General features: G+C 39.4%; 1 protein-coding gene across 5 annotated transcripts; it reads left to right on the top strand.

Moving 5' to 3' along the window:
• Window positions 1–17798: 17798 nt before the first annotated feature.
• LOC128604405 (prolyl-tRNA synthetase associated domain-containing protein 1-like) lies at window positions 17799–24747 on the top strand. Of its 5 annotated transcripts, XM_053619519.1 has the most exons (4): window positions 17799–17944; window positions 19202–19386; window positions 23348–23555; window positions 23860–24747. In XM_053619519.1, exon 4 carries the CDS (start codon window positions 23878–23880, stop codon window positions 24286–24288), a length of 411 nt encoding a protein of 136 aa, XP_053475494.1. In that variant the 5' UTR covers window positions 17799–17944; window positions 19202–19386; window positions 23348–23555; window positions 23860–23877; the 3' UTR covers window positions 24289–24747. The 5 variants fall into 5 exon arrangements, with proteins under 5 accessions (XP_053475494.1, XP_053475496.1, XP_053475495.1 ...); XM_053619521.1 differs by lacking the exon at window positions 23348–23555; XM_053619522.1 differs by lacking the exons at window positions 17799–17944; window positions 19202–19386 and adding an exon at window positions 22014–23247.
• Window positions 24748–70309: the final 45562 nt, after the last annotated feature.

The following is a 70309-nucleotide window of genomic DNA, read 5'->3' as shown; positions in this document are numbered from 1 at the left end:
TTAATTCTAATCTATCAACTATAAAGTTGTCTAAAGTTGTGATGTGTTGCTTCTCAGTCGAACTCAGTTGTGTGTACCGTGATACTGTGATATGTATCAGGGGTTCTCACACTGCAACAGATATCTCTGATATATGCAAATTCTAATTTGCATAATATTTATATATTTATTAGATTAGATACTGAAAAACCCTGTCTTGCTTCTACTCAAGATAACTCTGGCAGCCTCCGAGGCATGAACTACAGACAGGAGATTTTAATAATATGAATGTAGAGCTCAGAAAGTACACAGACACGAGCGTAACCCGACTCTGAACACCAGGAACTTTCCCCACTTAAATATTGGCGTAACTTTTGACCAATCCTGTTTTGATATATTTGCATTACATGAATATTTTAGCTTTCGTGTGTGCGTGTGTGTGTGTGTGTATGTAGCTCCTGGCTGTTTTGGGCAACAGCATACATGCAGCAGTCGTTCTTTATAGCAGTGATGAGAGTTTATTTCACGCTCTCTGATCTGAGCGCTCATGCCGCAGGAATAAACAGCACTATTCCACCTTCCCTTCTGACCTTCGGTGTAATCACAGCTGTTCTTTTTTAAATTACTTATCTCTCTCTCTCTCTCTCTCTCTCTCTCTCTCTCTCTCTCTCTCTCTGAATAACACAACACTAACACCTGTTCCTGTCTGTGATGAAAAATAGCAACAGGTTTGTTTTTAAGAAACAAAATCAACACTGCTGTGATGTGTGTTCTAGTTGTTATGTAATTATCATCAATTAATTCTTAATTTAGTTGAAAATACAGATTGTGACATTTCACTTGATCGCTCATTTGGGTTATCACACAGACGACAAATTCCAACAATTAGCAAATCATGTAGATTAAAGGAGGTATGGCCTTTGTGTTTATTAGTTTCAGTGAAGGAGGCGTGGCCTTTGTGTTTATTAGTTTCAGTGAAGGAGGCGTGGCCTTTGTGTTTATTAGTTTCAATGAAGGAGGCGTGGCCTTTCTGTTTATCAGTTTCTTTGAAGGAGGCGTGTCCTTTGTATTTATTAGTTTCATTGAAGGAGGCGTGTCCTTTGTATTTATTAGTTTCAGTGAGGGAGGCGTGGCCTTTCTGTTTTTCAGTTTCAGTGAGGGAGGCGTGGCCTTTGTGTGCTTTAGTTAAACTGCAGAGGGCGCAGCCTCTGTGATTAAAGGAGACACACATTGTGTGTGTGTCAGTCACAGTGTAGGAGGCGTGGCCTCTATGCCTAGAAGGAGTGATCTACGTGGCTGTCAGTCTCAGTGAAGGAGGCGTGGCCTGTGTGTATATGAATATTAGGGTATAAAAGTGCAAAAGCATGCATCTGAAATAGATTTAAATCTGATGACTGTCTGATTAGGTGATATTAAAGTTTTTAAAATTCATGATTATTTATAAAGCAACTGAAAAGTAGGACCTGGTGGTTAGTGCTGGAGTATAATGAGCTAATATGCATATTATTATGAAACATAGAAGTCTGATTTCAGGCAGTCTGACTTCCGGCAGTCTGATCAGAGACGCTTTCGACTACAGATGTACGTGGTTAAAATCTTAAAGACGTCTAAAGAACAAGTAATAAAAACTGAATTTGTATAGCTAATGTTCTTTTTTACTGAGTAATACGTCCTGCTGCTGTAGAAGCGAGGGAGAGACAGACTGCTGGAGGGAAACAGGTTTTTAGCGGCGAGGATATAAACCCCTGTGATACTGAAGGTGACAAAACGAGAATAAAAGTGATACGCTGGCGCTCGTGCAGGTGAGATAAAACACCGTGGAGAAGATTCTCCAGAATTTCCCCGACGCTTCAGCGCTCTGCATTGTCGCTTCTACACCTGACTGCTCCGACTTATTAACTTCACCTCTAACTCTGACCCGAACGCTACGCTTATTACAAATTTATTTTAAAGCCATCAGTTGCTCCAAAAAGCAAACAGATTTGTCTTAGCAGGACTCCAAATTGGAGACGACAACGCCAAGTGTGTGTGTGGCCGAGTGCCAGGAGAGAGAGAGAGAGAGAGAGAGAGAGAGAGAGATGTTGAGTGGTTTAGAGGAAGAGAGAGTGAGAGGAAGACACATATAGGGGGAGAGAGAGAGAGAGAGAGAGATAAAGTGGAAGAGCCATGAATAGAACAGAAGGAGAAAAGAGAGAGGTAGAGAAAGTGACAGATATAAAGAGGAAAGAAATAGAGTGAAAAAGAAGGACGAGTGAAAGAGAGAGAGAGATAATGAGACATATATGAGAACAGAGGGTGAGAGGAAGAGATATGGAAATAGAGATATAGGAAATAAAACAGATAGAGGGAGACACAAGGAAGAGAGAGAGTGAGGGAATGAGAAAAAAAAGCAGGCAAAACAGGGAGGAAGGGAGAGGAATAGACAGGAACGAGAGAAAATGAGAAAGAGACATGTAAGGAGGGAAATAGATGAATAGATGGAGGATAGAGAGAGAGAGAGAGAGAGAGAGAGAGAGAGAGCGAGCACAGGAAAGACAGACAAGGACAAACAGGTGAAAAAGGGAAGGAGCATGAGTGAGGAAGTGAAAGAAGGATATATAAGGAGAGAGATTAATGATGGAGAGACATGTAGGAAGACATGGGGAGAGTGAGAAGAAATAGAGGCAGATGAGAAAGAGAGGTAAAGAGACATAGTGGAGAGAGTGAGAGGGATATAGGTAGGAAGATGGAGTGAGTGGGAGTCAGGAAAGATGAGGAGAGACCGAGAGATAGGACGGGAATGGGGGAGTATGGAGAGAGAGAGAGACAGAGAGCGGCAGGAGCGGCAGATGAGGAAAAAAGAGATGGAGAAAGACTGAGGGAGAGAGAGATAAGAGGATGAGAGCAATAAAGAGGAGAAAACAAGAGAGGGTGAGAATAAAAGAGGGAGGAATAATGGAGAAAGAGAGAATGAGGGGACAAGATCGATAATGAGTGCAAAGGAATGAAAAAGGGAAAGTGACAGGAAGAGAGGGGGCATGAGGAATAGATAAGGAAGGAGGGGAAGACAGAGAGGAAAGAGTGAGACGGCAAAAAAGGAGATAGTCGAGCAGGAAGAGTGAAAGAGGAAAGAGTCAGGAGTAAGAGAGGTGAGAAAAAGAGAGAAGGATGGAGAGACAAGATTTCAGAATGCTTTACCTCCGACTGTTAAAAAGCACTGACACTGGAGACTCCTTCCTTAAATGTTACATAAACGTCCATTTATGGTTGTTTCTATACCTTCTGACCAACTGACCAATCAGAACACAGCAGGCCAGCTTTGTTATCAGAGTACTGAAGTATAAATACTGTCCTGAAATAAGTCTCTGCTACGCTGTTAGCTTTAGCTTTGATAAAAGATGTGTGTAAGCTAGGTGTTAGCGTGTGTTCATTTTAGCATTATTAGCTAACTGGTTAATAAGTTAGTGTATGTATTCTTGTGTTATTTAATTTTTATTTTATAAGACTGTGAATCCAGGCTCGATATTACACATCCTACTTCAGCAGTTCATTTTTCTCTTCTCATTTCTGCGTGAAGGAATATTTTCATGTCACGCTCTCGTTCTCTATAAAGCCTACATGTCTCGAATCGTTTTCATATTCCAAACATTCCTGAAACATAGGTGAGAATAACCAAGTCAACGGGTCTGAAACGGAGCCCGATCTCGACCCGCCGTTCTTCTCTTCCCTCTTCATTTCTCTCCGCACCCGTCTTCTCTACTCTTATTAATAACGCGCCCGACCGAACGGCAGATTTTGAGAAATGACGCCGGAGCGCAATCACTCGTGTGTGGCGTTCGCTCCTGAGTAATTGCGCCTGAGGCTCCATTAATCAGGAGACAGACAATGAAGTAAACCGTAATGAAGCGAGATGAAGCTCGTGTGGAGGGAAGAACACAACAAGCCGGTCCTCTTCGTTTCCTGTTTGAAATACAGCCTCTCGTTCTGGATTCCGATTGGTCAGAAAGTGCTGATCCATTTTCTTTAACAGGAGCTCGGACGAACGCGCTCCCGTTCCACCTGAAAGGAAGAAATGTGTTTATTGAACCTTGTAAACAGTCAGAAGTAAAGCTGGAACGAAAAAGACGACAAGCTGCGATTTCTTTTCTGATATCGATCTGGACGGAGTAAAAGATTAAAGCTCTGCTGCATCACTCTCTTGAGGTAGAGATGAAGCTAGAGGTAATTATACAGCATTGTGGGTAATGTAACCCTAACCCTTAACCTTAATCAACATGTTGGTGAAATACATTTAAACTAAAAACTGTTCATTCTAAAAGAAATACTGCACATTTTGTGAAACTCGTTGTTTTATTCATAAAAAAAAAAAGCTCCAGGCGTTAGTTTCCTGGTGTGAGATGAGGAGAATTCCCTCGCGTTCCCAGAGCGAAGCGTAGAACCTGGTGTGACATCATGTAAGCTCCGTCTGACACAACCGTTGCCCGGAACAAAGAAAAAACGGAAAGCTTTAATCTCGGCCGCCGTGCGCTGAACCACAGGGCAGAAGCAGCTTCGCCAATTCCATGTCTCCTGTTTTATTTGTTTATTTATTTTCAGATGGGTTCTTGTTCTCACCTCCACATCGATCTGTCCATCGATCGGAGTCGGTCAGGGTAACATCATTTCAGTCATAAATACCATGTGACTTATCACGCTAAACCACTTATTATAGCCACCATGGGTGTGTCTCAGGGGACTGATAGGGGGACTGATCGGGGGACTGATCGGGGGACTGATCGCGGGACTGATCGGGGGACTGATCGGGGGACTGATCGCGGGACTGATCGGGGGACTGATCGCGGGACTGATCGCGGGACTGATCGGGGGACTGATCGGGGGACTGATCGGGGGACTGATCGCGGGACTGATCGGGGGACTGATCGGGGGACTGATCGGGGAGTCGACCATTTCAAGGTCTGTCTCAATCGCAAAATCCTTCCGGTGCACTGGAATGTTCTCTCCCTAAAAATAAAAAAAAAATATCCCACCATGCACCACAAAAACCAGGGAGTATCGAAGCTCACTGTGTTCCCTTGCTGGAAATGACATCATACAGTATGAGACATACCTCATGTGTTAGCCTATGTGACGGCCAGGGGCGGGGCTTCAGTCGTGTATGTTGTTGATGTAAATAGAGATGAAATTTATGAATCTGAGCAGCACTACTGTATATGGTATTAAAAATCATAAACACATTTTTTTGACAGATGGTGGAAAATGTTTAAACGCAGATTAACTACTGATTCACTGATTCACCACTTTGAAAAAGGGAATGCTTTTTACTAGCATGGACTTTAAATTTCACCTGACTAGCACAACTCCACCCCCTCGATTTAACCCAAATGCAATAATGACAACAACAACAACAACAATATATATATATATATATATATATATATATATATATATATATATATATATATATATATATTTGAGTTATAAGCTGGATAAACATCTGGAATTCTGCAAGCATGTGTTCTGTTTCAGATAGATAGATAGATAGATAGAGTCACAAAATTCACAATCAGTTCACAAAATTTTTTAATCTAGTTATTTATTTCTAAATCCTTATGTATTTACTGGAAGCACCACATCTGTGTTTGTACTTGGTTTATTTCCTTGAGTTCATGTTTTTTAAATTATTACTTGTATTATTATTATTATTATTATTATTATTGTTGTTGTTGTTGTTGTTGTTTAAATATTCATTCAGATTCAGACTACAGATCATACTATTATTTATTATTTATTAATATTAATTTATTCACATTTATTTGATCACATCTTCTCTAATTCTGTCCTATTTTACACCTTTTTTAGCTCCCGCTTTGCTTATATGGACTACGGTTCCTGTTCTCATTATCTGGTTGCTATGGCAGCTGATTATTTCCACCTGGTTGTCATTTCCCCTCGTTAGTCAGTGTAGTTATACCCGCTTGTGTTCCCTGTGTGAGACATAAGATATATTAGCTTTGCTTTTTATCTCCCATGGGTTCCAATTAAATCCAATTAAATCCAATTAAATCCAATTATTCCTCATTCAATCAATTTACTATTTTATTTATTTGACTTCATTTCACTGGTTTGTTTATTGGTCATCCTGACATTTTCCTCCATTATGCTGTATCTTGTATATATTATTGCAGAAATAGCAGGAAGTCTTAAAATCGCTAAAGCCTGTAAAGTCGGAGCACGGGTACGTCCGAGCCCGCAGTCGGCCCACGCTGCGGTTTGTTCCACGTCCCACTGTTCGCTTGCTGCCTCACCATCCAACAAGGCAGAAAGGATATAGAGATCTCAGCTGGAGACGTTTCTCACACCTCTGCAGGTTTCAGTGTCACGGTCAGGAGCTGGAGCTCGACCCAGAGACGATCTATACTGCAATTGTGCAGCCTGTCAAAGCAGGCCCTGTCTGAGCGGGGAAAAAAGACATCACTTCTCTCCAAACAGTAGATTTTTCAACAGGAACAGCAACTATGCTACTAAAAGTAAAGTCAGGTTATAAAGTTAGACATTTTGATTTAACACTTGGACAGTGGATCGGTGACTAAAGCAGCGACGCAACTATATATATATATATATATATATATATATATATATATATATATATATATATATATATATATATATATATATATCAATAACACATCACTAATTCAATAAACAAATTAATAAAACATGTAAAATTGTTATATTTTATTTGTTATTTTGTAATTATATAAATAAAGTGATAAATTGACCATTTTTAATTGAATGCTTCTATAAGGAAGCACATGATCTGTGACTACAGGGGAGCAGCAATAAAGGCTTAAAAGAAAGAAAAATTATATATAAATTGACCTTGTTTTTATTGAATTTGTCACCGAAGATGTTCCAGTTCTGACCAAAAGGGGGCAGCACTAAATATTAGGAAGGAAGGAAGGAAAATGATAAATTGGCAATTAAGAAATAAATAATTCTCTGAAAAAGGTGTACCACCTGTGACCAAGGGGGGGCAGCACTAAATGTCAATAATAATAAAAAAGTTATATATAAATTAACATAAATAAATTATATATATATATATATATATATATATATATATATATATATATATATATATATATATATATATATATATCTTAAAAGATATAAATAAAGCACAAATATAAACTGTTTATTTTGTTTATTTATTTATTTATTTATTTATTTATTTATTATTATTTTATCATTTAATGCTTGTAAGAGCACAGCTTATTAGATACAACATTATTCCCAAAGCTCAGGCTTTAAATCCAAAATAAATATGAGGAAACTATTTTTTTTTTTTTTTTTTTTTTTTAAAGAAAAAGAACAAAAGATTACACGGTTAAAGGACAAAAGCATAACCTCAGACTGGTCATTAAAAAATAATTGGTGATTGCATCAAAGTAAAACAAAAATAGAAAATAATAATAATGATTTAAAAAAAATAGACTAAAGAAATAAACACAAGTGGCCTTGACCTTTCTCAACCCAGAACTTAATCATGAATAAAATCTCAGTGAAAGCTTTTTAATCTTACACAAAAACAAACCAAGGTTAAATAAATTAGAAACGAGTAAAAAGCAACACTGAAAGTCAAACACGGGTGGGTATTTTTATCCATTAATATCTACTTTAGCAAGGTCAGTCATTATGTGAATCTCATTTCTGATCAATCAGAGATGTTCGCTACTGCAAGCTCCGACCCAATAGTTCCTGATCTGGAGCAGGAACTAAACCGGGATTCCTGAGATATGGTTCCTGGTTCCTGCAGTAGAGTTCATCAAAAAGCTCCTAATAAGGGAGTGTAGAACTGTCTGAAAGAGACATATACAATAGTAATAATTGTGAAAATGTGCTTAATAACCTAATCATGTCAATACTTATGAAAACTCTTTTATCATTTTATAATTTGTTTAATTTCTCTCGTCTTCACACTTTCACACTCCTCATCAGTCGTATAGCGGTTCCTCAAGTGTCAAATACAATATTTATTAATTAAAGAACATCACATCGTATTTTTTATCCCTTTACGGTTACATTTAATGCTGTGTAACATCCGTGAAACAAGTTATTTCCTGTTCTCACTTACGCTATAGCAGCTATAAACAGTCTTTCCCTCACTAGCCCGCTCTTTATCCTCTCTCTTGAAGTTAAAAAGACAAAACACGCAGCTTGTTGTCGTGGTTATGCTGAAATCGGCGCTGGACTACTTCACCATCAGCCCTAGCACGTCACATGACCTGTCTCACCGAGCACTCACACCTGTATCTCGTCTCAGCCTCATTAGCACCTCTACAATAAGTTTCTGCACCTCAGGGTCAAGCGTTTGTTGTTGTCGCGAGCCTCGCTCTTAGTCTGCATGTTTTTGCCCTGTATATATTGTTTACGTTTATGTTTTTTTTTTTTTTTCACTGCTTGGGTTGTTTCTCTTGCACATTTCGCATTTCAAAAACCGCAAAGCGTCCATCCTCTGTCCCGAAGATGTCGGAAAACTTAAAGCTTTACCTCAGACTCTTACAAAGCGCTGACACTGGAGACTCCTTCCATGAATGTTAAACAAATGACTCCTTACAGGAAGGAAACGTCATCACGTCAACATCAAGCAGCTGTTCTCGACAATGAAACTATACGAGAATGGAGACTTCAGAAAGGACAGCGCTGTGGTGTAAAGCCTCGAGCACGGGTTTTTAGGTATTATTCATTCTCGAAGAATAAAAGCTCAGAGAGAAGTGAGCGTTTCTTCCGAAATGGGGAACGGAGATGAGTGACATCGCTCACTTTGGCTAAATAAACGTTAATCAAAGACCAGCGAGGGAAGTGTGAGCCAAAGATCGAGCTCTGTAACTAAAATAAAGAGGAACGTAAAGACTTCCCAGTAGCCGTTATGTCCCAGTGCGCTCATTAAAGCCTAAAGTCTGAACCGTGCACTCACATATACGAAAGCACAAGCGTTTGATTTCTCCCGCTGAGAGAAAATCCTTTTTACTTTTCAGCCGGCTGGAAAATCTGCTGTTTTTTTTTTCTTTACCCTGTTCGGTGATGACGGACCGACTCCGAGCTCGGTGCACACAGCGTCCCATCTTCATCTGTATTGTAAGAAACGGAGGCCATTATATCCTGCTTTATTCCTCGTCTCTTTAATAGGTTTATGGTCCAGATGGGATTTTTCTTGATTTTTATTGATGGAGTGATCAGGTTCATGTCGAGCGCTAAATTATTGTTTTCATGGCTTATTTTCTGGTGTGCTTGCATTCTGATCGATTTTGTGGAAGAATTATGACGCGTTATTAGTTTGCTACAGAAACATTGAACCGTCTGAGAAGGAAAAGTAGTGCACAGGATAAAAAAAAAACCTGCTATAAGAAGTACTCTTTTATTTATAAATGTGTAAAAGATACAGAAACAGCTCTCTTCTGTTCATCAAATACACAGGCACTCGACATATCCATGTATTAATAATAGCTTATTATTAACACAACCGTAGGTGTATAAGAAATCCCAACGATCAGAATTTATTACCTGAGGACGTCAGGAACACGTCCATTACCCACTCTTTAATTTTAGGTGTTTTCTGTAATTAATCAAGCTCGTTAAACTCCGTTTCATCCAGCCCAGGCGTACATTCCTCTCCTAACTCTAATTCAGTTCAGCATAAGTCAATATTTTCCCCATTCACACTCGGTCATACTGGAGACTTGGATATTTTCATCAGTAGATATTTAAGTGGCGTCTGACATTTAAAACACATCAGGATGGTGAAATTTCTTCAGATGCTTTTTCACCTAAACTGGCGCGAGCGTTACATCCAGACACGTCAAAGTGAATGATCACGTGATTCAAATCATGTGAAATTTACACAGCTGGTGTTTAGACACTTCACGTGTTTTACATTTTTTTGTAGTATGTGCTTTTGTTTAAATGTGTCATTTTGTTCAGCACATTCTTCATTTATGGCAAGTGTAAATGTTTATATATTCTATATTTATACGGAGGATATACAGAGTTAAAACGGCAGGTTTTCGTGTTGCGAAAAATGAAACCAAGATGAAGCACGTCAGAACTGCTTCCACCCTCGATGTGAAATTACAACGTGTTAAAATGAACTGAAAAACAATCAGAAATATTTTAGCGGAAAATACAAAAACTTACAATAACCTGGTTGCATAAGTATACACACCCCTAAACTAATACTCAGTTGAAGCAGCTTTTGATTTTGTTATTACACCACTCAGTCTTCTTGGGTAAGAGTCTGTCAGCGTCGCACATCTTCACTTGGTGATATTTTCCCACTCTTTCATGCAAAAACATTCTAGATCCATCAGATTGTAATTCAAAAACTTTGACCTTCTTGTGGTGAAGCCGTTCCTTAGTTGATTTGGGCGCGTGCTTTGGGATCGTTGTTGTGCTGAAAGGTGAAATTCCTTTTCATCTTCACCTTACTAGCAGACACCTGAAGGTTTTTCACTAAAATCAAATAGTATTTGTAGCTATTCATGATTCTCTTCACCTTGATCAAAGCCTTAGTTCTGGCTGAAGAAAAGCAGTCCTAAAGCATAATGCTGCCACCATCACGCTTCACCATGGGGATGGTGTACTTCTGGTCGTGTTTTTTTTTCTTCTTTTTTTTTTTTTTGTGTGCCAAACATACCTTCACACAAAGGCGATACCTTTTTGGAATTGCTCTGATTAGACCATGACACATTTTGCCACATGGCTTGGGATGATTTATTTGGGTTTGGATGTTTTTTGTGAGAAAGGGCTTCCATCTAGCTGCCCTACCCCATTGCCCAGACGTGTAGAATTAGAGAGATTGTTGTTAAATGCAACGAGTAATCAGTACTTATCAGATATTCCTGCAGATCCTTTTAATGTTGCTCTAGGTCTCTTGGCAGCCTCCCTGGTACTTTTTTGTCTTGTTCTTTTCTAAATTGTGGAGGGACATCCTGTTCTTGGTGATGTCACTGTGGTGCTCCATTTTCTCCACTTGTTGATGCTAACCACTAAGCCTCTGTGCCCCACTTATAGAATATATATTATAATATAATTCATTATATAATATACATTTTCAGATCTTGTATGAATATATATATATATTTTTAATGCACCTTCACATGTGAAGGGTTTTGGATTTTCCCATAAGAGGAGCTTGATTGGATATTTCGATAGTAGCTGTACTGTACTGTAACATGTATTCATTGTAACCCTTTTTTTTTTCAATTACAGCGGCATTTATCTTCAGCACCAAGTGTCCTTTAAAATCCCATTAGCCTTGCCAACGCTAACTTTTTCCCCCAGGACAACCAACAAGAACCAGGACTTTGTGTTACATAATTTCCCCCCTTCCCCTCAAAACCTCCCTGAAAATAACCCTACAATCCTTCATTAACCTTTTGGCAATTTTCTTTGCATCAGCAGCCATGACATGACACTGCATACGAACTCTGTCTAATCTAACTCCTCTAATCACTTCCCATCTTTTCCTTCTCTTCATGTCCCCTTTCATAATAACACAATAGCGTCCGAAGCTAAAAGCCGCATCTGCTAACGAGCATCCCACCTTCGCCGTTAATCAAGAGAGCTCCGGGCTTGTGGATAGACACCGACGGCAATTAGTTTAAAAGGCGTTACTTGACATTTAACTCCTCCCCGCCTTTATGAGCTGCTGAATAGCTGACATTTGTATGCGGCTGAAGCGTTGCCGGGATGTAATTTGGCAGTGAGAGGAGTCTGAGTCTGTCCCTGCTGGCTGCTCTACAGGTGATGGAGATAGGGTGCGGGGTCAGAGAGACCAGACCGACAGCCTGGCACCCGGTAATTGGCCCAGATCTGAGGAAAAATGAAAACAAAAAACAAAACATTTCTGCTCTCATACAGCGTCTGGTTAAAGGTTTTGGAGAAACCAGCAACATGGAAACACAATGTGCAGGAATTCCACTTGGATTTCAGTTCAATAAAATGGTAAGGAAAGGTAAGACAACTAACTCGACCGTTAATTGGTTCAAGCCCCAGACAGGATTCAAGGATATGAGGATAGGTGGTTCAAGTCCAGCCCTTTGCTGAGTTTCTGGGCCCACAGCCTTACATCAGACAATCAGCGGTTCATTTATTTCACAGAACTGTTGAAATCTGGATTCTGATTGGACAGAAGGCCATTCATTCATTCATTCACTGTAATCTAGGTGAGAATTTGCACTGAACACTTACCTAGTTAATAGACACACTCACAAGAAAATAATTAAAAAAAAACTTCTCGAAGGTTCTTTAAGCACTCGTTAGATTATTAAGGGACTTCTTGGAAAAACTTAGGGAACTCTTTCAGAAACTTTGGGGTCCCACCACATAAAACCTTAATGGTTCTAAATAACTGTCTGACCTTCAAGAAATCAATAACAATTCTATCTTGCACCATGAAGTGTTCTAGTGTAATTTGTCCCTGTTAGGGAACTCTTAATGTTTCCCTATCAGACAGAAAGCTAACAAATCTTACCTACTCAAGGAACCCTTGAGGAACCCATTTTTCCAAGGTTGCATAGAGGAAAACACTTAAAGGTTCTCCAGATGGAAAAGCAAAGACACCTAAATGGTTCTAAAGAGTCTCATTCGAAAAATCTAGACAAAATTGTTCCATCTAGCACTGTTTTAGTGTTCTACAGTTTGTCGGTCTGAGGGAACCTTTAAAGGTTTCCTATCAAAGAAAAAGCTAAGAAGTCGTAACTATTCAAAGAACCCCCAATGAACCTTCCAAAACATTTTGTTGTAGGGCTGTACATAGAAACTTCAACCTTAAAGGTTCTCCAGAGGGACAACCAAGGAAAGCTTAGTAGTTCTAAAATTTTGAAGATTGTAAACTAGGAGAAAAATGGAAAGAAAGAAATCTAAATAAAAATATTCAATCAAGCGCCATTTAGTATTCTACAACTTTTCCCTCTGAAGGTTCTTCAATGGTTCTTTGGTTCCTATCAGAGAGAAAGCTAAGAAATTTAATTTATCCTTTTTTTCTAATGGTTCATAGAAGACTTTGCTGTAGAGTTGTACCTGTACATGGAAGATTGTCCTGATCACAATGAGTCCAAACCCAACACTGTGTTGATTAGGACACATGTTAATGGTAAAGCCATGCAGTGTACTAATCACACATTCAGATCCTTCATACTGGTTCTTTTGAGAACTTTAAGTATCAAATATTAAATTTTCCCTCCATCTGTCTTCTGAGAAAGATCTAGTGCTGGATAATGGCCTCCATTTTCCACAGAGTGCAGATGGATGTTAGAGGTCACCTGACACTGGTTCCTCCAAGTGTTCTTTACCCATTTTCTGTGGAGATGGTTGGAAACACCTCTCTGACCTTCTCAAATTGGTTAAGATCAGGTTTTCACCTCCATCCTCTCCAGATATATCTCGGGAACGTTTTAAGGTGTGTTTCAGGTCATGAAAACCAAAACGCAAGTTTAAAAGAAAACGAAAAGCTAAGAGGTCGGAAAACGTTTCTGAGATGTGTATAATAGTGCCCAAGGATGTGTCAGAAATATAATAATAAAAGTAATACAGAGACAACACACACACACACACACACACACACACACACACACACACACACATGCAGTTTCAAGCTGAGCTGAAAAGGTAAGAAACACATTTCTCCTTTTTAAAGTTAGCATGTTTAATAAATCTGTATCTATAGATGTATCTAGAACCAGAATCTAGAAGAAAAAAAAAAAACCTGTTCTCCAGTTTAATGCAAAGTTTGTAATTAGGTTTAGCTTTAATTAACAACAAATAACTGTGTGGTGTAACACTGCCATAACCATGTCACAGAAATATAGTTTTACAATTACTGCTGATTGTCATGACAGCTGCAGCCAATAACATGCTCATATTTGCTACTTGTGCACTAATTAGCATATCATTAGCATGTTTCATGACTGACTGGCTGACAGGTGTGTGTTATGTTCTTGTATTTACACAAGGATTGGGAATTTCAAATTTTAATCACGGTTCTAAATCAGTGCTCCTGATACTACAGTGGGGGTCGACACGCTGACTGCAGGTTCGTTTGACCTCGCGTGTCTCCCGTGATCTCTGGCTCACATCACCAACACAAATCCAATTCCTCGACGTGTGCTCGTCACACAGCACACAGGACTCGGCATAATCGTTGCCTAGGCTTATCGTTCAGGACACTAGCGATGCTAAGCTGAGCGAGTTAGTAACGAGGCTCTGAATGCGAGCGCTGTTTAACAACGAGTTAAACCAGGAGTGATGATGTGAACAAAAGCAGCTTCCTGTTTACACTGCGTTGCTTAAAAGTGAGCTGAACTGCAATAATTAATATGCATCAGTTTTTCTGCTTTCTGGTACCAAATGAAAATAACAATATAAAACACTAAAACAGATGATGCTACCTTAGAAGCAACCGTTTTTTGCAAACTGTATGGTGTACAGAGTTGTGGAATCGATCCACGGCTTGGATGGAACTCTACATGAATGCAAACCTGCACTTTTAAGCCCCGCCCCCACAAAAAAAAAAACAAGCCCAGTCATGTGTTACACTAAAAGTTTTGGTATGCTTGAGTGTTGAACAGAACAAATTAAAGTATTACATCATAAAGTCTAAGAGCAAATCATGTTCCAATATGCAAATGAAGATTTAGAGATCATCAGCAGAAACTAGGCAAAACCAGAGGCATAACAGGAAGTGAAACCTAAACGACGTACAGGTTCCTGATGTTCTTCTGCTCTTCGTTCTCATTCTTGCTTCAGACCTGGATGGAGAGCGCATTATCTGTCAAGTGTTCCATGGGGATGGAATCGATAAACTCAGAGCTCTGTCTGTGTCCACTCACACACTCACACACACTCTTGCTGCTCACACACTTTTTTGTGAAGATGCAGAGGACTGGTGCAGTCCTGCAGGAATCGATGTTCTGCGATTGATCTCTCTGATGAGTCTCTCACTGCATCTCCAAGTCTATCTGTTAGCTGTGGGTGATCACAAAGCTTGACAAGATGGCTGCTCAGCAACACACACACACACACACACACACACACACACACAGAGTGTTTATGATCGTCACTGGAGTCCTTGACAACCACGCCGACCCATAATGAGGTTCCTCAGAGCTCCTTAATCAATGCGCATCTCTCCATCTTTCATTTCGGGGCAAAATATAAACGATGTGCACGGAACCCGAGCGTAATTCAAAGATCTATCAATAACCCGATGACACGAGTGGTTTTGTTCATCTGAGTCCTGTGGCATTTAAAACAAGCTACAGAAAAAAGAGCGTTCTCACACATGTCCTTTAGAGAGCAGAATGAGTTTTTTAAAGGTTAGCTGCTGCTTTTCCTGCACGTTGCTCTTCATCACACTTAAGGCTGGCATCCCACCCGGTTTCCTGACATTTATGTAAGCAAAAATCTCCTCGGTGTGATTTATACAGACCGAGAGAAAAACAGTTGGGAAGAGTTTGAGGGAACAGAAAATGTGGAGAGTTAGGAGGTTGGGAAAAGTTTTGTGAAAAAAATGTTAATAATAATAATAGTAATAGCTGCGAACAGCAATGATGGGGCCAAGCACAAGAGAGGCAAAGAAAGGAGCTAAGCAAGCATCAGAGCATGACTGACAGTTCAGGTTTGGTCTATCAACATGAAATCCAAACTTATTTCTGACACGGACTGAAGATGTTCTGAGTCAATTTTGGTGAAAATCTGAGGAAAAGCAATAAATATGCTTTTTTCATGTCTCGTGCTCACTAGTTAGCACTGTTCCAGAACTGTGCAAACTGTGAAAAAAACAATACTAGGTTTGGTCTGAATATGCTAAAGCATTATGGAGATATAGCCTTACATCCATTTCGTCATGCTCGATATTCTGGTTCAGGTCACAGCATGTATCCTGAGAATTTCCATGAGGTTCAGTTTCCTGCAGACTACTCAGCACTGGCATCTGCAGAACATTCAGGCATCTGCATGGTCTTTGTTGGACATGGCGGCTTTGTGGTAAAAGCTTCCCCATTGAATGGGAGTTTGTTGGTTCAAACCCAATTACAGAGATTTTTTGAGGAAACCAAGATGTTGCGTGACTTTCCTGTTTCACGGCCGTGCAGTTTCCTTTAGCGTAGGGTTACATATATGGAGGTGAAAAGGTCTATAAAAGCCTTGGCTTGTACAAGCTCCTGTAGCTCATGTGGATGACCATCGCCGCTGACTTGAGAGGTTGTTGGTTCAAACACCAGCCAGGACCTCAGGATAAGAGTGTGGATGGTCCAGGGCAGCACTGGAGAATAAATGGGTTATGAAGAGAGGGGTTCGACATAGTTTTGCATAATTAAAAAAAAAAAAAAAATCTGTAAAACTTATGTCGAACCACCTTCTTCATTGTTCCCAACATCTTTCTGCTCCTGCTCTGTGGGGAGATGCCCTACTACTTACCCACCACCATGTCACATCATCCTGCCATTACCACATCACCCAGGCTGCCACTGGATCCCAAACCATCTACCCTCATTTCCTTGAATCCTGGCTGGGGTTTGAACCAGCAATTCTCCGGTCTCATTGGAGAGCTCTGGCCCACTGCAGGTGTTGCTTGTTGCCCTTTTGTCTTACATGGTGAGAGTGAAATAGAACCTACAATGAACCATTTAGTGGAAGAGGAGATGGTTGTTTCCTTTCAGCTCCCAGCAGTTTCATCATTTCCTCACAGTTCCTCTTAGTAACAGGAAGCCACTTCAAGGAGCTCCTCTGTTCAGGGTGAATAGAGGAACCCATTATGAACCGTTCCCAGAAAGTGCACAGGTACACAGCATTAACACGCTCAGTCAATGTGTGGGTGTGTGTTGCTCAGTGGCGCTCTTACAATTACTCTTCCTGGCTGAACTTCTACCATTAAGTTTGAATCTTTGCTTTTAACTCAGAATTAACAGGCGCTTGAATCCCCAACCTCCTGATCAGTAACCCAGAGCCTTAACTGTCAAGCCACCACTTCCCTGTCACCAGACCAGAAGGTTTGATTCTTTCAGGCTTTTACCACAAAGCCACCAAGTCACAACCTCACAAATAAAAGAAATACATATGCTCAGTAGGACGATGTTAATGAAGTGAGAGTCAAACTCTATGTTGCAGAAGCAAAATAAAGAAGTTTACTTTGAAAATTAGTGTGGAAAAAATTTACCCATATATTTGTTTATAGCTAGAAGCTATGTTGTAGAGCACACCAAATATTTCAGTTATGCACGACTCTGATATTAAACTTCAGTCCATTTCTCTTGGGTGATTTCAGTCTTCTGGCCTGGAAAGACTCCCACAGAGGCCTTGTGTGAACTCCGATGGAAAACGCTACATGAGAAAGAGAGACCGAGATCAGAAAAATAATAACCTGATAAATAATAAAGTGTGAACTTGACCCAAAGCAGTCTTAAGAGTCACTTCCTAAAAGAGTTTAATAATCACATAAGACATAAAGGTAACACATAAAGGTAAGTAATTTATGTGAAAAACAACAACAATACATCATGTGTGTGCATATGGAAGAAGGTAGCCTGGTCTGATGAATCATGTAAATTATCATAATCTTGTAGAAAAAAAAAAAAAAAAAAAAAAAAAAATACATGTAAATTAGTGCTTGCAAATGTTTAAAATAATGTCCTGATATCAGAGAAGTTCATTTCCCAGACTGAAAACAGAAAACTCCACAATGCTCCACGCGCGTCAAAGCGTTGCCTCGTGGTCTCACTGCAGTTTCTTCTCGCGCATGCGCATTCACGCGCCCGACTTCCGGAAGTAGTAATGTGGCTGGTTGTGTGCAAATAGAAACTACTGCACAGGCTATTGTTTTATTCGGTGCAAATCTGAAGCCGCAATGGGATCTGCCGAACTACGGACGGAATTATAAAATCTCCTGAAAAGTCTGAATATTGACTTTGTTTCTGTGGAACATCCGGAGGTAATACATCTTAAACTTTAAGGGGTTAAACCCCTCTGCATGCTGCCACACACGTTTAATTAATCCCGTATTAATGTAAGTCTGTGCGATAAATATAGTGAACAGTGTCGGTTGCAAATGAGCTTAATTTTCTTAAATCTATTTTAAGAAACTCTTAGTTGTTGTAGTAGTCACGCTTCTCTACGTACTGTATCTGTTACAATGCTGTAGTTCCGCTGCTGACCGCCAGAGGGACAAATAACAAAAACCTGAAGGACATCCCTGCTGAAAACAAACAAACAAATCAATAAACAACAGAAACAATCATAGACCTTATAATGGGAATTGTTTTGGTTTTAATGGAAACTTTAATGTTTCCTGTGGGTCTCTACTGGTAATTTGTTGCCTTCTATTGGTGGCATGTTATGTCTAGTGGATACCGTGAAGGACGGATAATGTTAATGGTAATGGTTTTAATGCTTAGCTCATGATTTGTAATGGTATCTTGGGGGTTTTCCAGCAGAGATATGACTGTATTTGACTATCCAAAATATTCTAAGGGAAAAATAGATTTTCATAAGTTCATATTAACTATAAATGTCTTTACTGTGAATCCATTTGTACACTTCTAAATAAAATGTGCAGTAATTTTTAGGGGCGTGAACCTCCACACACTACGATATGATTTCAGTTCTCAAGGAAACCATTCAAAACTTTGTTTCCATATGATATGGATTTGTTTATTAGCAAGCTCAAACTTTGATGCAACCATGTCTCTCTCTAATTTAGGGGTTTCACAGCAACGTGGGGGTGAATACTTATGCAGTCACAATTTTTATTTGCAAATAATTTCGCAAATTAGATTTTATGGGTCATTTTGTGTGGCTTCATGGCATATAATACCAATTAAGTCCATTTCTATTCCATGTTGGAGCGATACCAAATGTGGAAAAAGTTCAAGGGGGTGAATAATTGTGCTATATGCTTAACAGCCACTTTATTAGGAACACCTGTACGCCTGATCGTTCATGCGATTATCCAGTCAGCCAGTCGTGTAGCAGCAGCAGCACAATGTATAAAACAATGCAGATACAGGTCAGTAGGTGGACACGTGGTCTTCTGCTGTTGAAGTCCGTCTGTCTCAGGTGCATTCTGAGATGCTTTTCTTCTCACCATGATTGTAGAGTGGTTATTTGAGGTACCTTAGACTTCCTGTCAACTCAACTCGAACAAGTCTAACCATTCTCCGCTCTTCTTCATCACGTTTTCTGCCTGCAGACCAGCACCACTCTGGATCAACACCAGAGACTGCTGTGTGTGAAAACACTAGGAGTTCAGCAGTTTCTGAAAGACTCAAACGTCCTTGTCTGGAACCAACAACCAAGCATTGCGCCGATGCTACACGATTGGCTGATGGATTGGATCACCGCATTAATGTGCTGGTGTTCCTAATAAAGCGGCTGGTGAGTGTTTTTCTTTCTTTCTTTCTTTTTTTTTTTTTTATTTTTTGTGGTTGTCATTTTAAAAGACAAAGGCGCTACGACACCTGGCTGTTGGTGTGGGACGTGGTGGCATTGTGGTAAAAGCCTTGCCTCTGACTTCAGAGGTTGCCGGTTTGAGTCTGGCTTGTCCTCAGGATTGATGACTTGGGTGGTGGAGAATGGAGAAAAGTGTGAGTGCGAAAAGTGCGAGAGAAAAGTGCGAGTGGGTGGTGGAGAATGGAGAAAAGTGTGAGTGGTTGGTGGTGAATGGAGAAAAGTGCGAGTGGGTGGTGGAGAATGGAGAAAAGTGTGAGTGGTTGGTGGTGAATGGAGAAAAGTGAAATGGAGAAAAGTGAGAGTGGGTGGTGGTGGAGAAAAGTGAGGGTGGGTGGTGGAGACAAGGGAGAGTAGAGGAGAGGGAGACTGGGTGGAAGACCTCAAAAACTGTGTGGGTGTAAGAGGAACTGTTAATTGGAAAATAGAGTGCCCAGATATTGCCCCCTTGGTTAGGTTACACTCCTCTCTGGAACTCTCTCCAATCACACCCTCTGGAACCATGTGCCTCACTGCTCTTGTCCACACTCCTCAGGTCATGCCCTCTGGAACCATCTCTGCTCTTCACTTGTCACACCCTCCAGAACCATCTCTGCTCTGGTCACACCCTCCTCACCTTCCACAGGTCACGCCCTCCGGAACCATCTCTGCTCTGGTCATGCCCTCCTCACCTTCCACAGGTCACGCCCTCCGGAACCATCTCTGCTCTGGTCACGCCCTCCTCACCTTCCACAGGTCACGCCCTCCGGAACCATCTCTGCTCTGGTCACGCCCTCCTCACCTTCCACAGGTCACACCCTCCAGAACCATCTCTCCTCTGGTCACGCCCTCCTCACCTTCCACAGGTCATGCCCTCCGGGACCATCTCTGCTCACAGTGGTTGTTCCTGAACCTTCAGCACTCATATATGGAGACCTGGCTGGGGTTTGAACCAGCAACCTCTCAATCCAGAGGCCTTGCTCAACCACTTGAGCCACAGGATCTCATACTCATACACTCTTTTGTAGAACTTTTCACTTTTGTATGCTTAATTTTGAGTTAAACGCTAAAACAAAAGTAACGATTCGAACCAGGGATGTGCTGCATCAGCAGTCATGACACTAACCACTAAACCATTACTTACGGCTACCATTTGTTTATTGGACTTCTATATACTTAATTTTGAGTTAAAATCTAAAGCAAAAGCAAAGATTCAAACCAGGGATGTCCTGCATCAAAGGCCATGACATTAACCACTACACCATTGCTTTTTGCCACTAGTTGTTTATTGGACATTTGTATGCTTAATTTTGAGTTAAAAGCTAAAGCAAAAGCTAACGCAAAAGCAAAGACTTGAACCAGGGATGTCCTGCATCAAAGGCCATGACACTAACAACTACACTATCACAGGGTATTGGTGGTGTTTGCTTATTGGACTTTTGTCCATGCACTGAAATGTTAATGGACGAGGAGATGATTGTTTTCTTTCAGCTCCTAATGGTAGAAGTTCAGCCAGGAAGAGTAATTGTAAGGGCACCACTGAGCAACACACACCCACACATTGACTGAGCGTGTTAATGCTCTGTACCTGTGCACTTTCTGGGAACAGTTCATAATGGGTTCCACTATTCACCCAGAACAGAGGTGCTCCTTGAAGTGGCTTCCTGTTACTAAGAGGAACTGTGAGGAAATGATGAAACTGCTGGGAGCTGAAAGGAAACAACGATCTCCTCTTTCGCTAATTGTTTCTTTGTAGGTTCTATTTCACTCGCACAATGCAAGACCATGTAAGGGCAACAAGCAACACCTACAGTGGGCCAGAGGTTGCACCATGGTCTCCAATGCGGCAGCGAGTGGAGAAAAGTGAGAGTGGTGATTGGAGAAAAGTGAGAGTGGTGATTGTAGAGTAGAGTAAAGGGAGCAGGAGGTGAGATGTGTTTGAAGATGCCAAGGAAAGTGTTGGTGAGAGAAGAAATGCTAGCAGAATTTTCCTACATATGCAAATCTAAGACACTTTTTTCAAGCTCCATGACACCTGAGTTTCATGCCAGGATATTGCCCCACAGCTGAGGTTACGCTCCTCAGGTCATGCCTTTCAGATCCTTTAGCACCACTCAGCTCACACCCCCCCCAGAACCATCAGCATCACTCAGGTCACTGCCTCTACAACCTTCAGCATTGCTCAGGTCACACCCTTCAGAACCATCAACTCTGCTTACACTGGTTGTTCCTGAACCTTCAACACTCATATCCTGGAGACCTGGCTGGGGTTTGAACCAGCAACCTCTCAACACAGAGGCCATCCTAAACCACTTGAGCCACAGGACCGCTTGCTCATAAGCTGGTTTGTAGAACTTTTGTAGAACTTTTCACTTTCGTATACTTAATTTTGAGTTAAAAGCCAAAGCGAAAACAAAGATTTGAACCAGGGATGTGCTGCATCAGACACCATAACATTAACTACTATACCATCACTGGATAGTATTAGTGTTTGTTTATTGGATTTAATTCTGAGTTAAAAGCAAAAGGACAGAATCAAACCAGGAATGTTCTGTATCAGCAGCCATGACACTAACTACTACACTATCACTGAGCATTGATGGTATTTGCTTATTGGACTTTTGTCCATAGAATGAAATGTTTAATGGAAGAGGAGATGGTTGTTTTCTTTCAGCTCCTAATGGTAGAAGTTCAGCCAGGAAGAGTAATTGTAAGGGGACCACTGAGCAACACACACCCACACATTGACTGAGCATGTTAATGCTGTATACCTGTGCACTTTCTGGGAACGGTTCATAATGGGTTCCTCTATTCACCCAGAACAGAGGAGCTCCTTGAAGTGGCTTCCTGTTACTAAGAAGAACTGGAAGGAAATTATGAAACCGCTGGGAGCTGAAAGGAAACAACCGTCTCCTATTCCACTAAACGTTTCCACTCGCACCATGTAAGACAAAAGGGCAACAGGCAACACCTGCAGTGGGCCAGAGGTTAGCACCATGGTCTCCAATGCAGCAGATGACAGGGATTGCTTCTGTGCTTTTGCTTTAATTAAGGAGTATGTGTACAAAAGTGGAAAGTTCTATAACACAGGCAGCTAGAATGAGATCCTGTGGCTCAATTGGGCGAACATCACCTCTGGGTTGAGAAGTTGCTGGTTTGAACTCCAACCAGATCTCCAGAATATGAGTGTGGAACAAGGGTCACCAACCCTGTTCCTGGAGATCTACCTTTCTGAAGACTTTAGCTCCAGCCTTAATCATGCCCACCTGACCATCTAATCATTTCCCTAAGAAGTTCTTGATCAGCTAAACCAGGTGTGTTAGATTTTGGTTGGAGATGAAACCTGCAGTAAGGTAGATCTCAAGGAAGAGGGTTGGTGACCACTGGTGTAGAAGGTTCAGGAATCAGTGACACAAGCAGTGTGGAAGGTGCAGGATGGTTCCCCTGTAAGGGATATACAGCTTTTTTACAGGCATGCTGTAAAAAAAAAAAAAAGATCAGTCAGACTTTCTTGGTATCTTCAAGCACCTATTCTTAGTCAGCCTTTTAAGAAACCATACCAGATTTGAACCAACAACCTCCAAGCTCAGAGGCAAGGCTTTTACCACAAAGCCACCAAGTTCCAGACAAACACACTGGTGTTTTATGGGCCTTTGACTTTTAAAATGACAACCAAAGAAAAAAAAAAAAAAAAGAAAGACACACCTACCAGCCACTTTATTAGGAACACTTACATAGCTGCCCCTTTGCAGTGATCCAATCAGCCAGTCATGTGGCAGCAGCTTGATGCATAAAATTATACAGATACAGGTCTGTTAATGTTCACATGAAACGAAGTTAATAATAATGAGTCTTTATTGGTCACCTATACATTACAGCACAGTGAAATTCTTTTCTTCACATACCCCAGCATGTTAGGAAGTTGGGGTCAGAGCACAGGGTCAGCCATAATACAGCACCCCTGGAGCAGAGAGGATTAAGGGTCTTGCTCAATGGCCCAACAGTGGCTAAACCAAGGCTTGGACCCCCAACCTTCTGATCAGTAACCCAGAGCCTTATCCGTCAAGCCACCACTGCCCTGTAGGACTGCGGGATGGTTCTTGGTACCAGACAAGAAGGTTTGATCCTTTCAGGCTTTTACCACAAAGCGACCATGTCACAACCTCACAAATAAAAGATAAATACATGTGCTCAGTAGGACGATGTTAATGAAGTGAGAGTCAAACTGTATGCTTGAAGAAGCAAAATAAAGAAGTTTACTGTGAAAATTAGTGTGGAAAAACTGTACCCATATATTTGTTTATAGCTAGAAACTATGTTGTGGAGCACACCAAATATTTCTTAATGAAAAAAAATAAAATGAAGAAAAAATAATTCCTGATTTAAAAAAAAAAATCCCACTGTGTGTTTTGTTCCCACCAGGTTTTCACTGTGGAGGAAATGATGCCTCACGTACAGCACCTGAACGGAGCCGTCACCAAAAACCTCTTCCTAAAGGACAAGAAGAAGAAAAGCCTGTGGCTCGTCTCGGTGCGTCATGACCGGCAGGTGAACCTGAACGACCTGGCTAAGAAGCTGGGCGTGGGCAGCGGGAACCTGCGCTTTGCGGACGAGGCGGCCATGTTGGAGAAGTTCAGGGTGGGTCAGGGCTGCTCCACGGCTCTCGCGCTCTTCTGCGACAAGGACCAGAGCGTGAGGTTCGTCCTGGACAGTGATTTAGCCGACGGGGGCCACGAGAGAGTTTACTTCCACCCCATGACCAACGCTGCGACTTTAGGACTGAAACCGGACGATCTGATGAGGTTCCTGAAGGAGACGGGACACGAGCCCATCCTGCACAGCTTTGATTAGATCTGTTGTAGGTCAATGACAGGAAATGTGTCATCAGTGAGACATCAATAAAAAACACAAACATGTCACCTTTATTTCTTGATCAAAAATTCAATCATTACACTGGCTTCATCCTGAAACACTGATTTAATTTTTTTTTTTTGGAAAAAGGTCTTTATTTTCTTTATCCAGTGAGTGGAATAAACAAAAAGTGATGCTGTGGTGCAGAAATGTGAGAAAGTTGATGTCTCTGTGCTGAACACCAATGATAAGACTGGATAAAAATACAGAGATACTTTCACTGAGCAGAAGGATGAGATTAACCTTGTATTTTAATAATAAACGCAAATAGCTTCTTGGACACGGAAACCAACTATGGCCGCGATTTGACGTAACTTTAAGCTGCATCTTTATGTTTTCCGACATTTTCAGGACGGAGGCGTTTAAATAAATAAAAAAACAAATAAATAAAAAAATGAATTTGTCTCTTGCTTCAGTAACATCCTTCATTTTATTTTTTCCTTCAGCCTCATGTACAGGTGCATCTAAAAAAAAAAAGAATATCGTGGAAAAGTTCATTTTTTTCCATAATTTAATTTTAAAAAGTGGAACTTTCATGTATTCTAGCTTCATTACACATAAAGTGAAATATTTTGAGCGTTTTTTTGTCTTAATCTCGATGATTACGTCTTACAGCTCACGGAAATCAAAAATCCAGTATCTCAAAATATTACAATATTTTTAAATAGCACTTTTTAAAATTATGGCAAATTAAAATAATTACAAAGAATAACTTAAAATGGCCCTTCATGACCTACATGAAAGATTTTCAGTAGATTTAAACAAATCAACTTGAAAAAAAGTGAATAAACGAGTAAACAAAAAATATTTAAAAGCAAATTTGAATTGATTCGCGCTATCTTTGAAATTCGCTAATGAACCGTAACATGCTTCATGACCTCGAGGTGTTCTGCTTTCATGTAAAGCAGAAAATTATTGACCGACTAATTCTCCTAAAGATCAAGGGCTGATTTCAGCGGCCGTGTTTTCAAAAAGTCTTTGATCTGATTAGGAGCTTTACGTTTGGTAGCCTTGATCTTCTAAAAAAGCCACGTCGAGGCATTGTACTGCCATTTTGTTCGCAGGACCATTAACGTTATACAAGCAAACATGTCTTTAACCCTTTATTACACACACACACACACACACACACACACACACACACACACACACACACACGGCCATTCTTTCTCTCGGAAACATTTCTTCTCTACTGTTTGTCTTTGTGCTACTGAGACGTGAGCGATGGTGGAGATATCCGTGACCTCGCTACTGTTCAGCTTCGTCTTTCATTGAGATTAAATGTCTCGTCTGTGTAGCGAGGTAACGAGTGTTAACGAGGGACGTGCATGTATAAACTATAATATTTCGAAACTTTTTTAAAATCAATGCGCTGATCCGATCCGTTGTTTATGTAGACACTGATTCTGATTGGTCAGAAGTTGATTGAATGCAAATTCCAGGTTTATGTATAATACGCTCGTTCTAATACGTGATAGTTTCTATAGTAACAGTTCGTTCACAGGGACTTGTGTTTCAAATCGGTGATACGGTGAAGTTTTCTCAGTGTCGTGAACATTCATGGAAGGAGTCTCCAGTGTCAGAGCTTTGTAACAGTCAGAGGTAAAGCTGTAACAGCAACAAGGTGCGTATTATTTATTTTTATTTTTGTCTTATTAACTGTAAGAGAGAGGAGAAAGAGAGGCTGGTGAGGGAACGACTGTAACGTGGCTATAATGCAAGCGAGAACAGGAACTTCCCCTACATTAAATGTAACTGAAAATATGATGAAAATATGAAAATATGCTGTGGTGTAAGAGGAATAATAAAACACTTGGGGAAGTGCAGCTATAGGAAAATAATCAGCTTCAGGGTGGGAGCAGTGAGAGACAGTGATTATTTTACTACAACAGCATGACATGGGGTGGTTTATTCCTTACTTTGGATAGTTGAGGGTTCTTCGCTTCTTTTTACATGGTACTACTTGAAATCCTGTCTGGAGTAGAAACTTGGCTTCTACATAGAACCTTTAAAGGATAACCCGAAGGGTACAGTGTTCATTTAGCGATTCCTGATGTGCATTTCCTGATCATTGTCATGGTTACGATGTAGCACGAGAACTGATTTAGAACTGTGATTAAATATTATACACCAGGTCTTTATGATATTATAAGAAAATAACAGGCAGCCAATCAGAAACGAGCATTTTTTCTGCAAATGCTTACGTCAATTAGCGTAAAATCAGCATTGTGAGATGAGGTGAGCGGTCACTGCTGAGAACATGAAGTCAGCTGTAATAATAAGGACGCTTCCTTATCTATGAACTAATGATGTGCTATAACATGGCGCTATAACTCAGCTATTAACTCGTTTCATTTGATTCTCTTCAAAGAAAACTGAATAATAAAAACAAAATGCTTCTTCTTATGGATCACTGATTTTATTATTTTTTTCATGTCCAAGTCGTTTACTTTATTCCTCCGTTACTTAGCGTGAACGCTTGCTCACGTCGTTCGCTAAGCAAAACAAATGAGTGCTTTTAAAAAAGGTCCACAGTGTATGAATTGCAAATAGTTTCAGCCATTGATCTTTCCGTTCAGTCAACAGTCGCTTTGGAATCAGTGAGAGACGGAGATTAATTTCCGATGCTGAGTGTGTAACTCGGGGCGACCTCGCCTGGGAGTCTCTCAGGGGGGAAAAAATGGAAAGAGAAAGGGATCGTACACTTAACTTTGGATTCGTGCATATTTCCGTGTTAAATGGGAAGCGCTACGCCTTCCTGACCCACGCCACACGAAATTAGACATCAAACGCCTTTGTCACAAAATGAACTGCTGTTTTGCATGGTAATTGAAACGAATCCCAACCGACCAGCAGGAAGCCAATTAACTTTTCTTTCCACTCTGAATGGTTGGCACTGGGGGAGTCATTTACTGCCTCTGTCCTGATAAATGAATGCTCTTGTGCGTATGATGTCTCTGTCTCTCTCTCTCTCTCTCTCTCTCTCTCTTAGCTCACAGGCCTTTTTCTTGATTTATGTTATGCAGTTAGCGTTGGCATGTCGTGTCATTTGCATCCTTGTCCTTCCAGAGCTAGCTCTTTAAACGAAACAACGCTAATTCGAGTTTTTTTTTGCTCCCATTTGGTAAACAGTGATCGGGTCGTGTCCTTTGTATTATGCCAACATGCATCACATAAACTTGTGAAAGGTTTTTGTGTTGTTTATCTCGTTTAATCGATTATTTCCAGCAACAAAGTGTATTATATAAACAAATGAGTATTAAAAGAAAATTCTAGCTAGAATTTACCACATGATTTCAGGTCAAGGGTATCAAAATTGTTCACTGTACGTGGAAAATGTAGGTATCTAGCACTGATTCAGCATAAAAGTGTTTTCTAACTTTTTCCTCCAAAGTTTTTCAGCTACAAAGACCACGTTTGAGAACCCTGACCTACGCTCACAGGCTAAATTCTGCATTTTTGCTCAGAATTTTCCTTAAATATTCAATGTAGCACTTATTTATCATAAAAGTCTATAAATAAGTATAAAGCTTCACAGTAGAGTTCCTAGCTAACTAATTTTCCAGCTACAATGACTCAATGTTGAGAACCTATATGCTAAATTATACGTTTTTGCTCAGAATTTTACTTTAATGCTCGATGCACAACATTGCTGCTGGAAATAATAGCTAGCTAGCATTAAACTTAAAAAATAAAATCTATGGACGTGCATGGTAGAGCTCCTAAGCTAACTACAAAGACTAATTTTGCAAACGCTGACCTGGAATCACATGCTAAAATGCAAAAAATGTTCCCGGTATTTTTCTTTAACACAAAATGCAGCTAGCTAGCACTGAATTAGCGTAAAACCATCTTCAAGTCCTATCTAGCTGCTTTTTCTATCAACAAGGTTGTGCATTCATAATTAAAGGAAAAATGTAGGCAACCCCCCACAAAAAAAAACATTTTCCACTGGATAGATGCTAAAAATCTAGCATGAGAGCAGGTGTAGCTTAGCAACTAACCAAACATTAAAGTCTTAAAGCTAATTTAAAAAAAAAAAAAAAAAACATTATTCGAATTGGTTTGGAAAAATGATGGGACAGTGAGTACCTGTGTTGATATTCAGATGGTCGCAAATACTTTAGAGCCACGAATGAGATGTTTCCTTACAAAACTGTTCATTCACTTCTTGCATATTTACGAGTAAATAATATGACTTGTATGGTTGAATCTTGTCCAGTTTCTTGATGCATCTGAACCCTTGACCAAATCCAAAAAAGAAAAAAAATCCACAGCTTCTCCTATCCCACTTGACACTGAATGTTTGAGGTGTTTTGTCTACCGGTGAAGGGTCATGATTCCAGGATACCCCTCCTGTTTCCATTGGATGAGTAATTAATCATGAACCAGTTAACCAAATGACCAAGCAATTGGTCTGTCAACAAGCCAGCCATGTATGATGATGACGATGCTGAAAGGGGGGGTTTTAATACTCCATGGAAAACCTTGGGTAAATTTATTCCCATCTAGCTAGTTAATGCCAGGGTAGGTGTAGCTTAGCTACTCACAAAACAACCAAATGCATTCAAGCTGACCTTTTAGAAATCGAATTATTCGGATTGGTTTGTAAAAACAGCAGTACTAGTGGTATATGCATCGATATCCACAAAAAAAGATGGATTAGAGTCACATGTTTGTGTCTTATGAGACATTTCTTTATCTAAGTGTTACCAATGTCCCTAAATGTGTTCTGGTGACGTTGGTTGCACCTTGTTGAGTTTTTTTTTTTTTTTTAGATGCATCCAAAGCCTTGACTACATCCAAAAAAAAAAAAAAAATCCACATCTGATGCAACTTTACGTTAAAAATGAACAACTTCTCGTTGTTCGTCACTCGTTTGGTGGAATCAGTAAAAACGAGGCTATGACTTTTGCTCAAGAGAAGGGTCTTGATTCCAGGACGCCACACTGCAAGCCAGAAATACTCCCATTTCCATCGGATGAGCGATTAAGAATGAACCAGTGAATTAAATGACCGAGCAATTGACCTGTCAACACCGTAGCCATGCTTGTTAACTATGTGGCTGAAATGAAGGGGATGGGTGGGTGGGTGGAGGAGTGGGTGCGGGTTGTAGCGGTTGGGGGTACAGATTGCTGCAATTAGCTTAATGAGTAGACGAACCTCCAGCCAATCCCCTCCTGGACCATTTCCACTTATGGTCTGGTTCTGGTGTGTGCCGGCAGATGCCAGACCTGATTACCTTGTTAGTGACTCGGGCTTCGACCTCAATTCTAGTTTCTTAATCGTTTTAATGGACAAATAGCAACGCAATGTGATGTGCTTCTTATTTTTCAGCATATTTGTAGTTGAAGTATCTGGTCTTTCTTGCAAATAATGCTACCTCAAAAATTTTAAAAGGACTATTCAGAATTTTTGGTTCTTATTCATTTGTGTAAATGGTAGCAGATCATTCAGATCTTTTTGTGTGCTCTGAACGAAGTAATTCCTGTCCAATTTGGTCTGCCATTTGCCAGATGGGAGACACAAATTGAGATATTCTGTTAGTCTTCATCTACTCCATCACGAAAGCAAAGGAGCAAACACATCATGCAGAGATGAGCTCAGAGTAAGTCATATTTGTTTGTTTTCTTTTTGTTTGCCCTGATGCAGTAGATGAAAAATAAACACTGGCATGACTGATGTGCGCGCCTGTTACATTCCCCAGCTTGTTTTCTCGCCATTAGTACCTTGCGAGATTGCGTAGTGCTTCATTGTTATTCCACATAACGACTTGTCAACAGACCGTGGACGCAACAATGAGCTCTAGCTCTTACATTTAACAATGAACAATTAACTTTTTTTTATATTGCTACCCATCGGCCAACAGAAGGTCATTAACCATAATACTAACATCATATATTGTTAGTATATCACCAAATATTACCATCAACAAATCAGGAGAATTTTTTTCATGCTAGGTTATCATTAGCATAGGTATTAGTATGGGTAGCAGGGTTTATATCATTAAAAATAATAATTGCCTGCTTATATTGGTAGCTCAAAGCCGATAATATGATTCTACGTATCATGTTTTTCATGTTTTAATAGCTCTATGAACTTTGACTAAAAAATATAATAAAATCAATATCCATTTAGTCGACCGCTAGAGCATGATGGGAAAAAATTGGGCATTCAAAGCAAGGAAATTGTTCTTTTCATGCATGTTATGCCTCCATTTCATGGCTAAACCACTCATAAAAGTTGATTCCATGAATGATTTATTTCTGATTCTTTTGTTTATTTAGTTAGCTAACCAATTATAGGCACCAAAGAGTAAACTATGGTTCTTCCATCCATCTTCTATACCGCTTATCCTTTTCAGGGTCACGGGGAACCTGGAGCCTATCCCAGGGAGCATCGGGCACAAGGCGGGGTACACCCTGGACAGGGTGAGAATCCAACTATGGTTCTTTTACGTATGAATCTATATATAACTGTTGTTTTTGTCTGTACCACTGAGTCAAACCTCCCAAACTATTTGGTGGAAAACACATCCTACCATCATCGCCAGTCCATCAATCCTCAGAGTAGTTCACCTTAACACCAAGAACACCTTTATCTTTCTTTCAGGGTGGAGAGTTTGATGGGAACGGAGGTAGCAGTAATATCAGGGTTTTCGACGGTTATATGCAGGCAGAGGAACAAAACATAAATACACATTCAGCTTTTCCTACAATTCTGCTCCCAGATTCGTTTTTGAGCAAATTCTTTTCAGCAGAAAATTGCATCTCGGTGCGTATCCTGTTCTCTCAGAGAGATCTGCCCGCTCAGATGACGCGGTTGCGGTGCTGTTGACGAAGACAGCTTGCGAAACAGAAGGCGTTTTAGGAAAATGTGTCCAGGTTCAATGGCTTATGAAATTTGTTGATGCTCCAGCAAGTAAATAAATAAATTAATAAACCAGATCAATAAATAAATGCAAATGAGATTTTTCTGTTTTCATTATATTCTCCCAGAAAGTCACATTTGCTCTCTGTGCATTTTCCTGCGTGAATATTTTACCTTACAGGAAAAGCATTTTTGTTTCGTGACGAGGGTTAAAAAGTAAACGCTTGAACGTGCACACGACTGAAAGGACAACGTGACTGAACCTGTAGGACGGAGTCCTCCAAACATTAAGCTCTGCTTAATGGACGTTTTAGGACTTTCTGATGCTGGAATAAAACATCCTGGGAATTTAAATGCGTGTCATGTTTGAGCAAACGGTTTACTCTTCCATACTTTTTCCCCTCTAAGTGTTCAACGTGAGCTGCATATTTAACACAGGAGCCCAAACAGGACGGATTATGAAGGAAATATATGAAGGGGATGTGGGAAAAGGGCACAATAAAATCTGAGAAATAAACATATACTCTATGTTTTTTTTTTTCTTTAAATTTTCATATCTGATTTTTTTTTTCCACATGATTCATTTATTTTCACGTCCGCACCTAGAACGTTCTGGAAATTCAGGTTTCACATCCCTGTAGAACTAACCTAAATTGTATTCTTTACACCACAGCGCTGCTGAGTTCTGGATTGTGATTGGTCAGAAGGTGTTATTGATTTTCTATAACAGCAGCCCTGACATCACACGTTTATGTGAATGCGCTCGTTCTAAGAACTTTTCTTAAAGTAAGGAAACATTTATTTAACATTAAGGGAAGGAGTCTCCAGTGTCAGCGCTTTGTTGTTCTTGAAGAAAGACTCAGACTAAGTGAACACTACAGATCGACTCACAGAGGGAAAATGTTCTTTTTTTATTATTACTTTATACATTTTTTTTAAAACCTGAATGTAAAGTGGTAAGTGTGTGTCAGCAGGAGAGGAACAGAGCATGGAGGATGTGTGACAGGTATTAGCTCATTTAGATACTACACGGCACTGGTGTGTTGAGATGAACTCAAGCAGCTCTGACAGCATGGGTGTGAAATGGAAGCGTTGTGCCTTTTTCTCTTTTTGGTATGCGTTAAAAAATGTGTGAATAGATGTAATGATCAGAACCAGCTTCATCTTCCTGGATCTCTCTATTTCTCTATGTATATGTATATACGGTATGTTTACGGAGGAGCTTGAAAGTAGAGGTTCACATACTTTTACCGCTCACAGATATGTAAATATTGGATCATTTTCATCAATAAACAAACATCCAAGTCTTATATTTGTGTCTCATTTATTTAATTGGGTTCTCTTTATCTACTTTTAGGACTTGTGTGAAAATCTGATGTTTTATTTATGCAGAGAAATAGAAAATTCTAATGGGTTCGCAAACTTTCAAGCACCACTGCAAAGCTAGAAATATTTTGTACAGATTATCCGAATCAAAAACTTAAAATTTGCTTTTATTTATTTATTTATTTATTTTTAGAAACATAAGGCTAGTTTAACATTAGTAAATAACATTATATATATATATATATATATATATATATATATATATATATATATATATATATATATATATATATATATGAATTAAATTTTATTTAAATTTATTGTATTTTTTAATGAAAAAGGCTAACGGTTTTTGCTGTGGAACCATATATCAAAAATATTTTTTAAAATCGTATTCAATTTTGTGCAGCTGCTTAACATTGAATCCTCAAAAGTTGATGTTCGAGGCTAGTATTTGTTGTTGTGGAACCATCATTTTATCCGTTTTTAAAATTTTTTTGATCAAATCTCATCAAGTTCAATAATTCGTACATTCACTGAGAATTTCAGGAGCTCGATCCTCAATCCTCTGTCTCAATGTTGCTCTTCTTCATAAAACATCACCGTTAATCTGTCTGTCGGAGTTAGCGCCATGGATCATAATTAATTTGGTACATTATATTTCCGCACTTAATTACACGTGCTACAAAGGAAAATTGCCCGGAAAATGTGTGTCGTGATCCATCACAGCTGCCAAAACCAGAGGTTACACAATCTTTAGTAATTACTGAAGATACATGGAGACGTCTCGCGGAAATTGAAGATCGATATCTTAAACGAAGAGCGATATATATATGTAAAGAAAATGAGGTGGCGAGCCGATGTGCAGCACTTTGGGCTGGATCAGCATGCTCTCCTGGGGATCGCTTCATTTTTCTGAGAGCATGCTGATTTTTTTTTCTTCCTGGAATAATGCCCGGTTTATTATTTCAGCTTTATTATTAAAGATAATAGCAGAGCTAATGAAAAAAGTGTAAAAGTCTGCAGGTTTATTTGCGGAAGTTCTGTATGTGCCAGAGAGAGTAATGTTGTGAGTTCAGAGCCTTTTTGCTAGGATTGGCTAATCGTTCGTATCCACAAGCAGTCAGGCTAGAGCCTCTTCAGAGATTTGAGTCATTTGAGTCTGTTCAGTTAAACAGTTCGTTCGGATTTGTTCGCTGAATCGTTTGCCTGATCATGTCACTGTCTAAAGCACGAAAACACACAGAATTTGGGTCGAATCGTGTAAAACAGCTAATATTCTTTGTTATTTTATAATGATCGTGTGTCAGCATTTAGAAGAATCAGCACTCACACCGAGACCAAACACACTACTGCATGACAACTGATTCACTCTAATACAAACGATTCACAGAACACGAAGATTTGACTCTAATCATGATCGACTGGATTCACTGACTCAAACAGTGATTTGCTGAATGAGAGAGAAGCGAATCTATGTCATGCTCGAAGTGATTCACAGACGCACCGATCCAGTCCAGCACACACACCACTGCAAACATGACTCACACAATCAACCGACGTAGAAGAAACACCTGCGGATAAACACCTAACTTTTAAAAAGTCCTGACTGTAAGATTTCGATGATTCAGTGACACATGACACATTGACCGAAATCATGAACAGTGAATCTCTTCTTGTTAAATGATTCAGTGACTCAAGCGGAATGAATCATGTTCGAACCATGCAGAAAAACAACTTACACAATTCACAGATTTAAACAAAAGAAAAGTAAACATGCCTTAATCATGAATTCAGCTACGGACACGTCAATATCTAATTAACTATATATATATATATATATATATATATATATAAAGATCATACGGTATACAGTATGTACATTATAATATATAAATACAAATTTGTAACTAATTACACAACTAGTCATGAAGGTTCGGATTAGCACCTGGGTCTGCGTTAGAATTCCGATTTTTATTTATGTAATAAAATTTGACCTCATTGTAATGTGTACACATTTTGCATGACCTCAGGTTCAGTGTAATTTAATCATGTGCTACGTTTCGGTCTGTAAATTGATTTAAAGTGATTAAATTTTTATTCTTTCTCTCCATCCTCCAGCACACTGATTTAAAATGCGACAATGACCGCAACAGAGCGTCAGCTTCGATTTCAGTGTGTGTGTGTGTGTGTGTGTGTGTATGTGTGTGTATAGTCATCCATATTGGATGAATTTTCTAAGAAGCGGAGAAAAGTTAACTTTCAGACATTTGGCATGTTGCTGAGGCGCTTTTACATTTTGCCAGTGACAAATGGCTTTTCTATTGAGGTCCCAGAATTTATTGCTTCATCGCTTACTGGGCTCTCTGTAGCTTCTTGAAATATTATTTATCTTCATTGGCATTAATTTTCTGGTGATAAAAGAACGGGGGGTGGGGGATGGGGGATGGGGGGGGGGGCATGTCAGAGATTCGGCCACTGTGTGTTTTCACCGAGGAGCCCGTTATAACTTTGCTTTCTGTTGAGTTTAAAAGCTTATGATGTAAACCGAATGGAGCATTTTATAGATTTATAAATTGTATTTACGCAATCTAATTTGTCTAAGGAATCTCATCAATCTGCGAAGCACTCTAAATAATAAATATTAGAATCGCATGTTGTAGCTTTGTCACTTACTGTATAGGAAATCTCATAAAATCACTCTTCGTAAGTGAAATTTGGCCAAACACTAAAACCTCTCTGCAGACCCGGGGTTAGCATCAGCCTCAATAGCACTAAAAGATGCCGTAAATTATAAAATGATATAATATAATATAATACAAATAATAATAATTGTCAGTACACTGCAAAATATCGCATCTTATCAAATGAAAATATCACGAATGCATCAGATTAATCTAGTGTTTCCGATGATAAGATTCCAGTACACCAAATATGATGATTATTAAAGCTATTTTGAGTCATTTTATCTCATTTTTAGCACTTAGTTATAGAAAGAAGCTGAATTATCTGCCAACAGATTAAGAAAATTTAAAAGCATATTTAAAGAGATTTTCACTTTTTGCAGTGTGGATTTTACCAGACGTGGTAAATAAACAAAAAATAAACTAACAAATTTGTTCAAAGCAAAATAAACAAAAATTACCCATTGTGTCCTATCTACATTTCCTTTCTCTTCTCTATAAAAAAGGATAAAAGTAAATAATCCACCTCGTTCATGTTCATATTTCACACACACTTTCTCAGTCACTGCTGATGTAGTGTTACAGATGTGTGTGTGTGAAAAATATCAGCATACATGTGAAGTGTCACTCTTTTTCTTTGAAATTTTTTTAAAAAAAAAAAAAGACTATTACTATAGGCTGCAAGAATCTACAGTCTGGGCTACAAAGAAATCAGCCGCAGAAACACTTCTTGCCTCTTCATACCATGCTGTGTGTTTGTCTTCCACCAGTAGGTGGTGCTGCCGCACTCTCTTCCATTAAAATCCAAACTAATCCACAATACGACTTTTTTTTTTTTTTTTTGAAAGCAAATCATGTCTTTGTCCCCCCCCCCCAACATCTCACCATCTCGGCTGTGCTTGTTTAACACCAGACGGATTTCAAATGCAGGTCTGAACAGTGACATTTATGAATAAATATCAAAAGAATATGAAGCAAAGGGTCAAAAAGAAGAACAACAGCACTTTTCCCTGTCTGAGCGTTTTAGGTTTCAAGCTCCAGCTCCATCAATCAGCCTTGTCATTAATTAGCTGTCAATTTCTCCGCCTCTCGTTTCTGAGTGAAAAGGACAATGTCAGGATCCACACACAACTCTCTGCTGCGGTGACATTAAATCAAATAATTAATTGGCTATAATTAACCCCCCCTGTCATTTGATTAATATTCTCCTAAAAAGTAATAAAATGCGTCCTTGCTCCAGCACCCTGATCCACTTCTGAGTGATGATACCCAGAAAAAGCGACGACTCATGAATTAACCATTAAAGCCGAAAGGGTAGCAGATTTACTGTAACTCTCAGGAGGGGCGGGGTCACACGGAAGTTTGAAGTTTAAATATGTTTTTTAGCCGCAAAACTACATACATTCAAATGTTCTGTAATAATCACCAGGTTTCCGCATCGCGGAAGCAATATGCCTGACAATTTGTCAGGAAGGACAACAGCCCGATGCCCAAATTGCAGTTCTGTCACTCACCGGTACAGAGAAATATATATATTTTTTTCCACTGAGAAAGGATGTCTGAATCATGACAGCGTATTTCAAACGAGGCAAATTTGCCTCAGGATGCAGGAACTCACTGACAGCTCGGCTTCCTGGGAAAAGGATAATGACTAAAGAAGAAAAAAAAAAACCAGAACATAGAACTTATTTTAAAAGTTCCTGCCCCTGTCAGGAGATGATTTGGGTTGCCATGTGGAGAGAAGTCGCAAGGAAAGATCAAATCTTCAGTAAAACTGTTCGGAAAAGTCGGAATTTGTTGTGGATTTATTAGGTAGTCTCAAAGACAGCAAAGGAAATCTACAAGACTTCGTTACAGGATTTCCTGGAGCTCCGCCCCCTTTAATAATGCCAATATAACCTGGGTGTGGTCTTACACTGTGTTGGCTCGCTACAAACGAGCACAATCAAACTCTCCTGTTCATAAATTCCTGTAAATTCCTCCTGTTCTGTCCCTTCCTTAAAATCTCAGTTTAAAATATCTCCATATTCAACACAACCGATCACTCGTACACTATTAAAGGACACATTATTCAATAAACTCTGATTAAACGTAGAGACGTTTCTACGACAACTCGGCTCGGATTTGGTCGGTTACAAGGATAGCACTTGTACCTTTTCTTACGCCCCATGCTTGCTCGTTTAAATTTGCACCCGTGTCTCATGAGCTTAGTTTCGTCCTGACCACCCGAAAGGTTTTCCATCAGAAAAAGTTTAGCAATATCATCCCTTCAACTTTTAAGTCGTCTGCATTATTGTTCAGCTAAGCTTAATGTTTTTTTTTTCCTGCATGTCGCCGGAACGAACACCAGCGAAGCAGAACGTACGGTTCCCCGTGAAGCGATAGCGCAGCATTAAAATCCTTCCAACGACGGCATTAGCGTGATGTGTGCTCCGGTTCGTCCACCTCTTCCCTCGGCCGAACGCGTTATTTTCACATCGTCAGAACATCAGACGTAGCGGGACGATGTTCTGTCTTCTAAACGTTCGTCTGAACGACCCGCTCTCTGAAAGCCCGGTGTTGACATGTGCCCCTTCAAAGGCGTCCGTTCAGGTAATAAATATTTACTCCTGAGCAGCACAAAGCCAAAGAAATCATCTGACGCTCAGAGAGAAGAGCTTTTTGTTTCACGCCCACGCCTTCTGATTAACCTTAATCAAGGCAGCAGTGTAACGCTGAGCCACGCCGTTTCAGCACCGAGCAAAACTGTCCGTCATTAATCAGCCAAGGTCAGGGAGAAAATATTCAGAGGATCTGAGGCCAGGGTCAAACCTCTGTGTTAGGGGTTAAGTGTTTTGGGGGATTTTATGGCATATCAGTGTCTCCAAACCGGCTGCTGAGTTTGGATATTTTTGTGCTTTCGGAGACAAGCTGGAAATCAGTGTGTCATAATTTCCGTAGTGCTAACGTTCAAGGTTTAATCGTAGCTTTTAAGAGTTTTGACCCATTGCTATAGCGATTTGGGAGCCACCTGAAAACTATGCTCTTCTGCGTTTTCAGCTAAGTACTTCATTTGAAAATGACCCAGCACCTGTCAGATCTGAAGTATCCTCTGCATTCTGGGATTATTTGCATGCCTCTTTTACACATATACAGTATATATATATATATATATATATATTTTAAACATTTTTAACCTGACAGTCGATAAGAGTTGAATGAACTCAAACTACACCGGTTTGTTTTTGGTGTGAGGACACTGACACCTCAATGTTTTGCTTCATTTGTGAAGAAATTTTTCACTTGTCGTTCTTTCAGACGCACAAGTTCTTCAATCGCAGCTTTGGTGAAATCAGATGTTATAATTCTATAAGCAATCAGTGCAATTACGATGCTTTCTGCTTGCTGATCATTACACAAAGACTCGTTAACAACCGTAGCTAGATACACGGCTAGCTTGATAACGCATGGAGATTAAACGGCTAATCGCAGCATTTCTAATCAGGGAAGTGACTGAAAAATACGGCCATAAACGATGTCCATGCTCATGTTGATTGCGAACTTACGCTCGAATGGATTTTTTTTTGTGTGTGTGTCTAAAGAACCACGCCAACATCATTTGCTCAAACTTGTATTAAAAAAAAAACAAAAAAAGACCTTCTCATTTTATTGTCCCATGTACCAGTCAGAGGAGTCCGAACCTACGATTATTTCAAACCTGTCACTTGTATTGTGATGAAATGACAGATCCTACAAAAACATCCGTGCAGTAAATCTGATCTTTAGAGTCGACTAACAGGATATCGTACATCTTAAAGTACACGCTTGACAAAATAAGTTCTAATACGAGATGTTGAGTCTATTGGAGGAAGGTCTAATTATTGTTTTTATCGTCAGACCTCTGTTCTTTCAGCTTGACATATTGCCGAGTTGTTTTCCACTGCAGCTCATTTTAAAGGACAGGAAGAATTCGCGGAGTGCGATGACGGCAGTAATAAACGTCTGTTTTGAAAACCCTTTCAGTCGTAATTGTGCAGCAGAAACGAGACGGACGTCTGAAAGGAGTCCGGGGTAATAGAATTCCATCTGCCAGGCTGCTAATCGGTTTTCCATAGAAATAGGTAAATTTGGGGTTTAAAATAGGCAGATAAACTGGCTGGCTTAAGTGGCTAAGTGGCTAGGTGCTCTTTGGCAAATTAGAAAAGGTTCTCAGTAGGACTTTGAGAGTTGTTTTCCTCAGAATGCTATTCATAACGCTTTTCGGAAAATTTTCAGTGAAGATCGAAGGGTTTAACTCAGAACGAGCTCCACGTTACGTGTATTCTTCTTCTATTCCTGTTACAAATCCTGTGGACAATTCGACAACGTGTGGTTTATTTAACGACGTCACTGAAGCAGATAGATCATTTGCCTGGGGAAAAACAAACAAACAAACAAACAACAAAAAGTTTTTTAAAAAATCGCAGATTTTTGTTGGTTGTTTTAACAGTCGTCCTGTCAATCATATTAGAGACACTCCTCCCTAACACACACACACACACACACACACACACACACACACACACACACACACAAAAAAAAAAACCCTTGTTCTGCTGTAGAAATCACAACAACTGGGGTGAAGTTGGATGCTGAGCTAGCATTACTACCATCATTAATGTTATAAACTGCTTGGTTCCTGCAGCATGTCAATGTTAAACTCACCAAGTTGGTGAAAAACTAAGGTGAGGAAAAACGGATAACAATTCACTACACTTACACCACAGCGTTTCTGAATTCTGCTGTACCTCAGCACTAGCTGCAGGAGCCGAGTCCCCACATGACAGCACGGCCAAACCCCGCCCGGTCACACCTACGCCACGTCTTCACATCTCTTGCGGGGATCAACTGCCTGCGGTCTTCATCATGTTTTGTGTTCTTGCTACAGCCTCAGGCTCTTACAGCTTCACTACAGGTATCCACAAACGAATGCAAAAGTGTTCACCCCCCGACTGATTCTGGATGAAAACCGAATGTAACTCTATTTTCCAATGCAACGAGATAATATTCCAAAAATACAGAGCAAAATCTAAACACTTTGAAAAGATTTCTTTCTCCCCCCATGAACCTTTAGGTCACCAGACCCGACGTAAACAGGAACAGAGATGTCAAAAATAATGGGCAAGCATTAGCACGATTTGATCCGTTACACCACACACTGTTCAACCATTTACGCAGTAATGAAGGGACGGCTGCGTAAACCTAAATAGAACACCACGTGACGCAGTATAGCATAAATATTACATTGTGTATGCTAAATCGAATAATGTGCATCCTACACATGATTAGACATCATGTCATCTAAATGAAACAGCATGCCACACTGTGTCTGCTCAATGTAACACACGGTGTCTGGATTGTTTCCAGAGAAATGTCTAGGACGTTTGTGTGTGTTAGCAAAATGAAGGAATTTGGGACTTTTGTATGAAATTTGAGTATTATGTATTAGTATTATCCTGCATTTCCTTTTTAAATCACAAAATTCAAAGTACAATATTAGAATATTCTATATGCTGAATTGGTTCCAAATGTCAGAGTCCACCATGAAGAACCCAGAACTATGAAATACTTTCTAAGAAATCGAATAGAATTTTATGAGAAATTGACACCACTGCACTGCCTCTTGATAAACAGTGAAATAAAAACCATCCATTATGTTGTTCTCAGACTATTTAGACTTTCAGATTTGGTTTTCAGACTTTGGTTTGTGTTTATTTAATACCAGAACGACGTATCCAAGCACACCTCTCCTTCCTCTTTATGCTATTGACAGCATGAAATATTGCTGTGCTATTGGTAAGGGAGGAGATGAAGGTAATTGATTTCACAGCTGAAGCAATCCATCCTGTATTGGTAAGGAAGTAGGAAAAAAAAAAACACGGTAATGTGTGAGCTTCTCTCTTTCGATTACAGCATTTAGCATCAGTCTTTCTATCGAGAGATATAATATCAGTAGTATCAATGCACAATACTAGCTAGCACGTGCATGCAACTCTTAGGTTAAATGAATAAATAAATAAATAAATACATACAAACATACATAAAAACTTTGGAGTGCGTTTCTCCGAATCGGAAACAGGCCTGGCCCGGTGACGTAGACGAGGCATCGGCACATGTCGAGCAAAGCCCAAGCCAACAAAAATTACGGCCGCATGTTTTAACTGTTGAAGGCAAAGTGTTTTCAAAGTGTGATTAATGTTGTGAGGCTGTCAGTGTGGGATTAATCCAAGAACAGGTCCTTTTAGCATTGATGTAATAATAATAATAATAATAATAATAATAACAACACCATGTATCCTGAATGTTACACTGTGTCCTAAATATAACACTATGTAGCTTACATGTAACACTATGTAACCTAAATCTGACACTATGTAGCTTACATGTAACACTATGCCCTACTGTAAGTATAACACTACAGTATGTAATCTAAACGTAACACTAAGTCCACAGTGTAACATTGTGCATCCAAAATGCTACCCAATTGTTAACATGTTACTTTTCCAAATCTGGCTTGGGAGAGAGCATGGAACGCACTCCAGATGAAAAGCACTCCACCTTAGCACCAGATGTAAAATGTTCCCATCATGCACTTTGTCCTTGGTACCTGCCAGAGCTTTCATTTCAGCTGCCAAACCTCCAGATCGAGTGAGATGACTTTGCGGAGGTAAATGGCTTTTTACAGAAAGGATGTCTGTGCATGATAAAACGCCAGTGTGTGCTTCCATGTTAAAAAAAACAAAACAAAAAAACCCTATCCCCTTCTTCTCTCAGATCCAACGTCCCTCCACGTTCACTGGACAATTAATGACTCTGATGTGTGCTTCTCCATCTCCTGCCATCTTCTGTAAGTGGCAGATGCCTGCGCTGTCACAGAAGATGTATTTATTTATCTGCTTTTGTCAGATGAATTCTGCCAGGGGCTGAAACCTCTTTTCCTCATTTTCATTCTCTTTTCTTCAGTGGTATGAGCAAATGGATTTACCCGAGCGGTACTGCACGCTCCTCATGCTCAAGTGCTGAATATATTTCACTCTTACTTCTGCGGCTCCAGTAAACACGACAGCCGTAACCGAGTCTGTGCAGAACTACTACAACCGTAGTTGATATGAGAATTAATGGAAGGTACGGCTGAACAAATCATACAAAAAAAAACGCTGCTTCATCTAGTTTCCAATCAATCTGACTAAATTTGTTTTTAAATTGAAAATCGTGGAATAAAACCAGGTTTTTAATCTTTTCACGAAAACGTGCTTCATACTTTAATTAGAAAACCGCTCGGAATGTATTACACAAATTTTGGGAGAGATTTAGACACGCATGTAGATCCAAATATTAAACCCTCCTCGCTGTACTTTTGTAGATTTGGCTGTCTTGGACGTGAATGTTCCTCCTCTTGTAATTTTGCTTTACTGACAGTGTGTGTGTCCATTTTAAGTAATTCGAAACATCAACACCTTTTTTGCCACGAATAATGAATCAGCTAGCTAACTATTAACAACCATTACATGCTAACGCCAATCAACACATGACATGACCCATGACTATTTCAATCAATTACTATTACTTTAAAAAAAAAAAATTAATTTCATGGTGTTGCATTAAAATGTTATGAATTTAATTAAATTTCGATTTTTTTTAAAATGCATCATTAACAAAAAATAATTGAATGTGACTGACATTTCCAACCTTGATTTAACTGTAGTGCAAACATTCTATAAAATAAAAGCCTCGGTGCGTCAACGTGCCCCGGACACCAAAGTGATGTCTATACTCTTTTTTTTTTTTTCTCTAAATGGACAGGCTTTATTGGAAGGGCACCAGACACCGCTCCTCACAGCATATATCTTTAGGTTCAGTAGTCTAGCATGCTGATGATGTTTACTGTACTCTCTGTCAGAGTCTTGGCTGAGCCTCACTGCAGTCAGTATCATTCAGTATCTCAGCAGAGATCTGGAACATGTGGTGATGTGGCTCGAGCTGCCAGTTCTCCTCCATACATCAGCTCTGTCATAGGAATCAATAGCTGCTGATTTAGCACAAGCTGGGTTTTGTCTGCTCGGGCTCGTTTTCCCTGACGTTCACATCCCAGATCTTGGTGAAAACGGAAGTGGGGTTTCGCCCAGTGGGGCTTTCACAACGCGCTTTTTTAAAGGAACAGAAGGCTGTAGGATATTTAATTGAAAACACCTTTGCGAGCTTACAATATTACATTTATTTACATTTATTCATGTAGCAGACGCTGTTATCCAAAGCGACTTACAAGTGAGGAAATACAAGCAAAGTGATACATCAAGCAGAGAACAATACAAGTAGTGCTACGATACAAGATCTTTTAATGGAGTTCTAGAAGAAGCAAAGTGCACAGAGTAGAGGTGTGAGTGCCAGAGTAATGGTTTATTTTCTTTTTTTAATAATGTGCGGTTGGTGTTTTATGGGCTGGTTAGGTGTTGACGGAAGAGGTGGGTCTTTAGCTGTTGAGATTCTGCGGTCCGGATTGAGGTTGAAGTTCACGCCACGACTGAGGGACAGTTAATTTGAAGGTTCTGGAAAGGGACCTTGAGCCACGCTGAGTAGGATCTACTAAGCGTCGGTTGTTAATTGATCGCAGATTGCATGAGGGAATGTAAACCTCAAAGAGAGAGTTGAGGTAGGGGGCGCTGTTCCAGACAGGGTCTTGTAGGTGAGCATCAAGGCCTTGAATTTGATGCGGGCGGCTACAGGAAGCCAGTGGAGGGAGATGAAGAGGGGTGTGACATGGGTTCTCTTGGGCTGGGTGAAGACGAGGCGTGCTGCAGCATTCTGAATCATCTGAATGGAGCTGGCTGGAGGCCCGAGAGTAGTGCGTTGCAGTAGTCCAGTTTTGAGATAATTAGAGCCTGGACTAGTGTCTGTGTAGCTTTTCAGTTTAATCATGGTGTGAGATCTTCAGACTCAGGCTTCCGCTTCATATGCTGGTTCGAGCAAAAAGCGTCAAAAGCGCTGAACTTTAAATCGTCCTGAAATTTACCGTGACCTCGAATAACCTCTTCACTTTCTCTGGTTTTTAAGATTGAATTTCCATCGCGATGGATATTGACACGCAGCTCCTCTGAAATTAGCCTACAGTCGTTTAGTGCCGCAGTCAGAGTTGTAGTAATTGGCGAGGCGGTGCTGTCTACCTCGATTAAACTTTCACGCTGACCTGAAATCAATTCAAAAAAGCCAAGGCCATTCCTCTTCATTATGGCGTCTGAACTGTCTATATGAGCCGAAAGTCCAAAAAACCCTCGCACACTGCTGCAGTAATCTGTTACTCTGTTAGTCATCACTTACTTCCTGTCTGTTTTCATCACGTTTAAGTTTCGGTTTAGAAAAATGCTAAATGTGGTTCCTCACCTGACCTCGGTTTTTAGACCTTGTGCAATTTGTTTCACACGTTTTTCACGTGGAGTTTGTGCGTTTTTATTTTTTACGTGCGTGTTTTTACACACAATTTCTATATTTTCTTTGAAATTTTTGCACATGAATTTTTTTTTAATTTCACGTTAATTTTTTTCATGAATTTTCACAATTTTTTAAAAAAAATTTTAACACGTGACTCATTTAATCCTCACCGTATTCCCCCCCCCCCCCACAGGATTAATTTATTTCCACACATTACCTTTTTAAATTTTTTTTTTTTTTTTTTTTTTTTTTTTTACACAATTCAATTACTTCTTTTCTCATACAGAATAATTTTAATTATTTAACTTACACACGATTTGTTTATTTTCAAATGTTTTTTAAACCATGATTTATATATTTTCACACATTATTATTTTTTACATATTTATTTTCACTTTAATTTTTGCACGTCATTCATTTAAAAAAAAAAAAAAAAAAAAAAAAAAAAAAAAAAAAAAAAATTGTGACCCATTTAATTTCATGACTTCTTTTCATTTGTGATTCTTTTTAAACACGGTTAATTCATGTTCTCACGTGATGTCACACGTGTTTACTCGTGTTCAGACATGCAATTTCAGAGCATAACGTGTTGAAATGCACAAACAACGATGACGTGATTTTTCAGTAAGGGGCTTCACGAACTGTCCTTCATGCTTGGAACTTTATACGCCACGACCGATAGCAGGTCCATTACCTGAGACCCCGAGTGAGTGCTTTGTGGCGGGGATTGATACGTGTGTCGGATAATGAATTCACTTCCTTTTGTTTCGATGATAACCTTGAGAGCGGGTCGTGTGTCATTTAGGACACTTTAAACCTGCAGTAAAAAGTGAATTAATCTCATCTGTATTCATTTTAAACTCCCAGTTAAACTGCACTGAAATGTAAAGTAGCTCTATTACAGCTAATGAATGACACGTTTTAATATTAATGACTCGGAGCAGCCTGTGATGGATTGGCACACTGTCCAGGGTGTACCCCGCCCTGTGCCCCATGGTCCCTGGGATAGGCCCCGGGTTCCCTGTGACCCTGTAGGATAAGCGTTATAGAAAATGGATGGATGGGCTCGGGGCAGTTATGTGGAAACAGTCCTCTTCATAAATACAGAACTGAGTCAGTGGCTCTAATTTACATAAACCTGCATCTGTCAGATAAAGGGGGGGGGGAAAAAAAAAATAAAAAAATGTTTCTGGCAGCAGCATGAGAATTTTTTTTACTTATTTAATGGTAACATTATTACTTTTCCCCCTTGAACTAATTTATTATCTTGACTCTCTGACTTCGATCACAAATTCGACTTTTCATCTTAAAACAATGTTCACAAAATATTCACTTATGAATATTTATCATTTTGACTTCTTATCTTACAATATTTATCAAGATATTTTTTACATTTATCCGAAAAATGGTGACAAATGAAAATGACTTAAATTCACATTATGGACACTGTCAAAGTTTTAAGAAATTATGTAATGGTTTACAGATTTAAAAAAAAAAAAAAAAAAAAAAAAAAAAAAAAAAAAAAAAGTAAAAAACCTAAATCCTGCTGTAATGATCAATGTTTAAGAAAAAGAGTATTGCTTTTATTTTCTCAAAAGATACCGTGTATTTATTGTAATAAAAAAAAAAAACTGCAACTTTATCTACTCTCATGAGATTGTCTGAGAATATTAAGTTTTTAATCTCAAAATAATTTAATACTCAAAATGAAATGTTTACTTGTTTGTTTAATTAAAAAATGTTAATATAAATATATTTAATACAGTTTGTAAATAACAATGCTAACAATTTGCATTAAAAAAAACAAAAAACAAAACAAAAAAAAACACACAACCTCTCAAAAGGTTGATGGTTCAAAAATACCACTGTTCCAGGATAAAAAGAATTAAAAAAAAAAACAAAAACTTGACAAAAGTCGACAAACAGATCCGTTTGATTTTTTGTATGTAGATGGAATAATATAGATTACATAAATAGTCAGAATTTTGTTACTTGAAAATGGTCAGTATTTCAAGAAAGTCAAATTTTCAGAACAAGAGAATCAATATTAAGATAATGAATCAAAAATTCAGGCCAGAACAGAAAAAAAATTCAGTGTCAACATTTAAAAAAAGGAAATATTATGATAAACATAATAAGTCAATGTGTTAACATACAGCTTTCAAAAATTGAAAAATTAACTACTCCCCCCCCCCCCTCCCTTCTACCGATCGCATTTTTACATTTTTTTTTCCCCACTAAATTTTACAACAACCTTCCGGGACTTCAAAATCTAATTGTTTGATTGCTTTGTTTCTTCTCGCTGCTTTGTTTAACCGCCTGTTCATCTGTAAACAAATTCCCATCAGCACCACGGCTGTTTTTGTTCGTATCCGCTTGAATTCTGTGTTTTTATTAATGCGTTGCAGGAACCGTAGAGCGTCGCTCGCCTTGTTTGCGTTTGTGTATAGGCACGAAATTTTTTTCCCCTGGCCCACTGGCTGTATGAATCATTCAAAATGCTTGATCTGGTTTCATTTGCATTGGGTAAAGAAATTGGGGGGAGAGAAAAAAAAAAGTCAAATCACAAAGCTGTCACCACAATATGACAGCTTATTGACTTTTTTATTTCTTTCTATGACTTGTGATAAACAAGGCTATTCAAGAAAGACAAGCAGTGTAGCATCATTTTCTTTTATTCATTTTAGATGGAGAAGGGTGTGTTTGTTTGCTTGCGCGCTCGCTCTCTCTCTCCCTCTCTCATCTCAACAGTTCTTTTTCTGGGACTTTGTGTAGCGGATGATGAGAGCAGATCTTTGTCCGGAGGCATTGCCTCACAGCTCACTTCCTGCTTCCTCATGGGGGATGCGCCACATCATGCATCATGGATGCGTTTGTTTTTCGTCACCCAAAGCACTGAGAGGAATTGCATTCTGGGTACATCAGCATTGTTTATTCATCACACCAGCTGCTCAGTGGGTCGTTAATAAAACACACGAACACACAACTAGACATAAAGCTTTAATAGACAAGCCTGTTTTTGTATTTGGGAATTCTGCTTCTGTGCTACTTCCCGAGTTCTTTCTGCGTGTCAGCGAATCAGACAGTGACGGCAGGGTGTGAGATGAGATGGGAGCTAAAAATCGAACTCTGCTTGACCGTTAACGTGCGACAAAAAAAACCAAAGTGTCATCTGAGCGTTCATTTCTCTACACAGAGCCATGATTTCAGAGATTCAGTGGTGGACTGTAATGGAAACCATGCAATTGATTATTGTATTTAGAGTCATGAGGTTACTTGGTTTACTTTTCCAGCATCTTCTGCATATTTGAGCCCTTTTCCAGCAGCGCCGATGTGATGTTCAGGTTCGTCTTTTCACACGGAGGACGACTGAGGGACTCGTACACGACTATTACAAAAGGTGCAAACATTTTTTACAGCCAGGGGGTGTAAACTTTTGAACAGGATGACCGGCGTGAAGTTATTTTGTTTAAAAATCTCATTCCCCCCCCCCCCATTTAGTACCGCCCTTCAGAAGCCACATACGATATTTATACATTTCCCAGAAGACAAAAACAATAACACCCCGACCGTCCTGCTGCCATGCGTAACGTCACGTCCGTACACGCATTACACGGAAATCCTGAGAGTTTTACTACAGCTGAGTGGTCGTTATGTTTTAGACATTCCTGCTTATCTATTTGAGAGGCTTTTCAATCGCAGTACAGAATAGAAGCTTGGATACTTAAGCAGATCTTTATTGCATCTTTCTATTAAATATTAAATAATGCAATTATTCCGCGCGAATCCAACAGAGCAATCATCTCAATCAAGTACAATTAAACAGTTATTGCTATTCCACGATTGGATTACCATTTCCCACTAAGGGTCAGTACATAGATTATTAGCATAGCGTGGCTTAGAACAGCAACGTAGAAGAAGGGGAAATGATTTCCAACCCTGCAGCTTAGAGAGAATAGAAACCTATCAGCAAAACATTAAACTCGGTATCCCGGATGGAGCTGTGCGTCACATGCTAACATACTTATGAAAATATATATAGAGTTGCTGGGACTGTATTCATAGCCCTTAAGGAGTCTCAATATTCTAAAAGGGTAGTCGCAAACTTCTGGAAGTATGTTGTAGAGTTCTATTTAATAACTGATTTTTACACCAGAGGGACAAGTGAAGAACCTTTAACCCTTTGTCCGCCTTTTTTTTCTTTTCTTTTTGGAAGACACGGGTGATTCTCAAATAATCTGACAGGATTTTTGTCAAGGTTTAAAATTTAAGATGGCTGAGCTTAAATTTTAAAAAGTTGTTCAAGGTTTAGCTTAAAGCGTTTACTAGCTCAAAAGGCAAGTAGAACGGTTACGGATAAAAAATTAAACACATACCTCATTTGAAGGGATGGAAAAGTCCTCGGGACAGAGTACCGCATAATCGCGTAGACACAAACTGCTTTCACGAGCAAATCCGAAGTCCACCTTTCTCCAATTCTCATAGCTTTCCTGAGAAAACACACTTGAACTCTTACATCAATGAAACAAACACCTGCGACCCAGATGAACACCTCTCTTACCTACTACATCTGTAGGAAAGCACCAAGTGCGGTAATGAATCATTAAGAGAACGCGTCTTCTCACAGGATAAAAACACAAAGGCTCATGAATAATTATGAGACACCGATGCATCATCAACGTACTATAGTACATTGCCACATCACTGCTTGTGCCGGGAATTTTAAACAAGCAAGAAAATCCCCAAATTAGCCAGTTTTCTCCTAGAATTCAAATTAATAGATGCTAAGGAAAGGGAGGGGGACAGACCTTAAATAGTGAGCCTGATTGGGAAATGAAAAACAGATGTGCATAATTAAGGGAGGAAATGGAGCAGACAACCAAAGAAGTAGTTCAGACAGGTGAGGGAGGGTGCCCTCTAGTGGACTGGGGAGGAATTGTCCATGGAGGCTGTGACATGAACACAGTATAAAGAACCCGGTTCTGAAGTTCTGCCACATGGACATAGTATAGAGAACCAGGTTATGAGGTTTTGCCACATGTACACACTATGGAGAACCAAGTTCTGAAGTTTTGCCACATGTCCATGGTATAGAGAACCCGTTTGTGAAGTTTTGCCACATGTACACACTATGGAGAACCCGGTTCTGAAGTTTTGTCACATGTCCATGGTATAGAGAACCCGTTTGTGAAGTTTTGCCACATGTACACACTATGGAGAACCCGGTTCTGAAGTTTTGCCACATGTCCATGGTATAGAGAACCCGTTTGTGAAGTTTTGCCACATGCACACACTATGGAGAACCAAGTTCTGAGGTTTTGGATGGTGGCAGGAGGAGGGAAGTGAAGAAGCTTGTGTACACTGCAGTTGGAGGGTTGAAGCAGTTCATTTCTCTTCAATCTGTTTGGAAAGGCGAGATCAAAGAACCGAGGTTGACAAAAGAAGAAGAAGAAGAAGAAGAAGAGCAGTTCTGTTTCTCCACAGCGCTACACTGCTGACTGGTACAGCGCACTCGTTTGTAATTTTTCATGCATTTTTCATCCGCTGAGGGGGAAACAAACAGAAGCCTCCAGCATTTCATTCACACACTTCCTGACCGGGTCTCTCGGGTCGGAACTGGGAATGAAGTGTGGCAGGGAATCGATGGTGTGCCAGAACACGTCTACACGCTACTCTGTATTACAGCTAACTCAGCTAATCGAGAACACACTGATTAGCAACTGATACTCACTGAACACAGCCAGCTCTTTTAATGTAATAGCAATATAATATCATATCATATATAATATAGTATTATATAATATAATATTAATTAACTATATAAACATTATAGCTTAATAAAAATAAACAATCTGTAAACCAATTATATTGTTTACAAAATTAATATAACTTATCCAAAGATATAACTTTATCGAAATATAACTTAGTTTTGGGATTATTAGGCTCTTCTTCTTAATATTTACTTATTTATTTATGCTTATAAATGATAAATGTTCTTTCTTAATATAAAACAAACAAATGCATAAGTAATCAATTATATACTGTTATATTTCTAACAAGTCTGTAACAATCATACAGCTCTTTTTGTAAAAAATGTATTATTAATAATTGACAACAGCAGGTCTTTGTTGTGAATTTATTATTATTTGAAAATATTGATTCATGTATAAATAAATGAATGGAAAGATTGACAAATAAATGAACTACATTATCCAGCTTAACTCCTGAGCACAGTCCATCACCACAGCTCCCAGTGGTCCCAGAGACGGTTCTGGAATTCGGTTCTGGTTTCATTCGGCTGGTCCGTGTGGAGCTCGGAGCAGAGTTTCAGCTCAGAGTATTAGTGGTTGCTGCATTAAGCAGCTAGCGGAGGGAAATCAGGGGAACTGGGCTGTGTCAGAGTTCACGGCCATCTTAACCTCAAAAAAATGTAGCAGGGTGAGTGGGAGCCTATGGGGAACACTGGGGTCAAGGAGCAGGAACAGCACACACACACACACACACACACACACACACACAAACACACACACACACACACACACACACACACACACACACACACTGCTGAGTTTAGACTTTCTTAGATCCCCAGTGGTTAAAAAAGTTCTCCATCTTCCCTGAGCTTTCTGTGTCTCTTCTTACAGAAGTCTAGTTTCGTGTTCTCTCAGTATTGGTGACAAAAAATCAAAAAAAAAAAAAAAGAAAGAAAAGAAAAGATATTTTCGTGTTCGCCAAAAATCTCAAAATCCACACAAAAGACCTGAAAGCAGGCCAATACGTTCAGGCATCAGAAAAGAGAGACACGGTTTCTTCTTTCTTTCTCAGCCTTTGTGAGTAAACGAGGTCACATAATAAAAATAAACTTCATTTGTCCCAGATTTAAATATCTTCTTCTCATTAATATTAACTGATTTAGTATTGCGTAATATTTTTGTATAATTATTATTGCATTATTTATTGAGAAACTGTGAAATAAAGTCAGTTATTGGTGCTGTACTCAGACACTGGGACAGAATTAACTGTGACTGGTGTTTTTCTCTGAACTTCACTCACACCTGTGCTACATGGCAACATGGAGTAAGTGAGTCACTTTTTTTTATTTATTATTTTTTTTTTAGATTTTTCTGAGTCTTTCTGAATCTTTGAGTCCTTCTGAATCTCTCTGAATCTTTCTGAATCTTTTTTTTTTTTTTTTTTTAAAGTTTTTCTGAGTCCTTCTGAATCTTTGAGTCTTTCTGTATCTCTCTGTCTTTCTGAATCTCTCTGAGTCTTTGGAGTCTTTCTGAATCTTTGAGTTTTTGTGAATCTTTGAGTCTTTCTGAATCTCTCTGAGTCTTTTTGAGTCCTTCTGAATCTTTGAGTTTTTCTGAATCTTTGAGTCTTTCTGAATCTCTCTGAGTCTTAAGAGTCTTTCTGAATCTTTTGAATCTTTCTCAAGTCTCTAAAATCAGATGTCTGAATGCAGGCATATGATCACAATTATAAACACCATAAAAACATTTTGATTCTCTCCGAACTTCTTCAGCGGCTCACACAGCAGCGAATACAACACCGAGACCTGTTTTACAAAAAGAAATAAATAAAATAATCAATAAATGAGACAAAAACGACATGAAATAGAATAAAAGTGCAATAAATTTTACACATATTTAAACATTTTAGTTTAAAAAAATGTATTAGTCTGGATATTGTTTTTTTTTGTTTGTTTTGTTTTGTTTTTGCGGAGGCTAAAATGACTTTAATTCCTGTTTCCTGTTTAAAAATAATAAATAAAAGATAAAAGGTAGCTTCATTTTGCTGTTCGGCAGTCGTGTCTTTGTAAACTTTGTTCTGACAAAAGATAAGAAAAACCTATTATTCATTAACACACATGCTATTTTGCTATTTATTTTTGTATATTTACATAACATTTTCATATCTGTATTTTGTTGCATATTTATTTTATTTCTTTTGAATTTCTTTCCACATTTTGACCTCCATCATGGTGGGAAGCATCCTATTTTCCGAGCTCGGTCAGCGACGGAGCAGCTTATTATCGCCCTCACAGCTGGCTGCTGCTGACTTTTGTTCAGGGAGCTGTTTACTCGTTCAGGCAGACACCTTATTATTATTGTTATTTTTTTTCTTCTTTGTGCAACTTTATGCCCTAATTTATTGTTTAGGAGAAGCGAAGAATGAAATGGGAATGCTGGGAAGTAAAGCAGGCTGGTGAACACGTGACGTTTAATTTGTCCTGAACGACTTTTTAAGGCTAATGTTGCGTAGAGAACGGCGGAAGGCATTAGCGGCGCTAATGCTAATCTGTGTGGCTAAATGTGCTTTCTGAAAGTCGCATGTGCCGGTAAGAGAACTTTGATTCGGGGTCGTGTGTGGTGTTAGATTTAATTCAATCGTCAGTGAGGATGTTAAATCCTGCTTTAATCCTCATGCTCAAGTGCATCAACTGTACGATCAAAAATAGCATGGAGTAACTCTTACAGCAATCGCATTATTTACAATTAGAATGAGGAATTATGGGAAAATAATCAACGACAGGGTGGCGTGATGAAGAGTTACCGTTACCACACTGATTCGTTTCCTATAACAGCACGTCCCCAAGTCTTTTAGTCCTCTTACACTGCAGCAAATTTACAACTATTAAAATTCTTTTATTCGTTAAAGAAAGACTTTATTTTTATCCATTTATAGTTACGTTTAATTTTGCGGAACATCCAAGAAACGGCTTAGTTCCTGTTAATTACACTGGTACACTCTTTAAGGTTCCTAAAGGGTTCTTAGCCTCCATAAATGACTTGGAACTCTTCATAAACCTGCAGATTTTTGTAGCAGAACACTGCAACAGTGAACGTCCTCATCAGAAAGGGTTACAAGAACCCTTGAAGAACCCACAGAGAAGCCTTTCTGATATAAAAAACACTCAACATACAGTAGAACCTTCCCCTTTTCTCCTAGATGGAGGCTAAGAACCCTTGGAGAACCTTATTTGGAGTGGAAACAGTAACTCTATCACTGATTATTTGACTATAACAGCACAACATGGAGTGTGTTATTCCTGCATATTGTTATTATTTATCCTTATATCCTTATTCCTGTGATTTTCCGCCTGTGTTTTATCCAATCTGTATCTGTGTCTCTCTCTTTCTATGCACCATTTAATTAAAATGAGCAGAAAGGCTAAAAGTTCAGAGGCGAGACACGAGAGCCGCCGGTGCTCTAACATAATGCTGTGTTCAATGTTCCGGTGCAGAACGCTCGATTGATCTACATTTAGTGAAGCTTTTAGCACCGTCTCAGGCTGTAAGTCGTGAGTGTGGAGCAAACAGCCCGAGAGAATGCGTATCGATCCGTTCCCCGTGCCGTAAAAGCCGCAGGAACACGGCCGGCTCGGGGTCGGCGTTAATTGCAAAGTGATGCAGCCAATTTCTTAAAGACGCCATAAATGTTTTCATCTTAATAACAATGAATTAAACCGAAAGAGCAGCACAGAACTGACCTTGAACCCGCGGCGTCCATTAGCACTGATGAAATTATTTCACTAATTGTTCGAAATGATACTAAACTTCTGTATTTCAGAGGATTTACACACTTAAGGGTTCTTCAGGTGTCCTTCTGGAGGAAAGTTCTACGTAGACCCGTTCAAGACTCTATCAGAAAGCCTTTACGGAAGCTAAGAACTCTTAATTATCCAATAAACCCTTAAAAAAAAACTCCTTCTAAAACCCTTTCTGATATGGAAACACTCTGTCCTCCATAGAACCTTCCCCCAAAAGGAACCCTTAAATCTTTTAAAGCTAAAGGGCTACACGTTTAGAAACAAAGAAAAATGACTAGACAATGACGGGATTTTCCTCAGCATTAATCATTTCTCATTCAGCTCGGTCAGTAAGTGAGCTCTACTGACCCCCAGATTACTGACCCAACACCAATGGTCTCCATGTGAGCTTCTTCTCCATGCTTGGTGAACTATCCAGGAGAATATCTGAGTGAATGTCCTGTACAGGGAACCGTAGAGCTCTTCTTAAATCCTCTCTTTAATTAATGAGGGATTAAAGATGCGTTTTATTACCCCTCCTGCATCTGATTAAGAAAAAGCACATCGTCTATTACAACTTCATTTCTGCTCATTTTAATTCGGCCTTTATCATCAGCGCTGCGAGTCTGAATGAAAAACCTTCCCCTGCTGATTCATTAATGACACGTTTAAGGTGAAAACACTGCAAATTCAAATCCAGAATAAGCATGCACTTTAATTATTTAATTAATTAATGTATTTATTTATTATGTACCCAGCTGTCCCCTTGATTCACATTACATGAGGTGTTACCTACCAGTTAAGCCTATTTTATAATGACAAATTATACTACGAATATATAAATGACATACAAACTGTGCTGTGTTCTATCAGACCACCCAATTTGTAGGCGAGCAAAAATATTGGAACATGCGACTGACAGGTGTGTCCTGTTAGATCAATTGTTTAAACAATAAATAGCTCTACTCTTGGTTTTAGCCTTCGGTTTCACCTGTCAAGACAGCATTTGTTGTTAAAAAGGATAAACCAACATGAAGATCAGAGAGCTGATGAACCAAGATGAACTTCTACCAAAGTGATGGAAAGGCCAAAGTGTGGAGAGAGACAGGATCTGCTCACGATCCAAAACATATGAGCTCATCTGTGAAACATGGTGGAGGTAGTGTCATGGCTTGGGGTTACGTGACTGCTTCTGGAACATTCTCAGTAATCTTTATTGATGATGGAACTCATGATGGTTGCAGCAGAATGAATTTAGAAGGTTACAGGAACATTTTGTCTGTAAACGTACAGAGAAATGAGTCAGAATTTCATTATGCAGCAAGACAATGATCCAAAACACACCGCCAACTCAACAAAAGACTTCATCGGTGGGGGGTGGGGGGGGGGTGTTTGGGTTTTGCGGGGGGATTTTTGAATTGGAATAATTGATTCTTTTTCTTTCTTTTTTTAACTTGTGTCATTAGCGCTTTTTACGTGTGGACGCTATTGTTATCAGTCAGCGTGCATTAATCTACAGTATTTACCTGCAATTTATTTCACCTCCTGTTTGTGTTTGTGGTGTATATACAGAGCTGTAATTCACACCAGGACCCCACAGTAACCCTCGCACTTCCTCTCCTGATCAATCCCTCGCCTGCTGGGAGGCTTTCAACAATGTCCTGCTTTATCGCGATATTCTCCTTCACAGCACCGACAGGAAACGTTTCATTAATCCTCAGTAGCGCTGCGCCGTAATGACCCCTTTATTCCCGCTCATAACAAAGCATGTGGACTTTCAACAGAAAACACATCACAGCTCGGAGCAAGGAACGGGAGATTCCAATCACAGCAGCACTTTAGCGCTGGGAACTGCAGTATTCATGTAAATCATCAGGTGGTGCGATGAAGCAGCTGAGTCACTGTTCCCACTCTGCAGATGATTATTTTCCAATAACACTGTTTTATTACTGGAGGTGTGAATGAGTCAGTGAGTATTAATGAGCATTAAGACTATAAGCAGCACCGGATTTAATTAAAGCTAGACTTGGCAGGAAGAAACCGAGCTGCTCAAACAAGACCAAAAAATATCTGCGTGTGGTGCGGTTACAGAAAACGAATCAGTTTAATGTTTCATTTACTAAACCAGTATGAGGGGGGTGTGGGCTCATCCACAATACAGGTGGCTTTGCAGACGCTTTGTTTAATGCTCCATTTAAAAATATAAGCCAAGGTTCTGTTACCGTGAACAAATTTTATGGTATGGTTTATATTTTTTAAGTTCTTTTAAAGCCAACTTTAAAAAAAATTTAAAAAAACCCTGATTGACATTTACTTTTTTGTGCTTATTCGTATTTATGAACTTGTACTGATTCATTTTGCACTCGAGTTCACTCGTGAAGGTGCAGAACTGTGAGGAGAAGTGAGATATGGACACGAGAAGACACGTCTCTGTAACGTTAAGTCGAGCCCTCAGATGATTTTACCTCGACTCGTTGGTGTGAGATCTCAGGAGAGAGGGGATATGGTGGTATCAGCTCTACATCTGTGCTGTGATGTTAGTCTGAGTTTGACGGCTATTGGGATTAGATCGGCTTCTCTTCACGCCCGGTCCTGGGATTCTCCATTCAGCCTTCAGAAAAGCTTCAGAGCTTCACAGAGCAAGTTCTGAGCGTCGCGAAAATCGACATCCGGTCTGCGATTGAACTCCGAGTCGCTCCGGTTACGCAGCAGTGTGTCCATCTCACTGTCCTCCGAGTGACCGCCATTTTACTTCACATGCCTCGGGACTGGATTTGATGATTCATTTCTTCTTACATTTTTACACAATTCCTTTACATAGCCGTGATTTTTTTATGAATCATAGGATTCGTAAGTGATATTTTAGCCATTTTAACGATTTACCAGGTCTTTAAGTGCTAAACATGGCTGTAAATGTTTCAACTGCCGATGTGTGCGGATTAATTAATTGTTAATTAATCGGATGGAAGGAAATTCTGAAAAACAATCAAACACACAGAGACAAACATACAAAGGAACAGCAAACCAAGAAAAAGATCATCAGGATGAAGGCGTCACACCAAAACCACCCAGATACCGACTTCCCGGAATAAACAAGACTAATTTTTATAGCCTTCCTTATAATGTCAACCAATCAGTCTTCAGGGGCGGGGCATAACAGGCCGGTAGGTAGGCAGGCTGCAATGCAAGAGAGAGAATAGACAAACAAGGAACCTACAGAGGACAGACGACCTAGCCATCGCACCTCCCCACAATAAACGGAGCCCCAGAAGGGACTCCGTAAACTTTACACCAACGCATATGATAGCATCAGCCATGACGTTCTTGTTGCTTTTACTATGACGAATATTTCGTTTGTATGGCTGTAAAAGTAGCAGCCAGTGCATCGGTCTCTGGTTCTTGTTTTCATAATGGAAAGAGAAATCAGAAGGTTGTGGTCAGTGTAAATTGTAACTGGAGTTTAACCTCCTCCCACATACACCTCAAAAAACTGTAACCACCAGATTAGGGCCACTGCCTCTTTTTCCACTACAGAGTAATTCAGTCGGTGTCGATTGAATTTGCGTGAAAAGAAGCAAACATCTACCATGCTCAATCAAACGGGTGCATGATGGTATATCCGAAACCAGAGAATGATCGATTCTCATCGGTTTAACGCAATCTGAATCTCCGAGTGTCTGACAAGTGCCTCAATTGATATCAAATAGGAAGAATTATCCAATCTCCATGTAAGAACAGGTTCTGATGGAACTTTGGAATCTTCGTAGGACCCCACATCACTTTCAAACCTTCTGGTAGACGTTACAATCTTCCTATCAGAAGCATACGCTACCGAATTGCTGTCAACATCCTTTCCCAAAACCTGAGAGTGAGGAGGGACGTAAGGTTTTAAAAGCTTTATATGACAACGTTGTATTTCCTTGTCGGGGGGATGGATCAAACAGACACACCGCTCTTTAAAACATAGGGTCGACTAGACTTGGAAGCCTGGATGATGGCTAGCTGTAGCTTTCTAGTTTCCATGCTAATGAGTGTGTGAATTGAATAAATTTCACACAGAGTGATGTATTTCAGGCTTCAAAAAGAGAAACTGTAAAGAACTGATCGCCAGAATTCACACCGACCCGTCCTGACGTCCCGCGAAAGCGGATTTGTCGGTTTTTACACAAAGACGTGGTCAGAAAAGTGTCCGGTGCTTGCCGTTTCTCGCAACAAAACCTTAATTTGAAGTAAAATTTGTACAAATGTACAAATTCCGCGGCTGCGCTGAAGACCCTCACGGCCGTCTGAGTGCTATCACAGCGACCTTCTGGTCCAAACGGGGTTCCAGGCGTTCGATCAGCAGGTAAAACGATCCGTTTACGAACGTCGTCTCTCACGTTATTAGTCAGCAGTCGGGTGTGTATCTTCGCTGGATTGTTTATCTATTGATCTTCAGATGAGCAGCCGTTGAGTTTATTCGAAACAAATGCGTTTAGCTCGTTCCAAACCTCAGCCCAGTGTAGCGTTACGCCCTCACTCGGAGTTATCTATTTCACTGGAAACAGTACGCATATTGAAAACAGCACTGTGATCTGGATTTTTGATTGAGTCGAGATTAAGATGCTGAATAATCACCGAGCTCAGAGGCGGTACGCTTTCACATGGATCATCTCTGTGCTGCTGTCAGAATAAATTAATTATGCAGCACTATTCTTATTTATTCCTGAGCGGCCGACGGGAAAACATCCATTAATGCCTCGTAGCAGATAATATACTCGCAGATTAGACAGCACGCATATGCATTAATGTAAATGTGAGTCAGCGCGAGAGGATGTTTTACCGTGGTTCAAACGGGAGACGCTGAAAAATGGCACAAGATATTCAAGATTCAACACACACACACACACTCAAAAATAACACCCCCACTTTCTGAGTGAGGCCTGTCGCCATTCCCATGCATCGCCATGGAAACTACAGCAATTCAACACCAGTGATAAACTGAAAAATCTTACCAAAATCTCACATCCATATCACATGCAACTGACTTGTTTAAGTAACTACATGTGACACCATGTGACTAAAATACTGTACGATCACGTGGAAAAGAAATATCACGTGAAAATAAATGAATCATGTAAAACATAACATGAAAGTAAATGAAACATGTTTTAAAAGAAATAAATGAATAAAATAAATGAATCACTTGGAAAAAATATATATATATATAACACATGGATATAAATGGATCACCTGAAAAGAATCACCCGTGGAAATAAATGAATCAAGTGAATCAAGCGGTGCACATTTCAAGCAGTCGACTGTCCGAGTGCGCTGAAATGTGATTGGTCCTTGGTAATGCGTAACATACAGTAGTTAAACCACTGTAGGGTCTGGGGCGGAGCTTTGTGTACATAGACAGGAATGGGAGGGGGCAAAAAAAAATCATTCAAATCTTTCTCTACTCAACATTTTTAAATAAAAGAGCCAAAATGTTTCCTTTTAGAAACGTTAATTAGCGGCATTAATAATTCTGTTGCTGGAAGGTCCTCACAAGGGTAGTAAGACAAATGTGTGTGTGTGTGTGTGTGTTTGAAACAAGGCCTCCGTTTTTAAACCTACACCCATTTGAAACTGGTTCTAATCTTCATTATGATTAGTATTTTGCTGTATAATCAAATCCTCTCTAATTAGATCATTTCCGTGCGCACAATCACGATTTCAGCCTCGATCGTGAACAAAAGCAGCGCTCCTGCGTCAATAAAGCACGATGTCGGAGTTGATTGCTTTTCTAATTGCGCTTTATTCTCTCTGTCGACTGTGTGCGAGAGTGTGCGAGAGTGTGAGAGAGTGTGTGTGTGTATCGTGTTTATTTCTTTCCTCTTAGAGGAAACTTCGTCTTTTCTAAATCTATTTGTTCTGTAGTCCATAATAGACCTACATGCTAATATCTGCAGTATATGTTGCTATGTCAATAAATTCTTCATAACGGCGGCTCTGACAGTAGCGCAGCTGCAAACACAGCTTTATATCAACGCGCTCGTTCTGATACGATATCGTTTCTATAGCAACAGCACATTCACAGGGGCGTGTACGACGGAAGCTCCGCTAAAACGGATTTATTTAAAAAAAATAATAAATCATCGATATGGTTGGGTTTTCTGAAAGGAAGGTGATGTTTATTTAACGTGTAAGGAAGGAGTCTCCAGTGTCAGCGCTGTGTATCAGTCAGAGGTAGAGCTGTAGCTTTAAGTTTTCCCACATCTTCAGGACAGAGGAGTTTACGCTTCTTTGCGTTTTCATGTTTTCGGTCATATGACAAGCTGTGTTTTTTTTGGGCTCGTTCACATGATTTAGGGAGAGGATGGTCATGGAATAATCGGAAATAAATATGAAATAAATAATCAAACAAACACGTTCTAGGATGTAAACAGATACTGTATATAAAAGTGAAATAAATATAAAAAAAATATAAAATATAAAATTTATAATAATAATAATAATAATAATAATAATAATAATAATAAATAATCAGAAATGATCAAATTGATCAAATTGTGCTGCGGATACAGATTTACAGAGAGTACAGTACCGACATTTCTTTAGTTCATTAAGTAGTTCTGTTTAAATCTCAGATTCCTAAATCTGCTCTCTGTCGTAGGGTTTTACGGCTGTACTGTCGAGCAGCTGTTTAACGTTCCCCGCCCGGCCGTGTCAGAATAAATAGTTTGGCAGTGACGTGCTAGCCGAGGGCCACAGCGAGCGCGAGCGGGTCACTAAAGGTCAGCTGTGTGCTTCACTAAACAGAGCTGAGCTGTAAAATACACTCGTTATTCCGGTCTGTAGATCTGGAGCCGGCACGAACTCTTCACATCTTCCTTCTGCTCACTCCCACACTTACATTTTCAACAGGATTAGCGGTTCTGAGAAGATTTCATCGACGAAAGGGAGAACGTTCAGAGCTGCCGACTCAGACAGGAATATAAACTTATTCGAATAAGTGTGTTGGCATCATTAGACCTTCATAAGCATGTCTTCAGTCATTATTGACTCTACAGAGTGTCTCCATACATACGGGTCTATGTACACCAGCACTACGTCAGTCGTGCCTTCGTCAGTGGATGTTCGCAGACGTCCGCTTCTTCTCGGTCGGTCCGCGACACTTCCGGTCTTTTTGAATTGAAAGTTTGTCGACAGTGTCGCGCGTGATGTATTCGCCGTGTTTCCCGTTAAAGTCCTTCGCAACCTTGCGACATGAGAATGATTTCAATACGTCCTTCTTTTGTCAAAGCCGTTCTTAACACCTATCTGAAAAAAAATATATATAATATAAACTAAGTGTGAACAATTTTGGAAGACATTTATCATAAATAAATAAATAAATAAATAAATAAATAAAGACACTAAAAAAATTAATTTCCCCTAAACGCTGAGACTTTTGGGACACACTGTAGTAGCCATTATTGGTCAAAAAGCGTCCATATTGACAATATTGTGATTAGTAGATATTTCTGCTAACGTAGCTGTTTATGTGGAGTGAAATTAGACTTGGATAGAATTAAATTAATTGATTTTTTTTTTGTCATTTTTTTTTTTCCAGATGAATGCTTACTACTGGATTCTGATTGGCCAGAATTTTTTTTGTTCCATAATAGTAATAATATAAAAGGCTCAAAACTCTGAGTTTAAATCCCAGCACTGACCTAGAGCCACTTTTGGACCTTTGAGAACGTCTTTAATTCTCAGATCCTCTAAAATAATCATATGAGACACACATATGTTGCTGAGTTGTGGGTTTGGTCGTGCGTGTTCAGTCCTCGTACCTTGTATCAGTCCGTCTGTACGCTGTGTTGGGAAAAAAAAAAGCTAATTTTAGGAGATATTATTGTCAAACCCGGCTCAGATAAATCACAGATAGCTGCGTTACAAGCCCGACTTGTTGCACTCTGACTGACTCTGAAGCTGCGTCGATAAATATTTTCACGGCGAGTATTTACCTGCGAACACGACCTTTCCATCACGCAGCCTGACACAATCCAGATATGAGCTGAGAACAGCCGAAGCACTGCTTACGTCTCAAGACAAATACCGTCTGGCGTTTCCCATGACAGCACTTGGGTGAAAAGACCGAGTTTATCAGCGTCGCGGCGAGATCCGAGTGCTAAGCTTTCTTCCCTCTGAAACTGTGAGATCTTAGCGCTGACAAACAGGTAACATGTCAGCAGATATATTAAAAAGAAAAGCGAAGGGTATAGCGGATTAGGGGGATTAGATTACCGGAGGCGGCGGCGAGTGCTGAGCCGATATCGCTGTACGCTCTGTAGGCCTCGCCACGCTGACTCGCCCGTCCTCGTCACCAAGCCCGGCCTTCGCTGCTAACACGTCTCAGGGTGCGAACAAAACAAAATCCTGAGTGTGCGCTATGAATTTCTTCCAGTGAAAGGAGTGAGGACATTGATAGTGTTGCACTGATATCACATGTATTCATCCGTACAGTACGTAAAGTAAAAGTTAAAGATATTTTAAACACAGGAAAAGTTTTTTTTTTTTTTTTGAATGTTTCACATAAATGTCGTAAAAATACATAAAGGTTATTCTTATCCATTCCAGCTCACTATAACCACACTACACCTTCACATACAGTACAATAATTAACATACTTAATGATGATATATAGATAGATATTTATATGATGGTCTGTCTGGATGCTCGATTCTGATTGGCTGGAAGGTGTGCGTTCAAACCGTATAAAGCACAGGTAGTTCTAGTCAGTTTAATCACTGATCTGAACTCACACGCTGCCTATGAACACTTGTAACATTATAAGTGAGTAATTGTGTATATTTATTGTATAAGGGGCGTTATTCCAATTTATAGAAATGCTTAAATGGAGTCAGAAGCACATGCTACGAATATAATCACTGCTCAGTATATTCACACACAGGTACGTACATGTTAGGGCCTTCATACAAAGTGATATCCACATACAAACTTAGCTTTTATAGTTCCTTCACCTGACGCGACACATCCTCCGAAAGCAGAGCCGCTGAACTCCACGAGATTCTGACTCGGAAATAAATAATGTCAGTCCTCTTCTTTACATGCTATAATAATTTTGCAAATAGCATTTTAATGCATTCTAACTTTATCTCTCAGCACCAGGATACATAATTCATTCCCTCACTCCTCAGCGCGGACGATACTGAGAGCACGGAGAGAGAAAACGAGTGAATCAGCACACAAACAAAAATCATATCTCTTTCTGCAAATCCTGTATTCATAACGCATTAGAACTGCATATAATGTATGACATCATAGCCAATACGGTATGTACCGTATATTCCATGAAGGCTGAATGTATATTGAATTACGAATACATTCATAACATGATATAATGCATTCACGATCATTATTATTTATTTTAAAAAAACATTAGTTTGTAGTACCAATTCATTTATAACGTATGTATTATAACGAAGGTATCACGACACCATGACATGGTATAAGATAAAGATGTCATGTACAGTAGCTATAATCATGTATGAGCAGTTATGCAGGCATATGTGCAGTATAATTCATAAGGGATTATATATGCTACTGTATATAACAGAGTAGCATATATTTGATTTATAACTTGTGCATGCATTATAACACGGCAAATTCATTTAGGCGTCATAAGGTGTTATGTAGGACATATAACATACCACGAATGACCCTTTTACATATACTGTATAGACTGTAGAGATTATTTTCTCCATGTGTTTAGGTTCTAATCTGTCCTCTTTACCTCACAGTTCAATGATGTTATTTAATTCAAATCTTCAGACCGGTGCATTTTCTACAATTTTGTGGAGTAATTTGAGCAGCCATTAATTTAATGGAGCACTCGCTGCCTTCCTGCCTGTAACTGGACAATTACTAAAAATGCCTCCAAGGCAGAAGAAGTAACCTTTCACGCACCAGGTAGAGGAGGTATAATTTGTGCAAGGTGTTATTTATTGCCTTAAAGCAGTGGTTCTCAACCGGGGGGCACGGTAAGATCGGCAGGGGGGCGTAAATTGTTTTCAAGGAAAAAAAAAAAAAAAAACACAGACAGGGCATCATTTGGGGACTCTGTGTATTTTATTGCTTTTCACATAGAATGGGCATAAATGAAAAACCCCACGTTCCCTCTCCCCCTGTATTTTCTTTTTGCTGGGGAGAGGCGGAGCTTAACTTGCCTTTTATCTAGCTGTCAGTGCAGACCAGTGTTGCCAACTTAGTGACTTTTCAGACCCCTTTAGCGACTTTAGCGCCTAGCGACAAATCTAGCGACTACCGTACATGTAATATTTACCTCTGTGAGATCTCAGACATGAGAAACTGGGTTCACTAATAAGCAAATTACGCTCACGACAACGCTTATAAAGTCTCACCGGAGTCTACACTGGAGACACTTCTTATACCACAATTTATACCCTGAATTTATTTATTTTTTTTTTACATCCATTTGTAACTAGCTTTATATATAGAGAGAGAGTTTCTCACATAGTACCTCTATTTATAAATAATTTGTAACAGCTTATATACATAGTAAATGATATTGCAACACAAACAGGGTTCAGAGAGGACGAGTTGTGCAAGTTAACTTTAAATTTCTAATACAATTGGATGAAAATGTACTTAATTTCTCTTTAATGAATCTAGCAAGCTTCAGCATGGGAAAAAAAAAACATGAAATAACTTTGAATACTTTCATCATGCACTGTAGCTGTGATTTTCCTTCTTTTCTTTTCTTTTTTCCAGACAATGACATTTTCATTCTTTGAGTTACAGAGACTACTTTTTTTTTTCCTCATTATCTCCAGAAAGGAAGGAAATGAATATTCATTGGTACGCACTCTGGCATTTGCATAAAGGTTTTAATTCCATTGTAATTCTATCTCCTGCTGCAGACGTAATTATTCTGAAACGCATATAAGATATGAATTAGCCAGGCGAAAAAAAAAAAAAAAAAAAGTGAGAAATTTTCCGTCTTGTTTCAGCACCTTGGGAGTATCCGACTAATGAAGTTTTAATCCTGGAACGAGGAGGTTTTATTGCGATTAATTAATGAGAATATGGATTAGGACGTGTAGCTGGAGCGGTGGAGTTTAGAGAGAAGAGCAGGGGCACTGTTTTCCTTTCTCTTTCTGGGATTGAGAGTTCGTGTATCAGTTTTTTGATTATTGCGCAGTCAGGGGAAATCTGATCAGCTTCTTCCCGTCACTGCGCCTCAGATACTCAGTCGAGTAATAGTGAATTTTTATTGTAAAGAAGCAAAAATATGCTTAGGAATAAATACCGACGTATTATAAGAATGATGATTTAAAAGAAAACATTTTTAAAAAAATGCTAACACTGTCTATGGACGCCAAATGTAGTGTATAATAAGCTACATATTCATTAGTAACATGTTATAATGCATTCATACGGAATTATGCACGTCGTTATAATTATTTATGAAAATACATTACACTTTATCTTCATTATGCATTATGAATTGTGACCATTATATAAGTAATGTCCATAACACTGGTAACATTCAAGTACAGAAAGGCCAGATTAGACTTTGCTAGAAAAAAACAAGCAAAATCTTGAGCAGTACTGATGCAAGATGAACTTGACCAGAATGATGGGAAGAGAAAAGCATGGAGAACGAAAGGAAGGGCTCATGGAATCATCCAAAGCATACCACATCTTCTGTAAAACATGGTGGAGGAAGTGTTATGGCATGGGCATGTATGGCTGCCAATGGAACTGGGTCACTGGTGGATAACGACCCAAAACGTACCACGAAAACAACCCAAGAGCTTCTTAAGGCTAAGAAATTAAAAGTTCTTAAATGTCACCTGACCTCAACCCAATTGAGCATGATTTTCACTTACTGAAGACAAAACTGAAGGCAGAAACACCCACAAACAAGCAACAGCTGCAGGAGTCTGCAGTGAAGACCTGGTAAAGCATCTCAAGGGAGGAAACTCAGCATTTGGTGATGTCCATTGGTTCTGGACTTCAGGAATACTGAATACTTGGATGCAAATCTTTTGCAGTCAAATTAATGAATTATGTTCGTTTGTCCAATGACTTTTGAGCCTGTGAAAATGGAGGGACTATTAAAAAAATGACGTAAATCCTAATATATTAGCAGTTAGAAACGGTTAAAGCAATATTTTTGTTAAACCCCTTGAATTAAAGCTGAAAGTCGACACTTCAATCACATCTTGATCGCTTTACTTCGAATCCGCTGTGCCGGCGTAGACTGTCCAGATACTTATGGACCCAACTGTACGTATGTCCTTCATAGAAAGTGTTACCAAAATAATTAAGACGTTTTTTTTTTTTTTTAGATAGTGGTGTTATAATGTGTTACGAACACTACTTATAATAACGCATGGTGTTAACCATTCATAAATAATTATAAACAACGTGCACAATGCCTGCGGAATAGATTATAACATGATTGTTTACGTGACCTTCGTAGAAAGTCTTAAAAAAAAAAAATGAATCAGTTATAATGATTTATGAATATTTGCGTCCCACCGAACACATCAGCAAAACCAGAGGCCCTGAACAAGTGAATTATTTCTTCTGGGATTTTGGGAAATCAGTGCTACAGATTGTGTAAAATAAAATAAAATAAAATACATGAACTTCCTCTCTTGTGCATTTAATCAGAAATATACAACCCTAAAGACTTGCACAGTGCGGAGGATTTGATTCAGTGCACCAAGGCTTTCAGGGTTACGGATTAAAAAAAATATCTATAATAAAGTAAAATAAAATAATAAAAAAAGATGCTGAGTCACGAGGCTGTAACACTTCCTCTTAAACTGCGAGAGGAGAGTCGGTGTTTTTGCATGACATTTATTTCTCCCTCTCTGCCCTTGATTCATTTCCATTCTCCTGGTCTTGGCACGACTCCTCCAGTGCTCCACTCGTTTCCATCCATCTGTTTTCTCGACGCAACATCACAATAACGCCTTCATTAACATACCTCCCGCTCTCAAGGTCATCACCGTCCCATCTTATTTACCGCTCGCAATACGGCGGCAGGATTTTTCTAATTTTGGGGCGTCCGTGATGGGTTGTCGTAATTTTTTTAATTTATTTTTTTTATTTTTTTTGGCAAGTTTATATCCAGTCTGTTCAGGAAACGAGCAATTAATCTGCATTACGGCTAAACATGATGTGACAGACTTTGGGAAATATGCTCTCAGACGCTTTATGAAGATACTCCGGCTCTGATTAAATGCCGTGAAGCAGTTGGCTCTAATAGAAGCGGCGTAAAGTGTCGCATTATCATTACAACCAAGCTATTAGCAAATCTTTTTCTTTTTTTTTTCTTTTCATTTCTTTCTTTATTTTTTTGATCTGCGCTGCGCTTTAATTACTGATATTAAAGTACTCTTGTACTGAGAGGAGGAGACATCCACCGCTGCTGAAGGTCAAACTCATCGTCAACTCGCACACCATCGCACTTTCACTTCCTGTTTCACTTCCTGTGAGAAGTTTTTATTTATTTTTTTTTTTTTGGATTACTTCGGATTCATACAAGTTCACGTTTCATCATTTCAAGCTGTTATCTCATATCAGTGTTTTATATTGTTATATTGAATTAATAATATTTGTTATTTAGTTATTATTGAAATATTTCAACATACATTATTACTGTTACGGTATTTATGTCATAGTTTATTTTTCAAAACAATAATAATAATAATAATAAAAGTTTTATGAGGACCTCTTAGACAATGTGGGGTTTGTGTGTGTGTGTGCGTGCGTGTGTGTGTGAGAGAGAGAGAGAGAGAGAGAGTGAGTGAGTGTGTAAAAACAAACCCAATAGCTCTTGAACTGCTTGTTTCGGTCCATTGTGTTGTCACCTGGCTAAAGAACCACACTTTTAGTGCTTTTACTGTGCGAGTGGTTTCAGGGCTTGGGTTGTTAACTCCGGACCTGTAGCATCATCCATTGAACTTTTTTAGCATATTTTAAGCAGCTCACACTGATTTCTAAACAACAAGGTGAAGCCGTTTCAAAGCGTAGAGAAGAAAAGCACTACGGCATGCCACCGAGCCAGATAAATGCCTGAGATATTCACAAGGAAAATAATTGCAGGACAAAAAGAGCAACCTGAAGAGAACAGGCTTGAAAATGAAAATTTTCACTTGGTCAATAATATGTGGGGGGGGGGGGGGGGGGGGTTGTTGGGGGGGGGACCCAAGCAACCATTATGATGCTGCCTGAGGTGTTTAATATAACTTCATAATGCTGTTTTTAATTTTTATTTTTTGGAAAACAATCATCTCTGTGTGTTCGGATGAGGAGGTAGGAGGTAAACGTGTCCATATTGACCGAAAGCTAACAGTAATACAGTAGTTAAAGAAGGACGTAAGAAAAGCGACATGAAAAGCATGAAACATGGATGACTTTTCAAAAGATAAAAAGACAGAAATAACGGTTATACTGCAGTAATCAGCGGCTGCCAAAATGATAAATGAGCACCGCTTCATAATTAAACAGATATAGCTTCGTACTGAATGGCTACTGATGCAGAAGAAAAGCAGGTCTGTTCACGCTCAGTGCTTTAGTAGTTCATATCCACAAGATAATTGTTAATTACCCCTCAGCATTGTTGAGTTCTGGACTCTGATTGGTCAGAAGGTGCTGATTAATGTCACATAACAGCAGCTCTGACAGTAGTGCCGATTATTAATTATATATTAACACATTCCTTCTAATACGTCCTCCTTTCTATAGAAATAGCTGCATGGAATTTGTACGCAACAGTAGATGGTCCAAGTAAACAAAGTGAATGTAGTTCAGTAACTTAATATAAGAGTTGCATTAATAAAAGTTACATTAGCTTCCACCGCTATGCTGATGACACAGAGTTGTATGTTTCTGCAAAGCCAGACGACAGACACTAGCTTAATAACGTTGGAAAAGAATGTGTAACATACATTAGACAACGGATGCTGATAAATTTACTCCTACTTAATTCCGACAAGACAGAAGTACTTAAAGTACTTAAAGACCACAGGCAGGTAGAAGGGAGATTTCAGGGTAAAAGACCTCGGCGTGATTATTGACTCCAGTCTCTCATTTGAGGCTCATGTAGATAATATTACTCAGATAGCCTTCTTTAATCTCAGAAATATTACAGTTACATTTATATATTGTATTGGGGGGGGGGGGGGTCTCCTCAAGCACGACTGGTGTACAGCATCCACCTGGATGATGCGACGGCAGCCATAATGCTCCAGAACCCCCACCACACACCAGCAATCAGTGGAGAGGAGAGAGTGATGTAGCCAGTACAGAGATGGGGATTATTAGAGGGCCGTGATAGAGAAGGGCCAGTGGGGGAATTTCGCCAGGACACCGGGGTTATACCCCTACTCTTTTTTTTTTTACGAGAACTGTCCTGGGATTTTTCATGACCACATAGAGTCAGGACCTCGGTGTAACGTCTCATCCGAATGAGGAAGTGTTGCTAAGATAAAATGAGAAAAATTAGTTCATGCATTCCTTACCTCCAAGTTGGAATATTATTATTATTATTATTATTATTTCTTTTTTTGCCAATAACATTTTATTGGTTTTCAATTACAAAAAGACAAAAACACAAAGCTGAAACAAGACACAACAAAGACAAACAGTAACAGGCAAAATATAATTATGTCCAGTGGGGAGAAAAGACATAAAAACCATTCAAACGATAGAAAAAGCAGTAAATATACAAAATATCTATGTGCATATATACGTATATACATCCATACCTGTGATGTGTTTATGTGCTACGAAGTAAGAAAGCCGAGTGAGCATCCTCTACGTGTAGTGATTCAATAATCTTTACCAGGGGTTGTACACTAACAGAGTGTGTGTGTGTGTGTGTGTGTGTGTGTGTGTGTGTGTGTGTGTGTGTGTGTGTGTGTGTGTGTACCTTTGCTGTTCTCTCCAGTCTCCTCCTCTTCCACTTCCTCGACATCTTCCGTATCGGCCTGATCCATCTTAGCCTGCTCCTTACTGCGCACACACACAATAATAATGACTAAAACGAATATACTGTTACTCCGACTCTGTAGTGTGCGGCTGTGTCCCAAAT

The sequence above is a fragment of the Ictalurus furcatus genome, chromosome 29, assembly GCF_023375685.1.
Source record: "Ictalurus furcatus strain D&B chromosome 29, Billie_1.0, whole genome shotgun sequence".
Classification (NCBI taxonomy): domain Eukaryota; kingdom Metazoa; phylum Chordata; class Actinopteri; order Siluriformes; family Ictaluridae; genus Ictalurus; species Ictalurus furcatus.
The sequence above is the reverse complement of the archived record's forward strand: the minus strand, read 5'-3'. Positions and strand labels throughout refer to the sequence as shown.

Coding starts and splice junctions, on each gene's coding strand:
- LOC128604405 (XM_053619520.1), top strand. CDS start 23,878: ATGATGCCTCACGTACAGCACCTGAACGGAGCCGTCACCAAAAACCTC.